The sequence below is a fragment of the Cupressus sempervirens genome, chromosome 10 (genome assembly GCF_028749045.1).
Source record: "Cupressus sempervirens isolate cs-2001-9-10 chromosome 10, ASM2874904v1, whole genome shotgun sequence".
NCBI classification, from domain to species: Eukaryota; Viridiplantae; Streptophyta; class Pinopsida; order Cupressales; family Cupressaceae; genus Cupressus; species Cupressus sempervirens.
This window is the reverse complement of record NC_143127.1, coordinates 956,517,890-956,589,978: the sequence shown is the minus strand read 5'-3', so window position 1 is coordinate 956,589,978 and position 72,089 is coordinate 956,517,890. Positions and strand designations below refer to the sequence as shown.

Here is a 72,089-nt window from a genome sequence, read left to right as displayed (position 1 = left end):
TACTTTCTCTATACTTTCTCCCTATAACTTGATTTTCTACTTTTGATCATCTCCCTCTTGATCAGTATGCACTTGATCAATTTCTTGTACTTTCTCCCTCTTTGAAAACGATGTCAAAGACATATACTCAATATTTGGCATCTTTATGTATGCAAATATAAGCTTTTGTAGGCTCTTCAATTTTCTCCCTTTATCACCTTGCTTGTGACTGATTTTGAAATTCTACCTCTGTAATTACTTTGGGCAACTTCCTAAAGTAAGATCCACTGCATTAATGTGTATGAAATGAATATCATATTGTTTGATGTAGGGTACTCCCTCTGTCTTTTACATAGCCTTTGATAGGGGTATCACCCCTAATTTGCCTCTCAGATACTCATAAGCATCTTTAGGTAATGCTTTGGTGAAGATATCAGCAATTTGCTCCTTTGTGTTGATATATTCCATCTTCACCTCTTTGTCTTGAACCAACTCCCTTACATAATGATACTTTATTGTAGTGTGCTTTGTCTTTGTATGCATGACAGGATTCTTTGATATATTTATAGCACTTGTATTATCACAATAAAGTGTCACTAGTTCAGTGATCTCTTCCTTCATTCCCTTAAGTAGCTATTTGATCCATACAATGTTTGTGCAATTAATGGCAGCATCAACATACTTTACTTTAGTAGTAGATTGGGAAGTACAACTCTACTTCTTGCTTGTCTATGTAACAAGTCTTCTGCCTAAGAAAAATGCTTCTCCACTAATGCTTTTTCTGTCATCAATATTTCTAGCCCAATTAGCATCAGTGTAGGTTTTGAGTTTAAACTTTTCATTTTTCTTATAGTATAAGCCATACTCTTATGTTCCTTTCAAGTATCTCATTATTCTTTTTATAGCCATAATGTGATTCTCTTTAGGGTTAGCAGAGAATCTAGCCATAGCTAATGCAATATCAAGTCTGTTGTGTACTACATATTACAATTTTTCAATCATGAATTTGTATAATGTTTGATTGACCTTAGCTGATTCATCATTCTTTGATAGCTTGAGCGTTGTCACCGTAGGTGTACTTACTGGTTTTGAGTCCTTAAGTCCAAATATCTTCAATATCTCCTTGATATATTTTGACTGAGTGATATATACACCATATTTCATTTGATATACTTGTAATCCCATAAATAATTTGATCTCACCAAACATTGACATTTCAAACTCCTATTTCATCTGATTTGCAAAATCTTTACACAGAGCATCTTGTCCTCCAAATATTATGTCATCAACAAAAATTTCAGACAACAGTATACCATTTTTTTTTTGTTTTTTTTAATGCACAAATTGTTTTTATCATCTGTCCTTTAAATCCAATCTTAACAAGATAAGTATGAGGTCTCTCATACCATGCTCTTGGTGCTTGTTTCAATCCACATAGGGATTTATGAAGTTTGCATACCATGTTCTTATTATTTTTGTCCACAAATCCTTCCAGCTATTCTATGTAGACCTCTTCTTCTAATAATCCATTTAGAAATGTGGACTTAACATCCATCTGATAAACTTTAAAACCATTGTATGCAGCATAAGTAAGAAGAATTCTTACTCCTTCCATTCTTGCAATAGGGGCAAATGTTTCACCATAGTCAATTCCTTCTTCTTGTGCATATCCTTTGCAAACTAGTCTTTCTTTGTTTCTTGTCACTTCACCATTCTCATCTAGCTTTTTCCTAAATACCCATTTTGTGCCAATCAAATTCTTGTCCTCTAGTCTAGGAACTAGGTTCCAAGTCATGTTCTTTTCTATCTGCTAAATTTATTCTTCTATAGCCTTGTACCAATCATCATCTTCCAATGCATCTCTCACTATTTTAGGTTCCTTCATGCTTAGCAAACATGCTTCACTTCTCAACCTATTTCTTGTCATTGGCCTTGCATCTTTGTCTCCAATGATTTGATCTGCAGGATGGTGTCTTTTGACATATTTGGATAATCATGGCTTAGTTCTTGTGAGTACATTCTGTCTCTAAGCTTAAGTATCACTATGTGCATCTCTGTCAGGTGTTTCAGTATCTCTTTCATGTGTGCCAATCTCAGAGTCAGATTGTGCATTTTTCTCATTTTGCAACTCAACATCTAAATGCAACTCGACATTCACAGGATGTGACTCGGTAGTTGTTGAAACTTGCTATTGACTTATTGCATGATTTGTAACATCTTCAATAGGCATTCCTTCATAATAGTATGCAAAAGTCTTGTAGTATTTTGGTTCTTTTGTAGTTTCAACCTCATATACTTCTATAAGCTCATCAAAATTCACATTTGCACTTTCCACAACTTTTTTAGTGTTAGTAATTAAACACTTATAAGCTTTACTTCTTGTGGAGTATCCAAGGAATCTACCTTCTTCGCTCTTTGCATCAAACTTTCCACTCCTAACATCTTTTTGAATATAGCATTTGCTTCCAAATACCTTAAAATATTTCACATTAGGTGGATGAGCATACCATAGTTCAAAAGGTGTTGAGTGAGTATCTTTCTTTACTTGCACATAGTTCAAAGTGTATACAACAATACTTAAATTTCTCTCTAGTATTTTAAAGCAACATTTTTCTCCATCATTAGTGCTCAGGCACAGTCCATTATTGACCTATTTCTTCTTTTAGCAATTCCATTTTGTGGGGGAGCCCTAGGTGTTGATGTCTGTCTCTTAATTCCTCTATTATTGCAGAACATCTCAAATTCATGTGAAGTGAATTCACCTCCTCTGTCTGATCTCAAACATTTCAAGCTCTTCCTTGTTTCTTTCTCAAATCTTGCCAAATACCATTTAAACATTTGAAAAGCATTTTATTTTTGCTTTGGGAACATGATTGTCATCATTCTAGAGTAATCATCAACAAGTAGCATAATATTTCTGTCTCCTTTGTAGCTTTGCACTTCAATAGGTCCACACAAATCAGTATGAACAATTTCAAGTAATTCCTTAGAGGTGTAAGCTTTACTTTTAAAGCTTGACTTTGTAATCTTGCCTAGCTAACATTGTTTGCACATTACATTTTCTAGTTTCTTCAATTTAGGCAAACCTCTAACTCTTTTCATGTTACTTATACTAATCAGATTGTCAAAGTTAACATGACATAATCTCTTGTGCCAAAGCCATACATCATCAAATTTTGCAATAAGACAAGTAGCTGTTGGAATTATAGATAGAGTAACTGAGAGGGGGGGGGGGGGGGGGGGCGGGGTGAATCAGTTATCCCAAAAATAATTCACAAATCCCTTAGATGTCTATAATGCTTATTTACTGCTGAAACTTGGTAAACAATTCAGGAATACTGTAACTCAGTAGATGAACTAGTTAGCTTTCATAGTTATTAATATGCATGCAAAGATTAAAATAAATGAACACAAGAGACACTAGATTTAATGTGGAAACCCAATATGGAAAAAACCACCAAGTAACTAGTCACCAATTTTTCACTCTTCTAAAGTGAGCCCTGTTAGGAGCCAACCTTGTTAAAGGTTAAAATACACACTATTAGGTGTGACCCTGTTAGAGGATTTAGTCACCCTGTTAGGAGTGGCCTTGCTAGAGGTCTTTAGAACAATTCAACCAAACTGTCACCTTGTTAGAGGATTTACAAAATGGCTGTTAAATGAGCTCTGTTAAGAGGTTTGTAATCACTACTACAATGATTAGAAAGCAACAATGAATTGACTTGAACAAGATGCAATTGAACTTGCTAGATACAGGTCTATGTTCAACATTATTAGATCCTCCTTGATCAAATATGGCTCTACTGCTCCTTAATGATCTCTGATCATCCTTCAATTTTGCTTTCACAACAATCAGTCTTCATATCACATTAAATTTTTCATACCTCTTCATACTTCTTTTGAATTTGCAACTTGACCTCTTACTTATACCATTCAGATTGTCAAGTCGGCCCATTCACATGTTACATTTACCAACAAACCATTCATCAGTCAGCCACAGATATTACTCTTAAAAATTATTTCATAAAATAATGAAATACTTTACTGGCCAACCCTGCTCGATAAATACTACTTTCAGGAATTTCTTGAGTTAACCATCTTGACTCGGTTAACATTGCAATATCCTTTGTCTACCGAGTTTTACTCGGTAAGAACTGCTTCTTCCAAATTTCCTTTGATGACTGAGTGAGCTCGGTAAAAACTAAATTTCTTTGATTACCTTGAAAGCTCAGTAAGAACTAAATTTCTTTGATTACCTTGAAAGCTCGGTAAGAACTAAATTTCTTTGATTACCTTGAAAGCTCAGCAAGAACTGTATCTTCCAATTTTCCTTTGATGACTAAGTGAACTTTGGTAAGAACTGCATTTTTGCTTGGCTGACCTTCTGAGCTCGGTAGACACTGTCCTTTGCCTTGCTGACCTTCTGAGCTTGGTAGACACTGTCTGATAATTGATATGACATTTGTGTGACATCAAAGACAACACACAATTGAACAATTGTATCCAACAATCTCCCTCTTTGGCATTGATGGCAACACAACATGTCATAGCAGAATGAAATTTGAAAACAAGTCTTTTAATGACAGAATACAAAACTCCCTCTTTCATAATAATCTTTTTGCAAATTTCAGAAAGATATGACAATATATTCTCCCTCTTTGACAACACATGCCAAAGACAACTCAAAACAACTGAATAGCATTGTACCTGATGTACTGATTCATATACAATGTCTTCATCGGTTTGCTGCATCAACTGATAGATCTTCAATCCTGTTCCTGTTGATGCATCAGTAAAACTATATTTTAGTGAGCTTCAGATAGGTGAATGACCCCTAACTTACCTCTTAGATACAAGAATGCATCCTTAGGTAAAGGTTTTGTGAATATATCAGCAATTTGTTCGTTTGTATGCACATATTCCAAACTTATTTCCTTTTCTTGCACCAATTCTCTAACAAAGTGATACTTTATGACAATATGCTTTGTTTTTTAATGCATCATTGGATTCTTGGAGATGTTAATTGCACTTGTGTTATCACAAAACATAACAATAGGTTCTTTGATTTCTTGCTTCATACCTTCCAATAATTGTTTAAACCATATGATGTTTGAGCAATTCATTGCTGCCGAAACATATTCAACCTTTGTTGTGGATTGAGATGTACAATTCTACTTTTTACTTGTCTAAGAAACTAACCTTTTTCCAAGAAAGAAAGCTCCTCCACTTGTGCTCTTTCTGTCATCAATATTTCCTGCCCAATCTACATCAGTGAACACCTTTAAATCCAGTTTTCTTCCAAGTTTATACCATAATCCATAATCTTTAGTTCCTTTTAATTATCTCATGATCCTTTTGATTGCCATCATGTGATTTTCTTTTAGTTTTGCTGTGAATCTTGCTACAATTCCTACTGCAAGGGCAATGTCTGGTCTTGTGTGCACTACATATTGCAACTTTCCAATCATAGATCTATACAATGTCTTATCTACTTCCTTTGATTCATCATCCTTGGTGAGTTTTAATCCAGTACACATAGGAGTCCCAACTGGTTTGCAGTCTTCCATACCAAACTTTTTCAGTATCTCCTTGATGTATTTAGATTGAGTGATGTAAATGCCATTCTTATTCTGCTGAATTTGAAGACCAACAAAGAATTTTATTTCACGAAACATTGACATTTCAAATTCCTTGTTTATTTGTTCTGAAAATTCTTTGCAAAGATCATCATTGCCTGTGAACAAAGTATCATCTACAAATATTTCTGCCCAAACAATCTTACTATCTGGTCCTTTCTTAATGTATAAACTGTTGTTATCATTAGTTCTTTGAACACCAATCAAAATAAGATAGTTATGCAATCTTTCATACCATGCTCTAGGGGCTTGTTTTAGACCATATAATGCGTTATGCAATTTGCAGACCATGTCTTTCTTGTTTGGATCAACAAAACCTTCAGGCTGCTCAATGTAAACTTCTTCCTCCAATATGCCATTGAGAAATGCCGACTTGACATCCATCTGATAAACTTTGTATCTTTTGAATGCAGCATATGCAAGTAAGGTTCTGACACCTTCCAATCTTGCAATAGGAGCAAAAGTTTCTGCATAGTCTACACCTTCTTCTTGAGAGTATCCCTTGCATACTAGTCTAGCTTTGTTCCTTGATACCTTACCATCTTCATTTAGCTTGTTTCTGAATACCCACTTGTAAGGAAACTTGGCAACAAAGAATATAACCGTTTCCACATAACCCATAATAGATCTGAAATAAACACCGAATTAAAATCCACATGCAAGAGAAAAGACAACATACCCACAAAATTGTGACACAAGATATACCCTGGGAAACCCTCATTGAGGGAAAAACCCAGCCTCCAAAAGCATCCATCACCATGTATTATTCAGTAAAAAATACCATTTCCATACAACCATGGAAGCCTTCATGGCCATAGCCACAACCGAGAAAACTATGTGAACAAGCATGAATCCACACATCCCATGCCATGCTTTCAACCTTCACAAATGCTCCCTTGGCTAACCTGTCAAGCCTTGTCCCGCTTGACTCTTGCCTTTTGTCTTCTCCTTGTCACTCTTTCTCCTCTCTATACAACAACTACCCTTGTGGCTGCTTATATAGTAGCAAGTCCCACAAAACCACCAAGTGGTATTACATAAACCATGTGCTAATACCATGTGCTACCTAACCCACTGACCCCACATTTAATATTGGGCATTTAATTCTTTTCCCCAATATTAAATAATTACATGAAATATTATCACAATGTTACAAAACAACTCATCAAGAATATTCCATGGAAATCTTTACATGTTGCGCGTCCATCTAGGTACAAAATTACATAATAAAAATAAAATAATAAAATAACAATATTATGCAATGTGTGCAACACCCATTATCTCAACACCACTTTGTTCCAATCACATTCTTGTCTTTGGGTCTAGGTACAAGAGTCCATGTTTTGTTTTTCTTTGTCTGTTCTATCTCTTCATTCATAGCTTCAATCCAACTTTCATTGTCTAGTGCATCTTTGACATTTCTAGGTTCAAAATCAGCAGGTAAACAAGTACCTTTCAAATTATTTCTTGTCATTGTTCCTTCTGATTTATCTCCAATGATATGATCTGGTGTATGATGCTTTCTGACATACTTGGCTAACACGGGCTCCTTACCTTTTGAATGACTTGCATTGCTATCCTTCTGTATCTCAACTTTTGGTTCTAATTCAGGTTGCTCAGGCTCGGTAGATGCTAACTTAGTAGCTTCTGTTTGCAACTCGGGTTCTTGCAGCTCGATAGATACTAACTCAGTTTGAACTTCTTGTGACTCAGTTAATGATGACTCTGGAGTTGAGGGTTCCTGATTAATAAGTGTACTTGGCATTGTATCTGGTTCAATGTAAACAAATCTTCTGTAGTCTTCATGTTCCTTTTTGCTTTCTTTTTCTGTTCTTTCTGCAAACTCATCAACTTTCACATGTGCACTTTCTATGACTTTGTAAGTAGATAAGTTCAAACATCTATATGCTTTGCTTTTGCAAGAGTATACCAAAAATATTCCTTCGTCACTTTTTACATCAAATTTTCCTTTTCTAGATTCTTTCAAAATGTAACATTTACTTCCAAATACTTTTAGATAACCTACATTGGGTTTGTAGCCATACCACAACTCATAGGGTGTTTTGAATGAGTCATTTTTCAGCTATACTCGGTTCAAGGTATGAACTGCAGTGCTGATAGCTTCCTTCTAGTATTTGATAGCAATGCCTTTCTCAATCATTAGGGTTCTTACACAATCCATGATAGATCTATTCCTTCTTTCTGCTATTCCATTTTGTTCAGGAGTTTCAGGTGCTGAAACCTGTCTTTTGATTCCCCTTTCAATGCAAAAATTATTGAACTCAGACCTTAAGCATTTTAGTCTTTTGCTTGTTTCCTTTTCTACTCTGGCCAAATACCATTTGAATTTTTCAAATGCTTTTGATTTCTCTCTTAGGTACATGACAGTCATCATTCTTGAATAGTCATCAACAAACAGAATGAAGAATTTTTCACCAGTATAACTTTCAATGCCAATGGGTCCACATAAATCAACATGCATAATTTCTAGAACTTCTTCAGTTTGATAATTCTTGCTTTTAAAACTGGTCTTTCCCATTTTTCCAATTTGACAATTTTTGCATAGACTAACCTCAGGTTTCTTTATGTTAGGAATACCTCTTACTTTTTTGAATTTACTGATCTTTATTAAGTTGTCAAAGTTTACATGACACAACCTCCTATGCCATAACCAACTTTCTTCAATTTGAGCAATACAACATGAACATTCACCAAGTTCAAGATAAAATAAGTTACCTTTTGTTTGAGTGCCTGATTCAATTAGTTTTGCTTTGCCATCTAGCAATCTTGCTTTTCCATGCATAAATTCTACTTTGAATCCATCATTGAGCAGCTGTGCCACACTCAACAAATTGTGCTTTAGTCCTTCTACCCAATATGCATTATCACATACAAGTTCCTTGGTTAGTGAGATTCTTCCTTTTCCTCTTATACAACAAGGTTCATTGTTACCAAATCTTACACTGCCACCATCATAGACTTCACAGTGTTCAAACTTAGTTTTATCACCAGTCATGTTATGAGAACAACCACTATCTATAATCCATGTATCATTTCTGCTCATATGAGAAATAAGTGTCATTTCCTCATCATTATCAGACTCATCTTTCACAACAATGTAAAGAATTTCATCTTCTTCTTCATCATTAGAATCATTAGAATCTTTAGCTATAAAACATGTTTTCTTACTTTTATCCTTGAATGATTTGAAGTATCTTTTGCCATTGTACTTGTGACCTTTCTTCTCATCCTTGTTTTGCTTATTTGGGCATCTAAGAGCAATATGCCCAATTTCTTCACAAGAAAAATAGATTAGAGGAACCTTACCTTTGTATTTTCCTTTGCCTCTAGAATATTTCCTTGCTAGCAGAGCTTCAACCACTTCAAGATCACTATCTGAACTCTGTTTTGATTCTTCATCACTGTCTAATTGTAGATCCTTCAACTTTTTTCCTTTTTCTTTGAGTGAAAGCTTGGCTTCAAATGCCGATTCAACGCTTTTGGCAGGTGGCACATAATTGTCAAAGTTGTCTAGCTCAAATGCAGTCAATCTTCCAACTATGGCTTCTAGATTTATCTTATGATTTGCTTCACATCTTCTTTCTTGAATTGTAGAGACTTTGATTGCATAAATGAGAAGTAGAGTTCTAAGAACTATACTTATAACTGTCTCCTCCTTGATATCTCCTCCAGATGCTTTGATTGCACTAACACATGCTTTGACTCTTTCAACATATTTTACAATGTTTTCATCCTCTCTCATCCTCATTTGATCAAATTGTCCTCTCAGACTTTCTGCTTTGGCTCTTCTTACATTATCATCTCCTACATAGATTTCTTTTAGCTTTTCCCACATTTCAAAGGTAGTTTTGCAATCTTTGATGTCATCAAATTCTTCATAACTCAGAGCAGATGCTATTTCTATCATCATGTTGTTGTGAGTCTTCTTTTCAGCAATATCATTGACAGATAGTGTACCAACTGGTTCTGCATATTTTTCATCAAGGTATTTTAGTCCTATATCTCCAATAGAAACTAGATGAAGTCTCATCAACCCTTGCTATGCTGAGTTGTCCCTGTTAAGTCTTGGAATTTCCCTCTTATAAGACATCCTGACCTTTGGCTTAGATCCTTGAAATCTTTTCCTGCAAGCACTAGAAGCTTTGATACCAATTGTTGGAATTATAGATAGAGTAACTGAGAGTGGGGGGGGGGAGGGGGTGTCATGTCCCCTTTTCAAATAATTAACAATAATAATCTTTGCTAAGGCATGCAGGCCCAAAAAGGTGAAATTTCAGCAAAGGGGGATAATCTTTGGAAGCGAATAGACTAATAAATGAAAATTATTATTAAAATATGTTTCATTAACCCCTCTTGGACGTGAGTTAGGGTTATGCCCTCTTTTAAGAGGTTTGGAGGCATTTTGGGCTCATTCCAGAACTTGATTTTTGCTCATTTCTTTGTTATTCTTTAGAGGCTGCCAAACCTGTGGAGAAGGAGACCCAAGAACGAGAGTTTGCAGGTTTCCAGGGAGAGTCAAGAACAGGAGTTTGCAAGTTTCCAGGAAGGCTAAGGATGGGAGTTTGAAGCCATTCCATGTGCATGCTCATACAGAGTTTGCCTTTGTGTTGAATAGTGCAGATTTGTGGGTTTTTCGGGTGTGTTTTTTGGTATGAGTTTGGTGTTTTCAGTTGAGTATTTCATATCAGTTTGGGTTGCTGCTGTATTTCAGACTTTAAGATGTTAAAATAGAGCTGAATATATGTATTGGGATGTGATTAAACTTCTGAGATAGATTATTAGTGTTTTTGTGGTGTTTCCGAACTTTTTTGTGTTAATTTCAGGAGCCCGATGAGCATTGTTTTTGTCCTTCGTTTGGGAGCTATTGTGTGCATGTTATACAGATCTGGAAATGTCATTTTATAGGCTGTTATGCTGCTCAAATTTCTGTAAAAATTTCCACTTTCAAATTTATTAATAATAGGTGAAGCTGTGAAGCTTTTGGCACTATTTCTGGCATACCCGATTTGGGGTTTCTTGAGAAATTTGGTGGATCTTTGTGAAGCTTTTGGCGCTACTGCTGAAACTCGGTAAACAATGCAGGAATACTGTAACTCGGTAGATTAACTAGTTAGCTTTCATAGTTATTAATATGCATGCAAAGATTAAAATAAATGAACACAAGAGACACCAGATTTAATGTGGAAACCCAATATGGGAAAAACCACCAAGTAACTAGTCACCAATTTTTCACTCTTCTGAAGTGAGCCCTATTAGGAGCCAACCCTGTTAAAAGTTACAATACACACTGTTAGGTGTGACCCTGTTAGAGGATTTAGTCACCCTGTTAGGAGTGGCTTTGTTAGAGGTATTTAGAACAATTCAACTGAATTGTCACCTTGTTAGAGGATTTACAAAATGGCTGTTAAACCAACTCTATTAAGAGGTTTGAAATCACTGCTACAATGATTAGAAAGCAATAATGAATTGACCTGAACAAGATGCAATTGAATTTGTTGGATACAGGTCTCTGTTCAGCATTATTAGATCCTCCTTGATCAAATATGGCTCTACTGCTCCTTAATGATCTCTGATCATCCTTCAATTTCACTTCCACAACAATCAATCTTCATATCACATTAACTTTTTCATACCTCTTCATACTTCTTTTGAATTCGCAACTTGACCTCTTACTTGTACCATTCAGATTGTCAAGTTGGCCCATTCACATGTTACATTTACCAACAAACCATTCATCAGTTGGCTACATATATTACTCTTAAATGTTATTTCATAAAATAATGAAATACTTTACTGGTCGACCCTGCTCGGTAAATACTGCTTTTAAGAATTTCCTGAGTTAACCATCTTGACTCGGTTAACATTGCAATATCCTTTGTCTGCTGAGTTTTACTCGGTAAGAATTACTTCTGCCAAATTTCCTTTGATGACCGAGTGAGTTCGGTAAGAACTAAATTTCTTTGATTACCTTGAAAGCTCGGTAAGAACTATATTTTCCAATTTTCCTTTGATGACTGAGTGAACTTCGGTAAGAACTACATTTTTGCTTGGTTGACCTTCTAAGCTCGCTAGACATTGTCCTTTGCCTTGCCGACCTTCTGAGCTCGGTAGACACTATCTGATAACTGATATGACATTTGTGTGACATCAAAGACAACACAATTGAACAATTGTATCCAACAGTAGCATCTTCTATATCTGAATAGAATAGATTACTCCTAGTTTAATCACCTTTTCCAATCAGATTTCCATTTGTATCATATATCTTGACTGTTTTTTTTTCAAACTCAACTTTGCATCTCAAATTATTCAATTGTGACACACTTAACAAGTTATAATTCAATCCTTCAACATAGTAAGCATTGTCACATGAGATCTTGTCTATAAGCTTAATAGACCCTTTTCCTTTTATTGAACATGGTGCATCATTACTTAATCTTACACTATTTCCATCATAACAAGTTAAGGTAATGGACTTACTTTTGTCTCCGGTCATGTGATGTGAGCATCCACTATCAATGATCCATTTGTCATTCTTGTTCACACAAGTCATAAGTGCAGTAGGTTCACCCTCATCTGATTCATCCTTCATTGCAACATATACCACTTCATCATCATTTTCATCAGCGATGTAGCATGACTTCTTGCCTTTGTCTCTATAGTCTCTTCCATCATCTTTGCTTCTATTTTTGTGCTTGTTCCCTTCTCTAAAGTTCTTCTTTTGTGTACATCTTGCTACAATATGGCCAACTTCATTGCAATTAAAACAAATGATAGGCCAACAATGCTTCCAATTGTTCAATGTCTTCCTCATCTGTATTGTTGTCACTGGATGCATACTTTATCTTTCTTTTCTTCTTCTTTGGCTTTACCTCCTCAGAATCCTTCAGTAAAAAATTTTCTTTGAAAGCTAATTCAATATTCTCTGTTTGGTAGTTTTCAAAATTAGATAACTCAAATGCAGTGAGTCTGTCCATGGAGGAAACTTCATAGTTGCGCGCTCAGGTTGGAGTAGTATTGATCTCGGTGACCTCTCGGGAAGTCCCGGTGCTTCACCCCTGTGAGCATCACCTAGATCCAATGAGTGCTAAGTGTTCCATTTATTCTCATGAGAGATGGATTCATGTTGAATCACTACTCATGAAACATGGGCCAATGAGTTTGACTCAAAAATCACACAGTTAAATCCTGATAGCAATATCACAGTTTGACTTGCTGTGGAAATTATCTCCTGCTTATCAATTGATGTGCTTAATGAATGGTAAATAAGGCACAACACTCGGTGAAGGTTTTGCAAATGGGGTTACAAGCTTTAGGTTTAACCATGGAGGAAACTCAACAGTTAAGTGCGCTTACGTTGGAGTAGTACTGGGATGGGTGACCTCCTGAGAAGTCCCAGTGTTTCACCCCTGTGAGCATCACCTAGATCCAATGAGTGCTAAGTGTTCCATTTATTTTCATGAGAGATGGATTCATGTTGAATCACTACACATGAAACATGGGTCAATGAGTTTGACTCATCAAGCATCACCTAGATCTAATGAGTGTTAAGTGTTCCATTTATTCTCATGAGAGATGGATTCATGTTGAATCACTACTCATGAAACATGGGTCAATAAATTTGACTAAAAAATCACACAGCTAAATCCTGATGCTGTGAAAATGATCTCCTACTTATCAGCTTTTCAAACTTCTCAATTCTATTGAATTAGTGTGCTCTTCATTTTTTAACAAATGAAACACCACTCTCTTATTATTTTAGCAGCCTCACTCATATCTATATATAAGATCATCAACTTGTTATTCTGCAGCCTCACTCATATCTATATATAAGATCATCAACTTCTTGTTTCTGCAGCCTCACTCATAATAACATTATAATATTAAATATTATTAAAAAACCATTGCAAATTTATACATTAAAATGTTCCCGGAGGCTTGTTTGCATCTGAACGTTCATTCCAAAATTCAAGTGACATCTCAGTGGCAGTGAATATCCTTAACCGTGCCAGAGGAACTGGAAGCAGGGGTTACGGATTTAAGAATTCAGGCATGTACATATCTATTCAAGCCCAATCTAATTATTTGTATCTGCAAATTTGAGTGAGATTTAACACTGATTTCTGCGAATCCAGGATATAAAATGAATGGAACAAATCGGAGATTTGGGGGAAGAGAATCGAAAGGGACACCGTCCATGGCATTGTCATTTGTTGTGGTTATTGTTTCCCTTCTCAGTGGAGCTTCTATCGTTCACAATATATTCAAGCCCAATCTGGTTAGTTTTCTTATTCTTTTTTAAAGTCTATTTTGTTTCGTAAATTTTGGGCAATTTAATCGTCTGGCACGCTTTAAGACATTATTAAAAATTGTACACGATCCTTAGTCTACACCTATGGCAAAAAGAGACATCCAAACTGAAATAAAAACTTTTGTTATTCGGCATTCTGAAGAGAGGTGGTCACGTTCTCTATTAACTTAATCGACAACTACTTGAAACTTCTACAGAGTAATGGCACGTTTTGAGATATTGCTTGAAAATACTTCCTACATGTTAGTTTTTTCTTGAATATTTTTCATGGTATTTAGACCCCTCATATTTTGTCTTTTGAGGAACATGGCTAATGTTATCGCACAGCTACTTCTTTAAAATTATGTATTTATTGGTTACATGTTTACCAATACCTCAATGCCGTTAGACCACAACCTCTTGAACTTTACTTTCTTATTTGGTCTCTTGAATGCCTTGTGTTTGACGAAGGCTATTGAATTCTGACCGACCTAAAAGAATACAACATCTCCAATCCTGAAAGGAAATAGTCAGAATAAAAAAATCTGTTAGTGAAACGTAATGCTAAACCAAGTAGTCAACCCTAAAATTTCCGACCCTAGAAAGAGAGAAAAGAGAGCTGCTTTTTCAAAATAAAGCACAAAAGTTTGATGTTTGCAAAGGGCTGATTTAGTCTTCTGTGAAATGATTGATTGGGTATTACTGAAGATTTCCTGCTAACAATTGCAATCCAATCGTTGTTCCTGCAACTGATCAACTTTTTTCCAACTTTTCCCAAATTATGACATAACCCCTTTGAATTTTTAGCTGAATCTCTTTGTAATTGGTGTCCAATCGGGCAAGGTAATCCTCTTGTTGGGTACACAATGGTGAGACTATTCAGATTTGACTGTCAGCAGAGGTTGCGTGATGGCAATTATTTGTAGTCATAGGGTCATCTATATCTCATGTCCTCCACTACATTTGCATATATCCTACTGGTTAATTTCTGTGAGTGCTAAGTCCTTCTAATATATTTGAATTCTAAACCCCCCTATTCTCAAAACGCTATTCCTTGTCATTTGCCTTGGGTAACACCCACTCTTGTAGAATCAAATTCTGCAACAACTCACATCATGTCCATAAAGTTGGTTCTGTCTCCTTCGGTAGTTGATGCCATTATGACCTGGTCAAATATTAAATCAGCCTTGTACTATTATGATCCTATATGTATTATCTAGGATTTCTAATCTATAAACTCTTAATACTTTCCTACTTGCTTTGCAAATGAAAGCTCAAACAACTTGGAGAAAGAATTATTCTTCAAAATAAAAACAAATGAACAACTCACAACATGCAGATTTTTATCCTGGAAAGCTCCTGCTGTGGAGGAAAAATCAGTATTATGGTTGTGGCAATTTCCCATGTTACCTTCTTTCAAAAATTTAGAAAGAGAGTATTGCAAGTTACAACAAGTGGGCAATCCCCTTGCCCTATATTTCTACCATTTCCCTTTGTTATGAACAGAACTGAACAATATAATAATTTCACAATTTTCTAACTTGTAGACATACCTTTGATGCTTGCATATATGGCTACTTATAAATTTCTAGTCATGATAGCGTTCTCTTGGGCCCAATAAGAATTTCAATCATCATTAGAAGTTGTACAAATGCTTTTATTGTTTTGATTATGGGTTCTACCACATGTACTTTCAGTGGATGTTTCTACAATTGTGGTACAGTCTCTGAGTTTTCCAGTTCTCAGTGTTGCCTACAACTTAAGTCAGTCTTTTGTTCAAATTTTCATGTTCTGAAACATTTTCTAAATCCATTTGGATCACATCTCATTTTCTAAATCGTTCTTATACCTTGTGGAGGCATGCTAACCTTCTGCCTCATCCCTTGACCTTGATTCGTCACCACCTACTTGCTCACACATGCAAGCATATCTCCCTGTAAGGTCCCTTTCTGGGGTTTCTTAGGGATCTGAAACAGTTATTCTGAATTCTCTGTTGTTGCTATGACTTACTACTTACAAACTTTAGGTTGTTGATAGGATATGGGCAATGATAGTATTGGTTCAAGGATGCTATGTACATGTTAGGTTCTTTGTAGGATAGTTGTCTTTTACACTATAATTAATCTTGGAATCCCTGCTATCTCTGATTGAACAATTGGATATATGCTAGTTGATTTAATCTTATTGAAGAGCACATGATTATACTGAGAGCGGGGAGGGGTGAATCAGTACAATAAAAACTTTTGCCAATTTAAAACTTTTTATCGAAGCAATTTTAAATGTTGGAATCAACAATTATGCACATAACACAATAACACAAGATTTACATGGAAACCCAATGCGGGAGAAAACCACGACAAGATAATTGCTTTTATATATAAACTGTTTTTACAATGTTTTGTAGGCTCCAACTTACTAGAGGCTCCAACCCTGGTGTTTATGAGCACCGACTCACTGGAAGCTCCATCTCCCACACTTGTAGGCACCAACCTACTGGAAGCACCAACTCTCGCTTCTGTCTTTGTGAGCACCAACACATTGCACAAAAAACTTCTTTTCCACCTTGACAATGTTGCTCATTCAACGGGTCATCTATACAATTTTGCTCTTCCTTAATCTGATGCTTATATCTGTTTCAAGTCCACATTAACATCTGCGAGATATTCTTCTAACTTTTCTTTTGTAATGACAATACACACTTATAATGTATGTATATACATATCAAACTAATAGATCTGAATATTTATTCTGTTATACTATTCACTTCATCGATCTGCTCCACATTCCCCTTTTTCTTTAAAGATATTCTTCTCTTTTACTTTTACTCAATCTGCTCATCTTTCACATATTTTTAACTTCACAATGAACTCTTAATTAAAAACACATCTTTTGAAATAAAAAGACATGTCTTTTCCTAAAACATGATTTACTACCTTCTGTAATCGCATAACTCACTTTAGTCATAAACCTTGACTTTATTGCACCGATTAACACTTAATGTTTATATGCTTTTAATATTACCAAAAACCTTGTGACCAAAGTAGTTGCACGAGTAGAAATATCCATAGAAGCTAGGTTTATATCCTCTCTTTTTGTGAGCCTTTTTGAGTTCAAATCCATCAAATTTTCTGAATGAATCTCCCATTTGCTTGACAAAGCCTTTGAATGCATGCTCTTGATTATTTGACTCCCCTTCATAGCCTACTCCTGTTTTGCTTGTGGATGGTCTTTGACTATCAATAATTTCTGTTAGAATATCAGAGCTCTTTTCAAATTTGAGACTATTATTCAATTTGATATTGCTTTCCTCTAGGTCCTTTTCAGCCTTTCAATCTCTTGACTTAATTTGGTACACTCCTCATCTTTTGTATTTAGACTATTTTTGATATCAATTCTCAACTTGTTTGGATTTTTTTTGTTGTCTTTATTTCTTTAATTTGCATCTTGTAATTAGTAACTTTCTCTTTCAATTTCTTATTTTGTTTGTATGCATAGTGTAACTTTTCTATGACATCGACATCTTCTTTCTCACTAGATGACTCATCATTTTCTTCTTCTTCATTACATGTCTCATCAACATCTTCATCCTTGCTGCATGCCTCATGAACATCTTCTTTTTGATCACTGGTAATGGCAAAGAAAAGTATCTCATCTTCAACATCATCACTTTGATATTCATCATCGTTTTGCTTTCTTTCTTCGAATAAAAACTCTTTCTGTGCTTGTGAAACTTCTTTTTCTTATGATGGTTCTTCGCATACTTCTTATCCTTTTTCTTTGTGTATTTTTCTTCTTCATCATCATTAGAGTCACTGCTGTTAAGAGGACATTTTGATGCATAATGTTCCGGTCTTCCGCAATTGAAACATTTTAATTTTCCTTTGTAATTTCCATTTCTCTTTTTCAGTTTTCTTTTGAAGTAAGCATCTGATTCACTATTTGAGCTTTCACTTGAAATTTTCTTTCTACTTTTATCCTTTTTAGATGCCTTGAATGCTATTTCCTTCTTTGATTCATTTTCTCCAACTCACATTTCATAAGTAGTAGGATCCCATGTAATTAATCTTTTGTCAATGTGTCTAAATCTGTCCTTTCTTTGATTGCAGATACCTTAGAAGTAAATCTCATAGGGTAATGATCTTAAGATCTTCTCTACTACTAGCCGTTCCTCTACATCTTCCCCAAGCACTTTCATTGAGTTGACAACATCATTTATACGATCAAGAAAAGTGGCAACATTTTCATCCTCCATCATTTTGAGGCTTTAAAAAATGCGCTTTGATGGGTTTGTAGTTTTGCTTTCTTTACATTATCTGCTCCTTCATAAACATTTTTCAACTTGTCCCAAATGTCCTTTGCAGATTTATAGTGCATAACTTTTGCAAATTCTGATTTGGCAAGATTGCATAGAATTGCATGTTTTGCATTAGCATTGTTTTCACATTTTCTCTTTCTGGCTATATTCGTTGGTAGGTTTTGTGGCGGTGTGTAACCATCTAGCACTGATTGCCAAACATCGAATCCAATAGCAGTTAGATAGGTTTCCATTTTTATGCTCCAATAAGCGTAGTTCGTCCCATCAAACATTGGTGTTTTGTTTTAGAATTTTTCGCCCATTGTGCTCTTTTATTTATACCTTCAAGCAGTTTAGCTTTATAGAAGGAACCGACTCTAAGACCAATTAAAGAGCACACGTTTATATTAGGGGGGGTGAAATTTACAACTTTTTATCCAAATAACTTTAAATGCTGGAGAAAACCACGAAAAAATAATTGCTTTTATATATAAACTGTTCTTTTACAATGTTTTGTAGGTTTCAACCTACCAGAGGCTCCATCCCCTATGTTTATAAGCATCGACTCACTGGAAGCTCCAACTCCCACACTTCGCAGGCACCAACTTACTAGAAGCACCAACTCCCGCTTCTGTCTTCGTGAGCACCAACCCACTGCACAAAAAGCTTCTTTTCCACCTTGACAATTCTGTTCATTCACCTGTTGATGGATACAATTTTTCTCTTCTTTAATCTGATGCTTATATCTGTTTCAAGTCGACATTTACATCTGCAAGATATTCCTCTTTATTTAATCTTGAATGGAGCAATTGTTCTAACTTTTTATTTGTAATAACAATACACAATTATAGTATATGTATATACATATTAAATTAATAGATCTGAATATTTATGCTATTATACTATTCACTTCATCGATCTGCTCTACATTCCCCTTTTTCTTTATAGACATTCTTCTCTTTTACTTTTACTCAATCTGCTCATCTTTCACATATTTTTAACTTCACAATAAACTCTTTATTTATATCTTCTATTTCTAAAAATCACATCTTTTGGAATAAGAAGACACGTCTCTCCCCAAAACATGATTTATTACCTTCCTTGATCGCATAATTCACTTTAGTCATGAACCTTGACTTTGTTGCACTGATTAACTCTTATTGTTTATATGCTTTTTAATATTACCAAAAAACTGGTCATATTCCAATTGAACACATCATATTAGATTATTCAGCACACGGCATATTCCTAAAACTTGCATCTATGATGCCTAATTGCATGGATTTGTTCTGCCGTACATGTATTGATTCATTGGATATTCTTTTCGTTGCCTTCAAATTTATAAATTGCTACAGACTTATCCCAGCCGTCTAAACTCCATATGCTGACTTGTCTTTAAATCCCCATTCATTATTAACTTACACCATTCTATTCAAAATCATCCGTATCTGGTATGGTTGCTTTCTTATTGTTATATATATATCTTTAATACTCATCTATATTCTTCTTACGTGGTTGTCAGATTATACTTAGACTGGAATATCAATTGACCATAGTTCTTGGTCTTGTATACGCTTCATGCTATATTACATGGCATCTTCCTGTGATGTTTGTTGGGCTGTTGTTTTTAATTACAAATATGCAGAGATTATTATCACTGTATTAGAGTAATGACCTGTGTACTTTATATGATGTGGAATACTTGTGTAGCTTTCTATTCTTCTTCTTTAATTACTGCATATAAACTTGGCTTGGACTTTGACGGCACTTATATTTGATGCAAACCTGGGTTCTGTTCATCGCTAGATGTATTTATATGAATCTGTTTCATTCCTAATTTGCCCTCTTATTTCGTATTGCTGTAGCCAGGGATTTCTTTCATGGTTGTCTCAATAATGTTTGTCTTATATTGTTTGCTACTTTTCAATCATTATTGACTTGTCGCCACCTTCACACAAATCATCGGCAGTCCATAATCTGCTGAGTCAATTTTATGCACTCATCGCTGCCTTTAGCGAGTTGTTTTATTGTTGTTTATTATTATCTCCTATAGATACAAAAGTCATATAACCATCTTCAATATATTGTCTCTCCTTTGAAGTTGCTGCCTTAGATATATCTTCGATATGCTTTTTCTAGCTACTCATTCATACTGCCTTAATTTGTATTCTCTATATGATTAATGTCTTCTTACGCATTCAAGTCATCTTTATTTTCTGTTATAACTTGGATCTGCTTCATGAAAACTTTATATATACAAAGAATATCTTCATAACCTTTTTCATAGTAAATATGATATCCACTTTCTCGTGATATTTTTTATTCGTAGTATTTGTTGAATTTTTTCAGTAAATCACACAATTAATATTTTTTCATGCTTGCTAAGTGTGTGATTGTTTGATTCTTTGTTCCATGACAATGGTGACTTCTTATTGCATCCTTGACTTTTCGAGCATTGCTTTGGCTTCTCATATGTTAGATACTAATGACAATATCTCACACTCTTCCAAGTACCTTTGACATTGATTATACTTATAGTTTTGTTTATTCAACCCTTTGACATCAATGACAGTACTTCTATCAATCTCCCCTTTTGTCATTGATGGCAAAACCCAAAACTTCTGAATCTCATCCTTTCTCTTCCTCTCCCTCTCTGACATCAATAGCAAAGGGATATCTATTGAAACTAGTCATCAAATGCTCCCCCTATGAAAGTTCTCTCGTACTCCCCTAAGAAGGATTTATCAACGCTCCTTTATGCTTTATTGCTACCATCATTGCATTTGCTTCTTTGAAGTTTCCTCTTTTCAAATTTTGACATCAATGCAATCAACTTTCCTTCTTTTGAATGTAATCTTCAGAACAACTTGTCTTGAATAGTCTTACTCTTTTCTCCAAGGGTCAATAATTGCTCTCATATGTATCTCCCCCTGAACTCATGCATCTCCTTACAAACTAGGAAGTGTATGACGGTCAATAATTGCTCTCATATGTATCTCCCCCTGAACTAATGCATCTCCTTACAAACTAGGAAGTGTATGAACTGCAAGTTGCACTTGCACTTGTTTCTCCTTCTTCTCTAGTTATCTTCCTTCTCTAAACTTTAATAGTTTTTCCTTTGTGATTATCTTTGGCCTCCTGTCTTTTATCATCTCAATGAGTTCCTCCAACATTAAGCCTGCAATGTTTTTCTATGTGCCCATAGTTATTGCACTTATACATACAATAGAGTATGGATTATAATTTATGCTTCTCCATTCATGAGAATTTCTCGTTTATGATCTGCATTCTCTCACCTTGTGACCAAAGTAGTTGCATGAGTAGCAATATCCATAGAAGCTAGGTTTATATCCTTTCTTTTTGTGAACCTTTTTGAGTCCAAATACATCAAATTTTCTGAATGAATCTGCCATGCTACTTCCTTGCTTGACAAAGCCTTTAAATGTATGCTCTTGATTAATTGACTCCCCTTCATAGCCTACTCCTGCTTTGCTTGTGGATGGTCTTTGATTATCAATATTTTCTGTTAGAATATCAAATCAGTTTTCAAATTTGAGACTATTATTCAATTTGATATTGCTTTCCTCCAGGTCCTTTTTAGCCTTTCAATCTCTTGACTTAATTTGGTACACTCTTCTCCCTTTGTATTTAGACTACTTTTCATATCATTCTCAACTTGTTTGGATTTTTCTTGTTGAGTCTTTATTTCTAAATTTGCATCTTGTAATTAGTAACTTTCTCTTTCAGTTTCTTATTCTATTTGTATGCATAGTTTAACTCTTCCATGACATCAACATCTTCTTCCTCGCTAGACGACTTGTCATTTTCTTCTTCTTCATTACATGTCTCATCAAAATCTTCATCCTCGCTGCACGCCACATCAACGTCTTCTTCTTGATCACTGGTCATGGCTAAGAAAAGTATCTCATCTTCAACATCATCACTTTGGTATTTATCATTGTTCTCTCTTGATGAGCTGCTTTCTTTCTTTGAATAAAAACTCTTTTTGTGCTTGTGAAACTTTTTTTTCTTATGATTGTTCTTAGCATACTTCTTATCCTTTTTCTTTGTGTATTTTTCTTCTTCATCATCAGTAGTGTCACTGTTGTTAAGAGGACATTTTGATGCACAATGTCCCAGTCTTCCGCAATTGAGACATTTGAATTTTCTTTTGATCTTTCCATTTCTCTTTTTTAGTTTTCTTTTGAAGTAAGATCTGATTTGCTATTTGAGCTTTCACTTGAAATTTTCTTTTTGTTTTTACCCTTTTAGATGCCTTGAATGCTATTTTCTTCCTTGATTCATTTCCTCCAATTCACATTTAATAAGTAGTAAGGATCCTATGTAATTCATCTTTTGTCAACTTGTCTAAATCTGTCCTTTCTTTGATTGCAGATACCTTAGAATTAAATTTCATAGGTAACAATCTTAAGATCTTCTCTACTACTAGCTGTTCCTTTTCACACTTTCACCAAGGCCTTTCATTGGTTTGACAACATCATCTATACGATCAAGAAAAGTGACAACATTTTCATCCTCATTCCTTTTGAGGCTTTCAAAAATACGCTTTGATGGGTTTGGAGTTTTTCTTTTTTTACATTAACTGCTCCTTCATAAACATTTTTCAACTTGTCCCAAATGTCCTTTACATATTTATTGTGCATAACTTTTGCAAATTCTGATTCGTCAAGATTGCATAGAATTGCATGTTTTGTTTTAGCATTATTTTCACGTTTTCTCTTTCCGGCTGTATCCGTTCGTAGGTTTTATGGCGGTGTGTAACCATCTATCACTGATTGCCAAATCTCGAACCCAATAGCAGTTATAAGTTTCCATTTTTATGCTCCAATAAGTGTAGTTTGTCGCATCAAACATTGGTGTTTTGTTTTGAAAGCTTTCGCCCATTGTGCTCTTTTAGTTCTACCTACCTTCAAGTGGTTCAGCTTTATAGAAGGAACTGACTCTAATACCAATTGAAGAGCACAAGTCAATATTTGGTGGGGGGGGGGTTGAATCAGTATAATAAAAACTTTTGCTAGTTTATAACTTTTAACTTAAATAACTTTAAATGCTAGAATCAACAATTATGCACATAACACTAAATTTACGCAGAAACCCAATGCGGGAGAAAACCACAACAAAATAATTGCTTTTATATATAAATTGTTCTTTTACAATGCTTTGTAGGTTCCAACCTACTAGAGGCTCCAATACCTGTGTTTATGAGCACCGATTCACTAGAAGCTCCAACTCCCCCACTTTGGAGGCACCTACTGGAAGGACCAACTCTCGCTTCTGTTTTCGTGAGCACCAACCCACTGCACAAAAAACTTCATTTTCACCTTGTTGATGTTGCTTATTCAACTGGTGATGGATACAATTTTTCTCTTCTTTAATCTGATGCTCATTATCTGTTTCAAGTCCACATTTACATCTGCAAGATATTCCTCTTTATTTTATATTGAATGGAGCATTTCTTCTAACTTTTCTTTTGTAATGACAATACACGCTTATAGTATATGTAAATACATTTCAAATTAATAGATTTGAATATTTATTCTAGTATACTATTCACTTCATCGATCTACTCCACAATCCCCTTTTTCTTTATAGATATTCTTCTCTTTTACTTTTACTCAATCTGCTCATCTTTCACATATTTTTAACTTCAAAATGAACTTTATTTATATCTTCTATTTCTAAAAATTACATCTTTGGAAATAAAGACGTGTCTCTCCCTAAAACATTATTTATCACCTTCCTTCATTGCATAATTCACTTTAGTCATAAACCTTGACTTTATTGCTCCAATTAACTCTTAATATTTATATGCTTCTAATATTACCAAAAAATGGTCATATTCCAATCGAACACACAATATTAGATTATTCAACACACGACATATTCCTGAAACTTGCATCTATGCTGGCTAATTGCATGGATTTGTTCTATCGTATATGTTGTTGGCTCCTGATTTAACAGTTTTTGAATAACCCAATGATAAGAACAAATATATCTAGGGTGTAGGAAATTCTCATGTTCAAAACACCTATTCAGACATCGGGGCCAACTATAAGGCTAAACTCCTTCACTTTAGGCTTTGCAAAACCTAGGCGGGTAGACCTTAGATTCTATTATGTGACCAGTGCAAAAACCATAAATCGGAATCTATACAAAGCAGATTAAAAACCCCAAATCCTTCTATACTTATGTAATAATAGAGCCATGAAACAATTAATAACATGATTTATGCATTCACAAGCTAAGTGAGGGCTGACCTTTTCAGCTCTACAACATGAAAGGGAAAATATATTGATTATAAATGGATATCAGCATAACCCACATATGAAGTGACAAGAAACATGGTTGATCCTCTAATTGATTAGTGCTTTATCTATTGGGCATTCCATAAATCACAAACATACATTAAGGATATCAATGATATATCACATACATCAAGATATTGGATCTATCCATTCACCTTGTGAATCAGAGATCTGTGCTCAAAATGAATCTCATACTCATAATATCCTTCTCATGAAACTTGCAACCCTGTCGGGATAAGTAAGCATTTACTTGATTCGTTGAATTAATAGAAAAGCCTATCAAGACACACAACTTTAAGGAGTTGCAATTGGATTTAAGCTCTTTGTTCATAAACCACAAAACATTGTAGACAATAGAGATAGGAGACGAGAATCAGAATGAAACTAAAAATACTTTGCTGCTCTTTATTCATTTCCTTGAAACAAATACATTAAAGATGTATAAAAATAACTCATGAAACAACTAATAGATCAGAACTTTCACTAAAAACTCCATTAATGCTGTTCATACAAGAGAAATGCTGAGGATGTGGAAACACAGCTAGAGCTTTGCTCAATAGACTGGAACCAACCCACTCCACAAAAAGAGAAAAGAAGAGAATAAGTAGAAGAGGAAGAATTCCCGAATCGGATCTGAAATTGCCAATTGTCTAGTTGAAAATTTTCCACTTGCTACTCGCAAAACATTTCTCCTCTTCCATCTTCCAACCGAAAATCAAATCTGATCTCGCTCAAAGGAGCCAAATCTGCTGCCAAAGTTTTGTGCCAAAATGCCTGTCAAAGGTTTTAAAAGAAAAATAACACCTCTAGTAACATTTCTACTAAATTTGGCGGATACCCTCTTCACTAGTTGCTCTTAAATTGAAGCTGATGCTCCAAGGTAAAAACAAAAGGTTTTGTTTAGAATGCCCCCCTGTTTTACAAAACTGTGAATAACTTTTTACTAGTTATACCTACACATAAACCGATGGCAAAAACAGATTCCTCATCTTCTCCCGTTTCCAATGATATATGATACTTGACATTTTGGCTAAAAATGATGCCCAAGGCATGCATTTGAAGTTTTAGGTCAAAGACTAATTAACAGACCCTTACATTGCAAAAATTTACCTTTTTATAATGTTTGAACTTTACAAAATAAACCTAGATTTATTTAAAAGGTCTCCACGTTGAAAATGAAGGAAATTAATAGAAAATTATTATTTTGGAAATCTGAAAATTTCCTCTTATTTGAATTCGGGTCAATCTTTGTCAACTCCTCTATGTGACACGTGTTGCTTTTTCATTGGATAATCCCACCTGCATCATCATCCTTGTCATCACAGCCAACTCACCCAAGGTGGGTCCTGCGTGCCATGTGGCAAAATTGTCTCTGGAGGTTTTCACGCAGTTAGGGTTGTAACCGCTCCAGAGTTACGACTAACTGCTACTCGACGCATCATCCAACATCATGCTGCCACACGTCTTCATTCCGACGTTTCTTCATGCTACAGTGTTTCTTCGATGCTCCAGAATTCGGAATTGCGCCACATGGCGGATGAGTGTAACTCCAGAGGCCTCTTAGTGGTTAAGCACCTAATCGTTCCGACCTTGTGAGCGGTTCGTCGTAAGGTCGTGGTGGTTTTCTTAAACCACCTAATCCTACGCTTAACTGTCAGGCGTAACTTTGCGACTTCCTCTTTGACTGTGCAGTTAACCTTCTGATCTTACGTTGTCTTTTCAGCTTGTGCCACGTGGCACCCCTTTATTTGCCCATCGGATTCTGCATTATCCACGTGTTCTATAAAAAATTTACTTGACGAACATTTGCGCTTGACCTCGGGCCCCACTGTGTGCATGAGCACTCCTATGTCATAAGCTAAGAGCTTTAAGACATCTAAGGTTTTCGCTCGTTGACATAAAAACATAAAGGAACATTTGCACTCAAGGCATTTAGGATAAACCTGCCTCATTCCTTGTCACCTGTGCGCGCTAGCTTTGTCACAAACTGCTGCTTCTAACCCCATCAATGGCGACAACTTTCTTCCTCATCAACATAGTCAATAAAAACTGTGGATTGAAACCGCACACGCCATTCCTTGTGGCATCGCAGGTGGACTCCATTCATTTGCCACGTACACTTCTGCAATCAGTCTAAATTGAGAGCTGGGAGGAAAATAGTTCATCGACCTCCAACACGTCTCCTGCTATGAGATATTAGTTGCAACATCCCAGATCTCTAGTGATTTGCAATTAGCTAAGTGTGCACATTAGAAACGAGCTCCTCAAAATCCCTTGCAATCTCCATCTGTTGTTTTAGTGTTGAAATTTGATTTCTTTTTGAATTCCTCATATTAAGTCTCTGTTGGAAATAACACGAGCATGTAATAGGCTAGGCATTTGGATGACCTACTCCACTAGGCAACTTTCCATGTTTGCTAAGGACTCCCATGACCAAGAAGAAGAAGGGAAAATTTGGATAGGATTTCTCTACAACAAGATCGAGATTTGAACATGGTGCCTCTAGTTAATTTGGGCTCCCTTGAATGGTTTTGTAAGGTCAAACTCAGCCTTGTAAGCCACGAGTCTAGGCATTTCAACGTCGGCTAGATCGAGTTCCATTCAACCAAAATTAGCTTGCGACCAGTCTTTAACCTTGTGTGGTTAGAGTGAAAAATGATGCCAACTGCCTCCATAAAGATGCGCATTAGTGCACAATTTCAAACAATTTACAAAAGCTTTTATAGGGGCTCAATTAGCAAAGTTTCTCAATGTGGTACTCAAAATTCACTTGCAATTTTGAGTCCCATCAATTGCTTTGTCTGAGGATGCATGCTTGATGCAGAGATAAACTCAATGGAAGTAAAAACAAAAGGAACCAGCACCAGAAAGAGATAGATAGTAATATTCCTCTAATTAATTCATCAAATGAACAATATATACACTTGCTCTCCTACAAATTTCTTCTTCCTGTAATTTCATATCCAAAAACTTGACCTAAACCTAAACCTAAAAATTCTATTTATATTTGCTAGGACGGTCTACAGAACATTCTAGATTATTACAAAATAGGAAGAACGGCTTACAGAATACTCTAGATCAATATAGAATACGGAGAAGAATGACTCCACAATGGTCTAAACGAATCCCAAGAAAAAATCTTATCCTAATGACGAAATCGGGATAAATTCCTCAAGTTGGCTCGTGTAGAAATCACGTCCAAAATTTTTATGTGGGTGCTCTTGCACCATACTCCCCAGGAAATTTTATGTCAAGCCCACTTGAGATGAGCTCTTGGAGAGTGGTACCCTACTTCGTGATATCTTGTTCAGTCATCCACACAGCATCTACATTCGAATAACCTTTGAGTTTTACGAAGTATTGCTTGGACTCCCTTCCTCTTGTTTGCTTTATGACTTTGGTGTCAAGTATCCTTTCGAGCTGTGGTGTCTTCTTAAATGGTAGGTGTTGAATGTCTTCTATATCAACAATTTGTCTTGTATCAATTTCTTCATTGGGTGCTTTGAATGGTGCGAGGTTTGTTATGTTGAAGATGGGAGAAATGCCAACCTCAGGTGGCGATCGAATCTCATAAGCATTGGTTCGAAACTTCTTCGATATTTGACAAGGACCAAGTTTTCTCAACATAAGCTTGGTAGATTTTCCTTTTGGTAGCCTCATTTTCTTGAGATTTGCCCATGCTAAATCTCCCACTTCAAATTCTAAGTGTCTCCATTTCTGATCTGCATGCTTCTTATACTTGTTAGAGGTTTGTTGGAGTTGTGCTTTGACTTCATCATGGATTTTGATATGGCTGTAGCAAATTCTTCTCCTTGGGCACTAACTTGTTGCTGTGAACTCATATCTCTTAACTTGAAGATCCCTCTAGGATGAATTCCATACACCACTTGAAATGGTGACTTCCTTGTACTTCTATTGGAGTCATTATATGCAAATTCAGCTTGGGGTAGGATTACATCCCATTTTGCTACATGTTGTCTTGCGAGTGTTCTTAACAAATTGCTCAATGTTCTATTAACTACCTCTGTTTGGCCATTAGTTTGAGGGTGGTAGGCTGATGAGAATGATAAATTGATTCCAAGTTTCCTCCATAAAGTTCTCCAAAAGTGTCCTACAAACTTCACATCCTTGTCTGAAACTATGTTGAGAGGTAGCCCGTGAATCCTTATGACTTCCTTGAAAAAGAGATTTGCTATATGAGAAGCATCATTGGTTGACTTACATGGTAAGAAGTGAGCCATTTTGCTGAACCTATCTACTACAATAAATACACCATCATGCCCCTTTTGTGTCCGTGGCAGCTCCATTACAAAATCCATCGTTATGCTTTCCCAAGGTCCAGATGGTATTGGCAAAGGTTGATAAAGCCCTGTATTTGTAGTCCTTCGTTTGGCCCTTTGACAAATCATACATGTTTCCACAAAGTTTCTAACATCAGTCTGAAGTTTAGACCAATAATAGTACCTTCTAACCAATTCTAAAGTTTTATCCAAACCAAAATGTCCACCCATTGTTCCACTATGCTTCTGTTTGATAATGTTTGTCCTCATAGTGCACCTGGGTACACATAGTTGTCCTCATTTGAAAAGAACTCTGTCTTGTATCAAAAAATCAGGAAAATCAACATGCTATCTTTCACCAAACTCCATACATGGTCAACATGGTATCTTTTACCAACATGGTCTTTGTCGGAAACAACACGAGCATTTAACAGGCTAGGCGTTTGGACAACCCACTCCACTAGGCAACTTTCCATGTTTGCTAAGGACTCCCATGACCAAGGAGGAGGGAAAATTTGGATAGGATTTCTCTACAATAGGATCGGGATTTGAACACGGTGCCTCTAGCTAATTCGGGCTCCATTGAATGGTTGCGTAAGGTCAAACTTAGCCCTGCAAGCCATGAGTCCAGGCATTTCAACTTCGGCCAGATCGAGCTCCATTCAACCAAAATTAGCCTGCGACCAGTCTTTAACCTTGTGCGGTCAGAGCGAAAAATGATGCCAACTGCCTCCATAAAGATGCGCATTAGTGCACAATTTCAAACAGTTTACAAAAGCTTTTATAGGGGCTCAAATAGCAAAGTTTCTCAATATGGTACTCAAAATTCACTTGCAATTTTGAGTCCCCCGACTCCCATCACATGTATTGACTCATCGGATAGTCTTTTCGTTGCCTTCAAATTTATAAATTGCTACAGACTTATCCCAGCCTTTTAAATTCCATATGCTGACTTGTCTTTAAATCCCCATTCGTTATTAACTTCTTCCATTCTATTCAACATCATTCGTATCTGGTATGGTTGCTTTGTTATATATATATCTATGTATAAATCTTATCTATATTATTTTTACGTGGCTGTCAGATTATACTTAGACTGAAAATGAATTGACCATAGCTCTTTGTCTTGTATACCCTTAATGGTATATGGCATCGCATCTTCCTGCGATGTTTGTTGTGCTGTTGTTTTAATTACAAATATGCAGAGATTATTATCGCTGTATTAGAACCATGACCTGTGTACTTTATGTGACATGGAATACTTGTGTAGCCTTCTATTCTTCTTGCTTAATTACTGGATATGAACTCGGCTTGGACTTTGATGGCACTTATATTTGATGCACACCTGGGTTCTGTTCATCTCTAGATGTATTGATAGGAATCGGTTTCATTTGTAATTTGCCCTTTTATTTCTTATTGCTATAGCCAGAGATTTCTTTTATGGTTGTCTCTATAATGTTTGTCTTATATTGTTTGCTACTTTTCAATCATTATTGACTTTTCACTGCCTTCACAGAAATCATCGGCAGTCATACTCTGCTGAGTCAATTTCATGCACTCATTGCAGCCTTTAGAGAGTTGTTTGATTGTTGTTGTTTATTATCTCCTATAGATATATCTTCAATATGTTGTCTCTCCTTTGAAGTTGCTGCCTTAAATATATCTTCGATATGCCTTTTCTAGTTACTCACTCATACTGCCTTAATTTGTATTGCCTATATGATTAATGTCTTCTTATGCATTCAAGTCATCTTTATTTTCTGTTATAAAAGACTTAGATCTGCTTCATGAAAACTTTATATATACAAAGAATATCTTCATAACCCTTTTCATAGTAAATACGATATCCATTTTCTCATGGTATTTGATTCATAGCATCTGTTCAAGTTTTTCATTATATCACACAATCAATATTTTTTCATGCTTGCTAAGTGTGTGATTGTTTGATTCTTTGTTCCATGACAATGGGGACTTCTTGTTGCATCCTTGACTTTTCGAGCATTGCTTTGGCTTCTCGTATGTTAGATACTAATGACAATATCTCACATTCTTCCAAGTACCTGTGACATTGATTATACTTATAGTTTTGTTTATTCAACCCTTTGACATCAACGACAACACTTCTATGACTTATATCAGTATTTGGTGTAATAACATCTCAGTTAAATCTGATAAGACTGACTTGAAATGATTTTAGTACTTATATTGGTTTTCTCTGGTTTGAACTGACCCAATAGTGGACAAACAATAAAGTTTCCGAATGATGATCCTTCGATATGATCAAGCTCCTTTTCCCTCTTCCTAGTCTGACGAGTTTCTAAATATCTTTTCACTTTTCTTTTTGTTGTACCTGATGGATGCTGACATCCCAAAGGATTGATAAGTTTGTTTTTCTTCCTCCTAGAATGCACATGCACTCCTATATAATGATGCAGTGAGCCTCCGAGGGTACCCTTACTGGAGGTAATATGGATCCCTGCAAATAACCACATAGCAAAAACACAACAACAATGCAAGATCTGAAACCAAATGTAACTCTTTATTCACATAAAACAACTGTTTACATGCAATATGCCCGACTGTAAGGCCTTTTAGGTTAGGGCCAAATACAATAGCAATTACAAAAATAGTTCTGCAAGATCCCTCAAGATCCAATCCCAACACTAGCTTGTCCATATCCACACTCTGGTAGAAACCTCGAAGGAAGATCTCAACTTGTGCTCGCAAGCCCACCAAACAATCTCCTTATTTCCCAATCCTCAACTACTAGCCCTTCTCAAAGTTCGCTCTTTTGCCACATCCTCTTCTCCAAGTTGGATGAAATAATGCCCAAAGACTCCACAAAAACCCCCACTTATACCCAACTAAGCCACAGGTCGGCCTAGCCCATTACAAATTAAAATAAACCATTACATTAAATATATGCATAAGCCACAAGTTGGCTGCAACACTCATTAGCTACCTACAACCCAAATTAAATGCCAAAAGTCGTCTAACAGACAACTCGGGCAACATAGAAGCCAAGACCAAACCGAGTGTCAGAGAAACCATGTTGAGTATCAGCAACTCCACCAAGCATAACCAAGCTACATCATTGACCGAGCCAACTCGGGCAACACTACTACCGAGTTCCCAGTGTAAACCGAGCCATAGTATATGCCGAGTTCCTCCTTTGACAACCGAGTCCCTTTAATAACTGAGCTACTTTGTTAATACAACAACCACAAACAACTTAGTATCGACCGAGCCACACCTCTTCCATTGACCGAGTCCTCCAACTCCAAGGTCAAACCACACCAATATGCAAGATTGCTAGCCAACCAAGGATGCTCCTGCATCAGACACCCTAGGTTTGAGAAGATGTTCTTAATAGCTGGAAGAACACTTCTGAGATTCAACACATAAATCCCAAATTGGTTCTTCACATACATATCCTCCAAGTCATCAACTTGTACACTCTTTCCCTTGTTTTTCTTCTGCTTCTTCACATCCATCCTCAGTGTTCCATAGGTTTACTTTCCACACCGATCTCTAACCCTCTTAGAATTTGCTAACTCAACTCGGCTACCAATACTCAGGTTCCTTCTATTGAGCTCTTCATTTTGCAAAGGAATCAGGGAATGCTTCCTGCCACCTTTCACAATTGAGAACACATTCTTGACACAATCATGCACAACCCTGCAATCATATTGCCAAGGTCTACCAAGCAACAAATGACAACTGTTCATGTCCACAAATATCACACAACACTTGATCCTTATATTGCCCAATCTAGAAATCAATAACGCACTGCTCCCTTACTTTCAAAGCATGCTCACCTTGCAACCAGCCAATTCTATTAGGATAAGGATGTCTCATTCTTCTCAAACCAAGTTTCTGAACCATCTCCTCAGCAACAAGGTTATTAGTACTACCACTATCCACAATCACATTGTAGACTTTACCACCAGAGTTACAAGAAGTCTTGAACAAACTAGTCCTCTGACAAGATTCCAGTGTCCTCTGACCAACCAATACTTGCTGAACTATTAAATTCTCTCCTTGTTGAGGTTTATTGGTAAGGTTTTTAGCCTCATTCACAACACTAGCTCTTCTGTCACCAGCCTTAGGACATTCATAATATCTATGTCCTACTCTACCACATGTGTAACAAGTACCCTCAAACTCACCTCTACTTGTCCTTCTCTTCTGATCAACAGGTTTTGGTTCATCTTCAACACTTGGTTTAGCTTTTGTCGAGCTATCCTACTTCTCCTTCCCTCTGGAATTACCTTGACTTTTCCTCTTCAACTTATCTTCCGCCTTCAGGGCATACTGATAAGCGTCCTCAACTGAATCAATCTTCAACATACTAACCTCATCTTGAATATTGAATGTCAAACCATTAATGTACTGAGCTACCTTCTCCTTTGACAATTCTCGATGCCTAGACCGAATAGTCAACTTGTAGAACTCCGCGGTATAATCTTTCACAAACATATCTTTTTGCTTCAAATTCTGCAAGCTCTTGAACAATTCAAGTTCATAATCAGCAAGAATGAACTTAGCCTTCAACTTAGTTACCATCATTCTCCATCTAGTGATCTTCATTTCACCTTCCTCCTCTCTGTCTCTTTGCAGTTCTTTCCACCAAAGAGCAACAGGTCCCTTTAACTTAGTTTGTGTACAACCTTACTTTGAGTGGATCCTCAATATCCTCAAGCTCAAAATAGTCTTCCAATTCACCATTCCAATCAATTAGGTCTTTAGGATTCAAAGTACTTGAGAAATTATAAACCTTCATCTTAGGCTTCAACTTCAATTGAGATCCAAGTCTAGCAAATTGGCCAGCCCTAGTTCTAACAAGTCTTTCCACACGATCAGTTTTGTTTTCACCACTTGATCCAAAACCTTCAAAGTCTTCAGCAACCTCTTCATAACCATCTTTAGTACCCACATGCCAAGGTACACCACCTATAGCACTTACAATTTCAGCAATCATGTCACTTTTCATCAATGCCATCTCAGATTTGAAACTGGCTTTAACCTCCATTTTGGATTTAAAATCCGCTTTAACCTTCTCTAAGATCCTTTCTTCCACAGCATCACTAAGATCATCAATCGCCCTAGGGTCCAATCTTCGTAGAGGCATCTTCCAAGATTCTTGCAAGCCCAAAGCAATAAATCCACAAATCCAAAAGATCAATCAGCTCCACAAGATCAACCTTCTCTTCTAGCCTTCACCTAAGTCCTAGTGCAAATTGCCTCAACTTTGGCGCTTGGTCTACACACTCAGGAACAATTGTGCTCTAATACCATCTGATGCAGCGAGGCTTCGAGGGTACCCCTATTGGAGGTAATCTGGATCCCTGCAAATAAACACATAGCGAAAACACAACAACAATGCAAGATTTGAAACCAAATGTAACTCTTTATTCATATATAACAACTGTTTACATGCAAATGCCCGGCTATAAGGCCTTCCGGGTTAGGGCCAAATACAATAGCAATTACAAAAATAGTTATGCAAGATCCCTCAAGAGCCAATCCCAACATTCGCTAGTTCAGATCCACACTTTGGTAGAAACCTCCAAGGAAGATCTCAACTTGTGCTCGCAAGCCCACCATACAATCTCCTTGTTTCCCAAGCCTCAGCTACTAACCCTTCTCAAAGTTCGCTCTTTTGCCACATCCTCTTCTCCAAGCTGGATGAAATAATGCCCAAATACTCCACAAACAGCCCTACTTATACCCAATTAAGCCACAGGTCGGTCTAGTCCATTACAAATTAAAATAAACCGTTACATTAAATATATGCATAAGCCACAAGTCGGTTGCAACACTCATTAACTACCTACAACCCAAATTAAATGCCAAAAAAGTCGACTCACAGACAAATCGGGCAACACAAAAGCCAAGACCAAATCGAGTGTCAGAGAAACCATGCCGAGTATCAGCAACTCCACCAAGCATAACCGAGCAACTCGGGCAACACTACTGTAGAGTTCCCAGTGTAAACCGAGCTGCAGTATAATTCGAGTTCCTCCTTTGACGACCGAGTCCCTTCAATAACCGAGCTACTCGGATAATACAACTACCATGAACAACTCAATATCGACTAAGCCACGCCTCTTCCTTTGACTGAGTCCTCCAATTCCAAGGTCAAACCACACCAATATGCAGGATTGCTAGCCAACTAAGGATGCTCCTGCATCAATAAATGTGTTCGTGTAATGGAGGAGTTGCCTTCTAAGAGGCACGTCGCATCATGCTTATACCTTATCTTTAAATAATTGCACCTGTTCCATAATTAATTATTATTGTTACTTGTTATCGTCTTCAAATCTAATTGATGCCTATAATATTAATCTTATGTTATGCTCTCCTAAGTTAAGTCAAATCCTATATTTGTTATCGGTGCATTGCTATTCTCCATAAGCACTATCTAATAGAGTGGGTGATTAATCATGGGACTAGTCAATGTACTTCTTAGTATCATGATACTCTGTTACGTGCCTAATCAATTATCTTTCTCAAGGTGACAATGAGAAAGAAGTAATGTAGTGATTATAATGAATATACCCCTCATCTTTGTGGCTGCAATCATTGTCAGGTAAATTATGTTTTGGGAATAGCTAATTGTGTGTTAAGAAGTGTCAGTTAGTGAAGGCTTTATAATGTGATGGTTAAGTTGCAACCCTTCAAGTACTATTTGTATACTTGTCATGACGAGAAAGGTATCATATTCAGTCTTATGTATTCCTAGTTTGCGTGGTACTGTGATGTGATGTACTGGAGATAAACATTAATGGAATGAGCAATCTGGTTTTGTGGAGCATTTTGTTGCATTTACTTCTATGTTATGTTCTTCCATTACTTCTGTAGCATGTATTAAAACCAGTTTACCCGTGATGGTAAACAGCAGTGACTGATATTTGTTTAGGTGCTTTGAGACTAAATCTTTCTTTAACAAGAGTCACTGATAATAAGGTCATTATAATAATTGCTCAATAGATAGTTTGCTCCTTCAGTCCCAAACTCTTGGTGTGGTGGAATCCCTATTGTAGACAATGTAACCCGATACATTTGACCAGTTGCTGATATCAATTATCTGTACACAACTGTCTAATAAACTTGTGGTACTATCTATCATTACGAGACTCTTAGTTTAGTAACGATCTACATGTTTTGCCTTTCATGTTGAATGTGTTTCTATTTAGATTATGTTTGTGATGGTTAATTGTACTTAAACCGTCTATTGGCAAATTTGATTGTCTTATTGTTCCTCGATACTAGCTGCTGCTTGTTTTAAATAACAATAGTGCCATCTTATGAAGTCGCCACTATAATTTTGTCACTGTTCTTACATATTGCTGGTCAAAGACCCAATATATGTTATTAGTACCTTTTCATTCAGTTTCTTTTTATTCTAATTATTTATTATATTTTAATTGTATAATTTGTTTATTATCAAATCTTATTTCTAAAAGGGGATGCTGTAATTAGGGTTTCAAACGAGGGGATATGACACTCTTACATGCCATCTTCCTCATTCATTTGTGACCATCTTTGATCTTCTACCTTACACGCCACTTGCCCTCTTCTCATTTAATCTTACATCTTGATCAAGTCCCATCAATGGATCTTCTTCTCCCTTGGATACTTGTCACAATGCTAAGGCTTCAATAAATGTATCTGAAATCCTAACCTTCCATTTAATCTTACCTTCTTGGAAAATCTATTGGAGGCTTACCCTCCCATTTGATCATCCATCTCTTTTCAAAGCTTATGCTGCTATTTATTTTTAAAATCACTCATTTTTTGCATAATTCTTATATTACATTTTGCTTATTATCTTCATTGTTTTGCTCTATTTGAGTGTGCTTTTGTTTGAATCATAGATTTTTTTTTGCACCACATTTTGTGCCCTTCCCTTACAATTTGGTGTTCTAGCTCTTATCCAAGTCTATTTCTGGTCGAAAACTAAAAATTTGATGTCATATCTTTGCATGGTGATCCAAATAGCTGTCTCGAACTTAATGCACTTGATTGCTTACTTGTCTACCCTCAATTGGAAGGACAAGGGCACTTGGGGCAACCTCGACCCTCCAACTTAAACCCAAACTCAAATGCGTCAATGCCAAGTTCTTGCTAGTTGTTCCTCAATCCCAAGGTCTCAATATGATTGTTGGAAGTTAATTTACAAAACACCTCAAGAATTATTATATAAGAGAATTATTTCAATTCATTTTCAATCTCAATTCAACATCAAGCATAAGCATTCACGTTCACACACTTAAGACTATATTTCGTCTCATCATATTCTTCAGATTAAGCATTGTGGCAAGTTACAACCACTTTCATGCATCATGTCTTTGTGATTGGTTTCCTTTGTGTCATGTCATGTTATTGCATTAACACATGTGAAGACATTAAAAGAGCATTACAACAAGTTTGAGGTAAAAGATTCAACATTCTACTTTCTTTTAAAAGATGAAGAGTTGGGACTCTTTCTAGAGGTGGTGATAGTGAAAGGGTGTGACCATTGAGAATGGAAGACATTGTCTAGAGGTGTAACCGTCCCTCACTAAAGATATAAAGGGGAAGAAGGATCAAATGGAATCGAGGAAAGGGAGTAGAGGAGATCTAGAGCATATTTTGAGAAGTATAAGGAGTGATTTGAAATAAGAATTGAGAAGGAAAGAAGAAAAATAAGATATGTAGATCTAGAAGAAGAGGATGTGCAAACCTTGAATCAAAGGTAGTAGAGACAAATTTGAGAAGTGAGAGATAGGTGAAGATTAAACAGGGAGTGAAAGGGGCATCATTTGTTGTCAAACAAATGCTTCTTTTCACAACCAAAGGGTGTGATCCTTTTACACGGGCGCTAAGAAATGAAGGGTGGACTCCCTACACTTAAAGTAAATATTAAAGAGAAGGTTCCATTTGAAGAAGTGATGTAGGAGCATCCTGGATGTAAGGGAAATCTTGCATCACCCAAAAATATTTTTCTTTTTGTCTTTTTAATAAGGGTTATTTCATTACAGAGTTGCTATTTGTGGAAGCTTACTATTCGTAGTAAGTTTGTCATACGAGCTCAGAATGTTGTAATTTCATAGGTGGAGGTTCCTCTTAGATATATCACCTTGCCAATTGAGTTTCTTTGCCATATCATATGTATTGGTGAAGTTATTGAGGATTTTAAGTATAGATTTTTGGTATAAAAACTTTAAACTCAATTTTGAAGGCCTTAGGGTCTCCGAAAAGGGGTCAAATGTTGGCTGACTAGAGCTTGCGCAAGTTGGGCATCGTAGATCAAGAGCTTCCATTTTCAAAGAGTGGTTATGATAGCCAATCAGATCTACGGTTAAAAAGTTATGGCCTCCGGAAGTTTGGCTACCTAAAAATATAATTTGTAATTGTCTTGAGCCGATTATTATGATAATAGATAAGCTTCTATTATTACTTAATGGTTATCTATTGTAAATATTAGAATGTTTCTAATATTAGTTAGTCTGTAGTTATTTGTTAGCTTTCTTTTAGCTAGAATAGAATATTTTTATTCTTTACGACTGTTTTCCAAGGAAACATTGTTTTATTCTTTTGTATATATTGACCTCTCGGTCTCTGTTAATAACAAACAAGTATTTTACCAATTACTTTGTAATTTGACTTTAGAGCCAATTCTTTGATTTTTTTTCAAAAAATATTATAAATTCTTGTTCGAAATTATTATAGCAATATTTTTCAAAATTTTCAAAATTATTTTCTATGAATCTGCTTCTTATGACCATTTTTCAGAAATTGTCGTTTGTTTTTTTGGCACATTTTTGCCATTTTTTTCTTTTTTGCAGTAGGGTCGTTTTTGTTCAAAACCCTAATTTTTGGCTCGATTTTTTTTTTTGGTTCTGATTACATTTTCTTGGTGGGGTTTTCAAGAGCTCAACTGGGTGGTTGTCCAATTTTTTTTTGGGTGCCTCAATTTTTGAGCCAGCAGATCTGAAAGCTAACAACATTCTTTTTGGGTTTTTCAAGTTCTCCTCTAGGTACCCCTTCAAATTTTCATCTGGCAAAACAACTGCCAAGATATGGGCACATCTCAAAAATCTTCATGAGACTTCTGACAAAAGCAGAGCTTTCTTCTTGAAGAGCTCTTTGTTTTCTATTATCATGGATGAGAAAACCTCGCTTTAGGCTCATTTGAATAGGATTCAAGAAATCTGTGATCAATTGCTTGCCATTTTTCAAAAGATGGAAGAAGAGGACATTGAAGTTATCACTCTCTGGAGTTTACCAAAGTCCTACGAGCATTTTATTGAGACTCTCAATATCACGTCTTCTGGTGTTGATCTGAAGTTCACCGATCTCTGCACACTTCTGCTTCAGCAAGATCGGTGGAAACAACAGTTTAGTAGCAGTTCTAGCTCCATCACCACCGAGAAAGCCTTTGTTACCAAATCCTTTTAGAAGGATAAAGGTAAGTCTCAACAGTCTTCTCAGCAGAAATCCTTTGCTCCAGATTCAGAAGGCTCTCGGAAGAACATTCAATGCAACTATTGCCACAAGTTTGATTGCATGAAGGTTGAATGTCGGAAACGCTTAGCTGCCCTATCTAAGCAATCTAGTTTTCAACTCATAGCGAATAGTGTGGAGCATACTGAGCAGACATAATCTGCCTTTTACGCTTTTTGACAACATTGTGCTCTGGATAGATTAACCATTAAGGGAGGGTATTACGTAATAGATAAGCTTCTATTATTAGTTAATGGTTATTTATTTGTAATCTATTGCAAATATTAGAATGTTTTTAATAGTAGTTATCTGTTAGCTTTCTTTAGCTTTCTTTTAGCTAGAATAGAATATTTCTATTCTTTATGATCGTTTCCTAAGGAAACATCGTTTTATTCTTTTGTATATATTGACCTCTCGGTCTCTGTTAATAACAATGAAGTATTTTACCAATTACTTCGTAATACCAATTCTTACCAATTCTATATAATAAAATGTGAAAAATAATATAATTTTAGGATTGGTCAGCCTCAAGGTTTAAGGCTAAATATCTAGAACCTTCTTGGGAGGTGGAAAATTGCCTGTATAAGGAAGGCCCTTGGGGTTGTCTAGGGCAGTTCTAGGTGGTTGTTCATGCTTTGTCTTATATAATATTGTAAGGAAAATGCTCATGTGGCTTTGCATATTGTATTTCTGAAATCTGTAATTCCATACTTTTGGAGATAATAAGAAGCCCATTTTTGTTCTTGCAAATTGCTTTTGTTTTCTCTATTTCTTCATGTGTTTGTGGTATCAAAGGGAGTACCTGGTGCAGGAGCACCCACATAAAATATTTTGGACGGGATTTCTACATGAAGAATTTATCCCGATGTCATTATGATAAGATCTTTTCTTGGGATTCGTATAGATCATTGTGGGGTCATTCTTCCCTATTCTATATTGATCTAGAGTATTCTGTAAGCTATTCTTCCTATTTTGTAATAATCTAGAATGTTCCGTAGATCGTCTTAGCAAGTATAAATAGAGTTTTAGGTTTAGGTTTAGGTTGAGGGCAAGTTTTTGGATATGTAGGAGAGCAAGTGTATATACTATTCATTTGATGAATTAATTAGAACAATTATTATCTATCTCTTTTTGGTGTTGGTTCCTTTTTGTTTTTGCTTCCGTTGAATTTATCTCTGCATCATTTTTGGTATCAGAGTTTGGGGAAAGCTCTTGAGGCAATTAGATTTTATGTTTGGATCAGAGCCAAAAGTTGAAACATCAAACATGGTCACCAATTCTGAACTGGCAAAGAAGATGCAAGAACATGAGAAGATCAATAAGTGGTTATTAGATGAATTTGAGAAGATGAAGGGCCGGATGGAAAAGAGAGCAAAGGTTTCCTCAGAGCAAGAGGTAGAAGGGGAAGAAGAGGATACCCTTGAGCAGGAGGTGGTTAACTTACCTGCAGACCGGAGATACTTCATAGAAGCCCTTGAAAGAGTTTGCAAGAAGGATGCCAAAGTTGACCTACCCATCTTCTTCAGAAAGATGGATGCTGATGCTGTTGTGGATTGGATAGAAGTCTTAAACAACCATTTTGATTGTGAAAATATAGCAGAAAAGGACAAGGTAAAGATTGCCAGCTCAAAGTTGAAGGGACCAACCCTCACTTGGTGGAATTTCACTCAAGGAGAAAGAGTCAAAGAAGGTAAGAACATGATAATTTCATGGGAAAGGATGTGTGCCAAGGTGAGAGAAACATACTTACCTAAGGATTATGAAATTCAACTTCATCGAAAGAGACAAAGTTTAAGACAAAAGGAGCTAGATGTCACTACCTATACTGAAGAATTCCAAAAATTAACCCTGAGGGCAAAGCAGAGTGAATGTGAAAGTGTAAAAGTTGCTAGATACCTCAATGGATTGAGGTTGAACATTCAAGAAGAACTTAATTTATTGTGTCCTGATACAGTACAAAAGTGTTATCAACTAGCATTGAAGGTGGAAGCCAAATTGAAAAGAAGGCAAGAACGAAATAGCAAAGGAAGAGGAAGAAATCAAAGGGGAAGAGGAAATTTCCAAGGAAGAGGACAATACCATGAAGATCATAAAGAGATAAAACAAGAAACCAGTCAAAGCAAAGGAAATTTCAGAGGTAACTTCAGAGGTAGAAGAGGCAATTCAAGAGGTGGATTTGGTGGTAGAAGGGCAAGTCCAATTATTTGTTTCAATTGCAATAAGGAGGGACATTATGCATCTAGGTGTCCGGATAGAGCAAGTTCAAGTTCACAAGGTGAAAGAAGAACACATTTGGTACAAGATGATGAATACCAAGAGAAGGAGATGGCTGACTCAGATAGTGTACTTGAAAGAGGAGAAAGTTTAATGATGAAAAGAACACTTTTAAAAGTGCCTACTACCATGGAACCACCACAAAGGAAAGCTATCTTCAGGACTGCTTGCAAATCCAGAGGTAAGGTATGTAAAGTCATTATTGACTTAGGATCTATTGAGAATTTAGTTTCTCTTGAGATGGTTCAGAAGTTAAAACTTAGGAGGATACCTCATCCTTTTCCTTATAAGGTTTCATGGCTAACAAAGGGTCAACAAACTCTTGTAAATGAGCAAACATGGGTTGATTTTCAGATTGGAAAGTATAAGGACAAAATTTTGTGTGATATAGTTGACATGGATGCATGCCACCTATTATTTGGTAGGGCCTGACAGTATGATTTGCATGCACAACATAATGGAAAACTCAATATATACACTATCAAGAAGGATTGAAAGGTGATTAGATTGATTCCATTTGCTGATCATGAAGAAGTGGAAGAAAACAAAGAGAGGGAAGCCAAAATTATGATGGTTGATAAAAAGGAATTCTTACGGGAGATGAAGGATGAACCTAAACCTTGTTTTCTTTTGCTGCCTAACCCACAACCACAAGAACCTATTGGAAATGATGGAAAGGAGGCTGAAACAAAGAAGACAATTCCTAATGAAGTAAAAGAGCTTTTGGATAAGTTTGAAGCTTTGATTTCAGAAGGTATGCTGAAGTCTTTACCACCTATACGAGACATTAGTCATTGTATTGATTTCATTCCTGGAGCTACTTTACCCAATAAGGTTGCATACAAGATGACACCTCAACAAAATGAGGAGATTGCTAGACAAGTAAAGGAGTTACTCGATTCTAGAGCCATTAATAAGAAGGAAGGAACCTAGAGGTTGTGCGTTGATTCTAGAGCCATTAATAAGATTGCAATCAGATATAGGTTTCCAATGCCAAGAATTGAAGATTTCCTTGATTGTTTGGGAGGTGCAAAGTATTTCTCCAAGATTGACTTAAAAAGTGGGTACCATCAAATAAGGATAAGAGCTGGAGATGAGTGGAAGACAGCATTCAAAACTGATGAAGGATTATATGAATGGAAGGTAATGCCATTTGGACTCTCTAATGCTCCTAGTACCTTCATGAGACTTATGAATGAAATACTCAAAGACTTCAATGGTAAGTTCATCATAGTATATTTAGATGACATATTAATTTTCAGCAAGACAAAGGAAGAACACTTAGAGCACATTGACATGGTTTTGAGAAGACTTCATGAGGAAAAATTGGTAATAAATTTGGAAAAGTGTTTGTTCATGCAAGAGGAGCTGACATATCTTGGTTTTGTGATCTCCCAAGGTAGCTTGAAGATGGATAAAAATAAGGTAAGTGCTATACTCTCCTGACCATTCCCAAGAATAGTTGGAGATGTTAGAAGCTTTCATGGTCTTGCTACATTTTATAGGAAATTCATAAGAAATTTCGCTCCTATGTTAGAAACTATTAAAGGAGGAAGGAAGTGTAAGTTTGCATGGAGTCAATTAGCAAATGAAGCTTTTGAATTGCTTAAGAAAAAGGTTAGTGAGCAGCCAATTCTTTCTTTACTTGATTTTAACAAAGTTTTTCAAGTAGAATGTGATGCTAGCAAGGTTGCTATAGGGGCAATTCTTAGTCAAGAAGGAAAATCAGTGGCTTTCTCAAGTGAAAAACTCAATGAAGCCAAGCAAAGCCAAGCAAAAATACTCTTCATATGACCTAGAATTGTATGCATTGGTTCAAGCTCTCAAAAGGTGGAGACACTACTTGTTGCCAAAGGAGTTTGTTGTGTATACCCCAAAACAAATTAAGTCATAGGCACATGAAATGGGTGGAGTATTTACAGGCCTATACCTTCACCATCAAGCATAAGAAGGGCATATTAAACAAAGTTGCTGATGCTCTTAGTGGAAGGAATTTGACTGTCACCCAGATACAGCTGCAAAGTGTGGGAATTGAAGCACTCAAGGACATGTATGTAGCAGATCCAGATTTTGGTGTCGTCTACAAGGTATGTATGGAGTTTGGTGAAAGATACCATGCTGATTTTCCTGATTTTTTGATACAAGACAGACTTCTTTTGAAAGGAGGACAACTTTGTGTACCCAGGTGCTCTATGAGGAAAAACATTATCAAAGAGAAGCATAGTGGAACAATGGGTGAACATTTTGGTTTGGATAAAACCTTAGAATTGGTTAGAAGGTACTACTATTGGCCTAAACTTCCGACTGATGTTAGAAATGTTGTGGAAACATGTATGATTTGTCAAAGGGGCCAAAGGAAGGACTACAAATATAGGGCTTTATCAACCTTTGCCAATACCATCTGGACCTTGGGAAAGCATAATGATGGATTTTGTAATGGGGCTGCCATGGACACAAAAGGGGCATGATAGTGTATTTATTGTAGTAGATAGGTTCAGCAAAATGGCTCACTTCTTACCGTCTAAGTGGACCTATGATACCTCTCATATAGCAGATCTCTTTTTCAAAGAAGTCATAAGGATTCACGGGCTACCTCTCAACATAGTTTCAGACAGGGATGTGAAGTTTGTAGGACACTTTTGGAGAACTTTATGGAGGAAACTTGGAACCAATTTATCATTCGCATCAGCCTACCATCCTCAAACTGATGGCCAAACGGAGGTAGTTAATAGAACTTTGGGCAATTTGTTAAGAACACTCACAAGACAAAATGCAGCAAAATGGGATGTAATCCTACCCCAAGCTGAATTTGCATATAATGACTCCATCAATAGAAGTACAGGAAAGTCACCATTTCAAGTGGTGTATAGAATTCATCCTAGAGGGATTTTTGAGTAAGAGATATGAGTTCACAACAACAAGTTAGTGCCCAAGGAGAAGAATTTGTTACAGCCATAAAAGAAATCCATGATGAAGTCAAAGCACAACTCCAACAAACCTCTAACAAGTATAAGAAGCATGTAGATCAGAAACGAAGAAACTTAGAATTTGAAGTGGGAGATTTAGTATGGGAAAATCTCAAGAAAGAGAGGCTACCAAAAGGTAAATGTACTAAGCTTATGTTGAGAAAGCTTGGTCCTTGTCAAATATTGAAGAAGTTTGGAACCAATGCTTATGAGATTCGATTGCCACCTGAGATTGGCATTTCTCCAATCTTCAACATAGCAGACCTCACACCATTCAAAGCACCCACTGAAGAAATTGATACAAGACAGATTGCTGATACAAAAGACATTCAACGTCTACCATTTAAGCAAACACCACAGCTAGAAAGGATACTTGACACCAAAGTCACAAAGTAGACAAGAGGAAAGGAGTCCAAGCAGTATTTGGTAAAACTCAGAGGTTATTCGGATGTAGATGCTGTGTGGATGACCGAACAACATATCAAGAAGCAAGGTACCACTCTATAAGCGCTCATCTCAAGTGGGCTTGAAATTAAATTTCCTGGGGAGTATGGTGCAGGAGCACCCTCATAAAATATTTTAGATGAGATTTCTACATGAAGAATTTATCCCAATTTTGTCATTACGATAAGATCTTTTCTTGGGATTCTTACAGATCATTGTGGGGTCATTCTTCCCCATTCTATATTTTGATCTAGAGTATTCTATAAGTTGTTCTTCCTATTTTGTAATAATCTAGAATGTTCTGTAGACCATCTTAGCAAGTATAAATAGAGTTTAGGTTTAGGTTTAGGTTGAGGCAAGTTTTTGGATATGAAATTATGGGAAGAAGAAATCTGTAGGAGAGCAAGTGTATATATTGTTCATTTGATGAATTAATTAGAAGAACAATTATTATCTATCTCTTTTTGGTGTTGGTTCTTTTTTGTTTTTGCTTCCGTTGAATTTATCTCTACATTAGTACCCTTCATTAAGAAGCTTTGAAATGGGAGATCATTTGGGAGAATAATATATTCGAAGACAACAATAATAGTTTGAACATTAATATGTTACATCCCAAAGTTTTGACTTGATTAAAATAAGTTATAGCCGTTGAGGTGATTAGTTAAAACCATCATTTTCTTGATCATGTGAAAAGGGAAGTTATAGTTAACCATTTATTTCATATAGAAATGGTTGTTATAATGGAGTCAGTTAATAATTATTATGTTTACTTGCATAATTGAAAATGATAGTTAGACGTTGCTTTATTTTATTTACGTGTTAATTGATAATGGTAGTTAACCATTGTTATAGTTATTTGTGGTATATTCTAATATTGATTTAAATGGAAGAAGTTATTATTGTGGAAATGTTGCTCGGGTGGTTGCAGGAGTAGACAAAGGGGAGAAAGCATTGGTAAACAGGATTCGAGGAATGTGGCACTATTCTAGTCCATTTGTCCGATTGCTAGGTATGACCTCTAACTACCTTGGTAAGGATTTAGCAACTTTACAATAGGGTACATACATTGTGTACACATGAGCTACTTGGACAAACATATAAAAAACACACACATATATATAGTCATAGTCAACCTTATATTCAAAGCCATTACCTTCATTGTTTTATGATGTCATCTCCATTTTCTTTATTATCACCTATATATATATATATATGATACCACACAAGGATATTAAGGCAATATCTATACTTCATACTTATTAATATATGTATATACATGTACATGTGCATACATCAAAGAGGATATGTTGTTATTATAAATTATGCATGTATATAGTTATACATATGTTAATGAGTGCGACTTTAGATATGATGATAGCATGATGGGATCATTTAGAAATTATATATATACACACACACACACACAGATGTATATAGATGTTTCCCAAAGGGGCTTCTTTTAAATAAATCAACTTGTATTTTCCCCTTGAGAGGTGACCATAGACGCTTGGCGCCATCTTTTAAAAAATTGGTGACTTTGTAACTGATGGTCTTGTTTTCAAACTGCCAACTTGACCCGTGGCTTGCTTGAGCCTAAGAAAGATTTAAACATGTCATGTCTGGCTAGAGACGACATTCTTTTCTCATTCTCTCCTCCTATTATTCCTTTGCATCGAGCATAATCCATCTTAATTTCAAGAATGGGTTTTCCCTCAGCGTATTATTGCATTACATTTACAGTCACGTTAGCTTGAGCCGTATGGTGGAGACATCACTGAATCTCACAAAGGGCTCTTGTACAAGTTCTGTTAGTGTTATACCCCATTCTTTATAACTCTAATTCAATGCAACAATTCTTAGGTGGATTTTCTATGCATCTGACATTTATAGTTTATGCATCAACTGTATGATCAAAGTCAATATGCTCGGCTTATGTTCTGTTGACCTTTTTTATTTAGAACATTGAAAATATGAATGGGACTGATATGCTGGTTGAGAATTCATCACTAAGAACAAGTTCTTCCTTTAAGTGTATACGTCTATGATCTTGTCTTGCTTTACCATGTGTGCACTGAAATGTAGGAACAACATGTTGCCTAATTTGAATCACATCTTTATATTAGTTTGTTAACTGCGGTGTACCACCAACGGATAGGAATCCATGAATACTCAAGATGATCCATACCAAGGTCTCACCTTGGCTGGAAATGACCAATGCAAGGGTGTGAAGACGAAAAGAAATTCCTACAAGGGAAAGAACGGAAATAAGAACCTCTTTATATGAAACTATGATAAATTTTTAATTAATTTCTATAGAATATCCAAGTAAGCTCATGTTTGTCCAATATATATATATATCCTGTTGTCAAGTTGAGTGGTGGTGATCAGGTAATAAAAGCCCATCTAAATCCTTGGCCAAGGTTGTTTAGAGCCATGTTTGCCTTTCATTTGATCACATGATGTCGGTGGTGCTAGTTAATCAGGCATGTCCGCCTATTATTAAGCGGACATTCTAAACACTGGTATGCTCGAATGGCTGGACTATGGTGCCCCGAGCCTAACCTTGGGGTATGGAGGGCCTTTCTTGTTAAAAAATTGTGTGGGGATTTATAAGGTCTGTGGTTGGGAGGTTAAGCCTATGTCAATGCTTCTCCTCTTACCAGACAGTCAAGGCTTGCACAACATCTGCAGATACCTCAGCTAGTTTTTGTATGTTTCTTCTAGACTTTATTTTGCAAGTTTATTTCTTGTAGTTATTAGTTAAATCATGGAATGTATGGAAATGATTTCGTTTCTCTTGAACTATTATGGTTATTAGTTAGTTATTTTTGTTATGATAAATTTATGTTGCACATTCACATGAAATGGATATTAAGGTGTAAAAGATGTTCGCTTCGGTAATATGGTTTACTTTTGTGATATTGCTATCAGGATTTAACTATGTGATTTTTGAGTCAAACTCATTGACCCATGTTCCATGGTTTACTTTTGTTAACTATGTTACAATCTTTCAGTTATTTCGATCTAGTTATTTTCAGAATTTAGTATCTATTTTTCAGTCTAGAAAATTGGTATTTTACATAATAACTCAGATCAATGATTCCTTAGTATGAGTTTCACATGATATATATTGCATAATAAGTACTTCGATGACTGTTCACTATTTGAATTCTGCATTCATTTCAGAGATATAATATTAATATCTGACTGATTATATGTAGAAATACATTCGGACTTATATATACATTTGCATACCAATTGTCTAATATGATTTCATTTATGCCTCATGAATGTTGAAATAAAGATTATATGTATGAAATATCATGTATGTTTTCTGTGTGCTGCAACCAGCAATGGTAGGGGAAACGAGGGGATCATGGGTGGGAAAATGGTGATGAGGTCACATTCTAAGCACCCCACCTTATTTTATGGACTAGACATTCGCATGGGACCAAAAAGGGACAAAGGAACTACCTTTGCGCTTAGGAATGAGGGAATTTTTGGGCACCCTGTTGTGAATGTTCTTCATAACCCCTATCAGGATAATTGGGCATTCGATCATTTGAAGCAAGATAGGAGTGGCAAGATGGAGGAAAATGGTAATAGGACACCACACTGGATATGCCACCTCATATGTATGGCGTGAGCCACGAGGCTAAGAGGGATGGTATATCTATTCTTGGGTCTAGGGTAGGGGGTCTCTAGGGCACTTCATCAAGTCATCCTACATTATAACTTCTATGGTTGAGCCATCTGAAAATTAATTCTAGCAATCTATTGATTTGATCTGGATTTCTTATACATATTTATTTTTATTTAAAGAACTGAACTATGAATTATGATTAGAAATAGTTGCTAACTATGTTGTAGGGCCTCGATCAAATTGAAAGGTATCTCTGAATCCCACTTGTTTCGATAAAAAATTGTAATCTAAGGGAAATTTGGTTAGAAATAATTTGAGGACATTACTTTGTGAGCTTTTATTTCAATTACATTTCAGTTGAATTTCATAGTTAATTAAAAAACTAGGGTTTGACATAGGAAAACCCCCATCAACCCAAACATTTTCTCTTCTTTGTATGTGTAGCTGATAGGATCGAGAAGCATGAATTTGGAATCAGACTAAGCAGACAAAGACCTACATATTGAGATCTTGTACATCTCAAAAAGACGTGTCAAGGGGGCTCCAAGAACCAATGACCTGAACATTTTTCACAAAACTCTGTGGGGAAGATTTTAATTAGCATTCTGATATCTTTAACCCAATTTTCATCTAGATCTGATAATTCTAGGTCAAGGGTGCCCTAAGTACCAATGACCTACTTTTAGCCTAGATTTCAGACATAGTTTCTTTGACTTCTCTTTCTAGATCTATAATCCTAGTCTGCATATCTATTTTGTAATATTTGTGAATGTTAAAATCCCTCAATTTCTCATCTTTAGCCCTAGATCTAGCAACTGACTCACACCACTTGCATAGTCCATTTCAACTCAAATGATGAGTGCTGGATTCATCTTGCGCTTGATCTTTTGAGCTAACTGGTTACACTCTCGTTAATGTAATAAAGGGAAATAAGTTTAGGTTCTTGTTTGGATACAACTTTTAACCCATTTTCCTACATTATAAAAAGGTCCAAATCTTTGGCGACTTTGTTGGGGAGCATATTCTTACCACCTCTATTTTTCCTCCATTAACCTCTTTTTGCAGGTTTTTGAGAAGAGGACATTCCAACCAATACATTTGAGCATCACACTTTTATCCTTGCGTATTAAGTATTATATATTCTTCTATTGTGGTTTATACTTTGGAGTTTATCCTTATCTAGGTGTTCCTTTTTTCCCCTGTTGCATGGAGTAGTTTTTCTTACTTTGTAGTTTGGAAAGGATTATTGTTAGGCTGAACAAGCTGCATCAGTTGGCATGTCAATCAGTAGGCATATTGTTCAATACTATTTAATAGAATGTGGTGTACGTTGTGAACACTCTATGGTTGAACCAATCACATTTTCAATATTGGATTTCCTGGAGTGTTTTGGCACTTCCAGATTTCTCTATGGTTGATTTTATTTGAAGGCTTTGGCATTCTATCTCTCAATACTTTGGTTTTCTCTGAGTATTTTGGCATGTCCTCTCTATCTTTTCCCAGTGTATTCCTTTAATGCTTGGATTTTTGTTTGTCTTGTTGCATTGCTTGAAAACTCAAAACTAGTTTTCAGAGATCCTTTCCTTTCTTTATAAGTGTGAATATAGTGCAATGGATATTCTCTTCGTTAACAATGAACTTAAAGGGAAATCTTGTTTCATCATAGTTTCTTTCTCACCAGCGTGAATTACATTGATAGGCTTTTTTAGCACACCCATTGAATCGGGGAGAAGCTCACCAACCTCATGCATATTCTCCTGCTTCAAAGTCTCTATAACTTCAAATGCAAAGCCAAGAGGTACCACTTCACATGTTCTTTGGGAGCTTCCCCTATAGCATAGAGGTGTGAGTAATATTGACAAAAGCCTTGAGATATTAGCTTAAAAGTTTGAAAGCCTTGCCAATCAGTCCTCCTAGGTGTGTGTTTCTAAGACATAACAGAGGATGTAGGTAAAAGTTGCAGAATTAGGTTATGTCCTAGTGGAATTCAAGTCTTGATATTTTCCTTTTCACCACTTGCATATTTGTTTTGGCCTTTTCTAATCAATGTTGTTTTAAGAGGAATATATTTCCACACCGGATCATTTGTTGGAAGCTCAAAATAAAATTTAGTTTTGTTTTTGGAAGGAATTATCTTCTTTTGGGTATTCTTGTTGAGATAAGTGTTTCGATTATTCTTGATTTTGTTGCTTGTTTGATCCAATAGTTGTCATACAATCAATGGCTATTTACATAACACACAACATAACTATAAATATTGTGGTTCTATGTATTGGTTATGTCATTAACCTATAGACCCATAAATCAATTTTATTGGTTAATGAGACCAATGTATGCTACGGCAAATGAGTTTTTATGTGCTCACTTGATTTTTTTGGTAATTATTTTTTTATTATGAGTAAAAAGATCCCATATCTGTTCATTGTACATCATAGTCATTTGGTCTCCACCTTAATGCCTAAACAACTTTCTTCCTTTTTGAGAAATTTGAAAAAAAACCATTGATTGAATGGATGTATTGTTTCATTTGGCTGTTGACAATTACTTTTACCCGTGAATTAGGGGAGGTAATGCTTTAAGCACTTTTTATTCATTATCTTTATGCATAATGATCTCATGCACCATTTGAATTATCTTTGTGCTTACCGTCTCAAGTTTGTAATTTGAAAGCTTGCATGGTTTAACACTAGTCCAAAGGCATATTCTTCTAAACTAGTAATTTTGTGATTTTGCAAGATGTGTGGCAAAGACTTGATTATAGACCTTTTTCTTTTTTGGATGCTTTTTCTTTTTTCATTATTTTGTTGTATTGAAGATTGGGACTAATTTCACCTTCACATTTTGATTTGAGCTAACTAATTTACAAATGTTTCTAATCTTGATGTGATACTTGCATATGATCTCCTCTTGCCCTTTAGGGCGATCTCAAGAATAAAAAATAAGTTTCCGCTTCTTTTTCTTTCTAGGATGCTTGTCAAGAGATTTCATCCCTATAGAGGATGATCTCGTCCACATCAATTAATGGAGTATATTAAGGGGGGAAAATGAGAGTTGTACCCCAAAAGTAGCCATCATTGCCTCTAGCATAGCCTTTTTGCCACCTCCTTTGTGGGGAGTAGAGGAAGAGATGAAGTGAAGGGAGTTAGAACTCTTCCATGTGCTTGTAGATGGGCTTCAGTTTGTGGATTTATGCTTCGCATACCCTTGTTGTATATAAAAGATATCCCTGGAGAGAGCCTTGTTTAATTTGCATAAGACCATCAACCATGTTCTCTGTGGTGCATTGGATTCTAGTTAACTAGACGTAGAATTTTGGGCAAGTTGAGACCTTAAGGGTTGAAAGGAGTTATCATAATCAATTCTCTTTTTGATTTTATTCCATTTGAAAATTTGTTTAATGGAAAACAATTAAATCAATTTAGTATGATAATTCAAACAAATCGTTAATTCTGTGACTTAATGGGAAGAAAAGACAACCCTATGTAGCACATTTAAGTAGTACAGTCTTACAGTTTAAGTGCCCATGTAGAAATTCCAAGGTATAAAATTGTAGGTTTATTTGTAAGGTGCTTTTTAATGTAGGGTTTTGGATTTCAACATAAACTGGAAGTAATGTGTGCAAAATCTTCAATGTTTTTCATACTCGAGCAAGTTTCTGATGAATTTTGATGGAAAAACAGAGTTTGACAAAAAAATTCTGAAAAATTATGACAAGATTTTATTATCGGCATCAAGTTTGTGGGCAAGTAACTTGCTGTTAGTTTTGAGATGCAAGTTCTCTTTGAATGTTTTCATCTATGATCTGTTGTACTTATTCATTGTCATTCCGAATCCATCTATCCTTAATCCATGATCCATTTTCCCTTAGACCATCATCCTTAGTCTACATCCACGATTCTTTCAAACCTTGGTCCATTATATCTAGTCCATACACGTTGGTTTCCAAACCCATTGTCCATAGTCCTTATCCATTATTCTTCCAAGTCCATCATCCATTAGGTCATTTTCACAAAGTCCATACTTCATTTTACCTCAGTTCATCATCCTCAATCTACATGCACAATTATAGTCTAAACCTTAGTTCCAAAGCCTTCTTACCTTACTGTAACCTTACGCTAAAACATAGACCATTATCCATAGACCATACTTCTTATTCCATCTCACCTTCATAACCCATGCTCCATATCCACTATCCTTCACTACCTTAGTCCATGTCCATTTTGTCTTCATCAATCATCTTTCCAAAATGTTAAATCCATAATTCATAACCTTTAACCATTTTCCTTTGACCTTAACTCTTATGCACCACTCTCACATCAATTCAAACCTCTAAACTTTTGTTTCTCATCACTTCATCCGCATCAAACATAATTTCAAGCCAAAGGACTGTTAATCCTAATCTCCCATCTAAATTAATTAGTTTGTTTGCCAGTCCATTCAACTAAAACCCAATCCTACACAACTTTTGTCCATCCCCCATACCACAAAATCTTAATCCAACCCATCAAAATCTAGTCCATCCAAGTCTAGAATTGTCACAAGAAGGACTACCAATAACTATAGTATAGTAGCAAGGGGGGGGTTTCACAATCTTCCAACTTGTAGACATGCCTTTGCTGCTTGGATATGTGACTATTTATAAACTTTGAAAATTTCTAATGACAACAGAGCTCCTAGGCCCAAGATTTTTCTTACTTGTCATTAGATGCTGTACGAGACTTATTCATATTGGATTTTGAATTCTGGCATTTATACAGTTTGGATACATCTGCAGTTTGAAAGATCCCTAATAGATCTCTTCTGTTGATCTGCTGTAATTTTATATTTTTAAATTTGTTTTGTCTGTTTATTATAATTTTCTTGCAGAGCTAGACAAAAGTTGCAGAAGGGTTTGATTGTTTTATATTTTTGATGATTTTTCAATAAGTAATAACAGAAGTACAATAACATGAACTAGTTCTGAGAATATATTCCAAATACATTTAAAGCAAAGTCGCTTCAAGCAGATTTTTTTGAATATATGCCTAATATGTAACCAGATGAAGATTTACAATAATATCCAGATGATTACAACCAAGAATAAAGCCAACCTGAAGGCGTGAAGGTGAAATATGAGCCCAGAAGGAAGCTACGACCAGAATCCAGCTCTCAAATGCTGTACGTGGAAGAGTAGATGGCTGCCAAGGGCAGCCGTACAACCGCAAAGTGCCCACACATGGGTAAAATACTCAAACCCCAGCTAAAACTCTCACGCAGTACTACGTTCCCTAGAAGAAACAATGCACAATCTCGAAGATGCTTCTGACTGCAAGAATCCAGAACATTGGTTTGGGGGCTACGTCCCAAATAGGCAAAGCAAGTGGGTTTGGCGTCCCAAATGCTGAAAGCTCAATCAGAGCCCAAAATACAAATTCAAGATGTAATATGTCAATAATGCCTTCGAACTTTGTCTTTACCTCCTTATAACCCACCAAACTTAGCTCAAACCCTAAAAGTGTCCCCATGTGGCGTTGGGTTATAAAATAATATATTTCTCATTTTTAAAGTGGTCAAGTATCCAGAAAATGACCTTTTTCCCCATAGAAAGAAATCCGTTCACCGAAATGCTCTGAGTGAATAGAGAAATATTTAGAAAAGTTCAAGACCTTTCCAACGAGCTATTACACCAAGGGATATTCACCTAGATGAGGCCACAAAACCCCCTTATTACTCCAAAATGGCTATAACTTAGTCTTATTTAAATTATTAAAATGCTAACTTAGGAGAATATTAAAATATATTAAAATATTTCCCAAATAGTGAATTGATAGCCAAAACACCTCTACAAGGTGAAATTGAACTTGTCACCTCCTGAGATTGATGCTAGATAATTTGAAATAATTGATAGTCTCATCCCTCAAAATTAGGGATACTCCTAAAAAATAGGAACGTCTCCGAATCTCTTGAAACTGAAACCATAGAATGATCTCATAGAGACTCAAGACTATAACCCATCTCCACCTCCTAAAATGTAGGAAACTCCTCCTACAATTAAGGAACTGCTCTCAACTGCCCTCCTACTGTCTGAAACTCCAGATCCGAACACTGTATACCCTGACTGAGTTTCTAAATACCACTGCCAGCCTACGAGACTCCCCAATAGGCTAACTCTATCGTCTCTGATGTCCACTCTGGAAAGGAGACATGACACAGTTGTGGTATGGTCTGGATACTTCTACAATTGCAGTGCAATATCTGTTTTTTCCAGCTTTGCAACACTGGCCAAGGCCTGTCCCTCCATCTGAGATGGCTCTTCTGTTCTAGTTTTCTCGTTTCAATACATTTTCCAGATCCATTTGGATCTATTTCCAGTGCTTCATGCTCTATTTTGCCAAGTTATATTGAATTAGTAATATTCAAGGCTTACACGAGTTATTGCTTTAAGCACAGGCCATTGAATTTCTCTACTTGATGAAAGGTGGAAGGGTGATGTATCAGTCCCTTGTACCAATGTCATGCAACACCATGAGGCACTGCAAATTTGAAGTAAGAACACACAATATAGTTGCACTTTGTTTAACATGTGGCTGTTGTGTTCTCTGACGATACATTTAAAAATTAACTTTGTCCAAATCACGGTCTCACAAATTCAGAAAATTGGGAGTTAAAAATAATATGAAAAAGAAGCAATGTCAGTTTCCAGAATGTGGTAACATGGGAAGGCATCCAATGATGTCTTTTTGATTCTCAGGGAACTTGAGGGGGATATAATTACTAAAACTAAAAAATACCTTTCTTATTATTATTGTTGACTAATCAGAAATATACATAAATTCTAGATAGGAAAATGAGTCCAGGAATCTTAGTTTTATAAAACACTTGCATGCAATTAGAAATGTCAAATAGATTGAATTCTTGATTGTTCTTCCACCTGGATCTCATCATTGGGTATTAGTTATTTAAAGTGGAACAAAAATCAAAATATAAGTTGTTTGATCACATTTGAAAGTTGAAACAATAGATTGAATTTAGTCAGAAGACCAAAATTGTATGTCATATATGTTCAATAGAAAAACCAAAAATCTTAAAATATTAATTCTGAAGATTTATATTCTTCTGTTTGCTTTAGCTGAGATTGACAGGGAAAAATCTTAACCTGTCATTCCACTTTATCCTTCATGTTAGATGATAAAAATTTATAGTTTGTAAATATCTATGATTCTGCATTCTAGTGGTAAACAAGAGGCTTAAAATATCTATCGAAGGTGTGTAAAGGATGGGAGCATTGCATGTTAACATTTTGCTAAGGTTGAAGCTAGGAAACTGTATTTGGTAGCCATTTTCATAAGAGAAGTGTTTTATATTGGCATCTACCTTTTCTTTGAAATGTTACTGAAACTACTGTATCATTATTACTGAAGACTCTTTGCTCAAACATTGTTCTTTTCACCTTCACAAGTTACTGGAATATCAGAAATCTTTATACATTTTAAGTGCCGAGTCAAAACCTTAAACTGCAATGACGAGTGGAGGGTAACCAAAGTCATAATCCAATTTCATTTAAAATTAACATGACTTGTCATAATAATCTGTACCCTTCTTTTATGTGCAACATCATCATTCTAAAACATTATCCCTTTCTCACAGCTTTGTTAAGTATAGGACTTCCGGATAGAATATACTCCCACATATGTCCATGTGTGTTTTCAAACTTATTTTTCTTGAATATAGGATAATTATTTTGCTTTCAAGCTGTAATGTAAAGACAAAGAGTTAAAGTTGATTTCTTTTGTTTTGTAAATGTAGACCATACCTCCGCTAGAGACTGTAAAGAAGAAAGAAGACAATGCTGAGATGCTGGAAAAATCAAAGCCCGGAGAGACCTGATTTAGTTTGAAATTGCTGGATTTTGCATGTAAAATATATCCCCATCTTGTTAACAAAAGATCTTGCCTATGTTTGTTTTCATTCATACAGAAATCATTAGGTACAAAGTATACTAGTTAAAAATCAATGGACTGGTAATTACATTTATTTTTGTATTATTTCGCTAGCATTAGATAAGAGTTCTAATCGCAAATTAAGATTTTATTTTAGTACTAGTTGTTTAAGTTTTAATGGTTTAATAAGGTTGTCTATATCAACTTTTTTAGTGCCCAACTTTATGAAGGCAATGCATTTGACTTGTGCAAGTTAGGATTTCAAAACACACAATTAAGTAGTCTAAATTTGGGTTTTCTACATTGGAATCACCTACTTAATTAAAAAGCTCAAAAGTCCAATTGTAGTACATTAGAGAGCTTGCCACAAAAGTTAATACAAGAAACCATTTGGTCCTTATAAAAGATGTGGTCAACCAAATCAATCATCCAAAATTAATCTTGCCAAAGGATTGAAGGAAGAAACAATCGTAGCTTAATAAATCATAAGCTTGATTCTCGTTCTTCTCTTTTCTTCTTTGTTTGAAGCAAAGTTAAAACAATCTTAGATGAGCTCAAAATAGTCAAGGGTCTATAGATCCTCGAGTAGAGAAATGGTAGCCTTACCCTTGAGACTACACCAAATTAAAGTACGATGACGATGTAGCAAGGGGAAACCTAGCAATTGCAAGTGGATTCTCTATGATTATAGATTCCTCTGGTAAAATAATATATATTATAGCTTCGTAATTTTTACGAATTGGAAGAGATTTATAAGGATATTTTCAATTATTGTAATAGATCTCTCCCTTAAACTTTGAAGGCATTAATCAAGAGCTGAGAACACTATTCACAATTTCTAGCATGCAGTAGCACCACAATCACAAATAATATTGTACAACTTTTGATAATTTAAGCCTCTAGAACAAAATGCTAGAACAATCACTTACTCTTGTAAATGTGTTAAAGAAAATCAGCCATGAATTGGAAAACATCTAAAGGAGTTTGACTAAATATTGTGCGTCTCATAGTATTAGTAGTGCTCAACCAAGGTACAGAGGTAAGTATGCTTAGATAATTGATTCTCTAACTCAAGTTAAATTCTATTTTGGGTATCCTCAAACTAAGTCACCATTGATTAACAGTTTAATGTGGAATATTTAGATGATGTGATAAGTACGAATTTAAGCTTACAAATTGATAAAATGTTTTTAACTCTCAAATTGCAAGAAAGAAAGAAAAGTGGAGGAAATCAAGATATAAAAGAAACATTTCATGGTGCAAAATTAGCCATTGATACCATTGAAGCATTCAAAGGAAGATGCTACAACTCCACTTTGTTTAATGAGATTTCACTAGCTAATCATGTTTTAACAAAAGTTGCATCTTGTGAAATGAAAAACCTTATGAAGAGGTGGCGTCTTAGACCAAGAGTCACCCCATATTCCATTTAATTGAAGAAGGATTTCTCCAAAAGATATAGTTTGAGGATCCTTTTGAATTGAGGATGAGGTAGGGAGAAGAGAATTTATGATTTTGTTTGAAGAGATTTTGAGCAAAGAATTCTTTGTATTGAGTTTCCTAGGGACAAATATAGATAGTAAAACATAGGAAGCTATAGAGTGCAACAAGAGCATTAACATCTTTAAGGAGAAATGATCTAAGGTAAAAAGGATAAACAAGGTGGCCAAAAGAGTAAAGGAGAACCCTCATCAAATGTTGTTGAAATTGAGACACTTTGTGACTCCAATAATGGAGTAGAACTAGATTAGATTGGTAATATTTCACAAGATACCAATGAATCCATTAATCATTTCTTAGTATGGTTTAAATAGGAATCAATGGGTTACATAGACCTAGACTCAACCAAAGTATCCCCAATAATCTTCACCTTCTCCCAGTTGGTCTTTTGTCCACTCTTCAAAATTTTCTCTAAAGGCCCCATTTTAAGGGTTTTTAAATTATTGTAGGCCTAAATTATAAACAATCTTCTTACTTTCCAAAATCTAAAAATCCTTTCTAGGAAGGAGAAGCTGAAGCTACCACCTTGAGATTAAGGTCTGACTTGACTACCACAACTAAAGATTTCAAAGGAAGATTTGTGTCCATCTTTCCATCTCATTGATCTACCATGGTTGCAGTCTAATGATTAATTCTGTTATCCTCCTCCAATGTCACTCCCAATAGTTAAGCATCTAGAGATAGTTTAACTAGAACACTCATCGGTTCAACTAGACTATCTAAAGCCTCTACTTGATTAGATACCCCATCATTCTGTCCATCTAACCAAGTGCTCTTCTAACCTCTTCCCTTATCACAAGTTTTGACAACATTGAAGTCCTCTTTATTGGTAACACCATCTGACAGGCAAGCCCCTCCCATACTTGGATTTGGGGCATTTTCTTTGTAAATTCCCATACCCATGATGTATTCTATATCTAAATGGTAATGTCTCATACTCCAACTATTGAATCCAAGAAGAGGATCTAGGATATATTTCCTTAGAATCTGGTAAATGGGTTATTTAAATCAACTTGATCAGAAATATGGGCATAAGAGATTACATTTCTATCACGAGTTTGGGTAGCAGGAACAACAGGATTTTCGAGAAAGATACCAATGGAATGAAGAATATCATCTCGCTAGAACTCTAAAGTAAGCCTTGGAATACGAATCCAAACAAGAACCCATGAGGGGAGTACTTTGCTGAGTTGAAGCCAACATGCTTGTTAGGAATAACAATGCACCGCATACAATTGAGGAGGGTGGGGAGTTAATCAGTTGTGAGAAAGTAAAAACATGAAACAATCCATTACTTCTCATATTTGAAACCTTGAAAGCAATGCAAAGCAAATAGCACCATAACACATAACATCAATATTTTCTTCTTGAGGAAAACCTAGTTAAGGGAAAAAGCCTTGTCAGGATCAAACCCACAAGATAGTGTTCTAGCACATATAAAACCTTATTAGAGGTATAATGAAGAATGTATATGCATTCTGACACTCACTTAGAGCTCACTACTCTAATGCAACAAGGGCAAAAACCCAAAGAGTGAACAACAATCCATTGACCAAAAGCATCAACTATGCCAATATAGTTCCTTTGAAGCACAACATTAAATTCCACTCATACCTTTTCTTTGATCTATGCTCTGATCCAAACTCACATCAATGACATTGCATCCACACACATACATCCATATATCCACTATTTCGAATTCACAAATGAATTCACTTACATATACACGTCTCAAACACATTAGGTTAGCTCAATATGAGACCTAATACCAAAATAAATCACTCAACAAATGTGATTCCATAAGTGTTAACTATAACACATATACAATACCTTACAATAATGATTAACATGTTAAACACTCAAACATATAATCCCAATAATCCAAGCAACATGTTTCTTAATTGAGTCGACCAAAAATTAAATTCCCTTTCTCTGTTCAATGAGAAAATTGACTCTTGAACAATTAATCAAGAAAATATGCAAAAACGTAAGAATGTATGTCTATAAAGTATTATGAATCACATATCAAAATCTTGCTCCACTAAAAAAATCTGATAGAAATACCTAACCACTATAGAAAACAATTCATCAATCAATATTGACAGTAACCAATTTGCATCAAATCCTTTGTAACTTCATTGAACAACTCATCACCACATGTGATGACAAACATATCATATGGATTCTTTGAATATCAATCCATAACATCAACAAGTACAATTGAACCAAACTATATCACCACCAAACCTATGACGACACTAAACAATAACAAGTACTTTGTCTGATAAATATGCTATGCTAACATCAATGATAAAACATTAATGCCAAACATAACCAACAACAATTTCACTCTCAACAACAATGCAATAATCTCCCAACAATCTCCCCCTTTGGCATTGATAGCAACATACGATGCAAAAAACCTTTAATGCACAAAGTAACAACTCTCTCCCAATACAACTTTGATAACACTATTTTCACATGATTCTCTCTCCCCTTTGACATCTATGGAAAATGGCCAACATACCTTTCACATAGTTCAACAATACTCACTCTCAACTACACAACTGCTCCCCCTTAGGAGTCTTTAAAACATCAAGTCCAGATGTAAGATAAGTCATTTAAGACCACTGGATTGATGCCATCTTGCATCAATTAGTTTGAAAGGAAGGGGCCATTACCCCAAACATATCTCTAAGATATTCAAAGACATCTTTCAGTAAGGGCTTTGTAAAGATGTCAGTTATTTGTTCCTAGTAGCCACACACTCCAACTTGACTTTTTTTTATTCACCTTCTCAAGAAATGATACTTGATTGAAATATGCTTAGTCTTTGAATGCAATACAAGGTTCTTTGAAATGTTAATAACACTTGAATTGCCACAATGCACAGTTACCAATTCATCATAAGTAACTCTGATATTTGTTAATATTGGCTTCATTCAAATAACTTGTGTACAACTAATAGTAGCAACAACATATTCAACTTTGACGATAGATTGTGAAGTAGAATCTTGCTTTTTACTCAACCATTAAGCTTATCTTCTTCCCCATTAAGAATGCCCTTCCACTAGCACTATTCTTGTCGTCAATATTACCTATCCAATCTAAATTAGTGTATAAATGAAGTATAAAATCATCAACTTTGTCATACCATAATCTGTGATCCACTATTCCTTTAAGATGTCTAAATATTCTTTTGATAGCAACCACATGAGATTCCTTCATATCAACTTGATATCTAGCAACAGTTCCAATTGCATTATACATGTTAAGTCTTGTATGTGTTGGATATTGCAAATCTCCAATCGTATATTTCTGGTTTGATTAGTACTCTTAGGTTCATCATACTTTGTCAACTTATCACCTATAACGATTGGTGTTCCAACTAGTTTTGAATCTTCCATTCCAAATTTCTTCAAGAGTTCCTCCACATACTTGCTCTGTGATATGAAAATTCTTGTCTCAGTTTGAGTAATTTGCAAACCAAGAAAGAACTTGATCTCATTTATAATGGACATCTCAAATTCCTTCTGAATCTCATTAAACAAATTTGAACTCATCTAATCATATTTCCACCAAAAATAATATCATTGACAAAGAATTCAATAGTTAAAATGTTATCATAATTAAGTTTGAAGTATACATTAATCTATGTAGTACCTTTATTGAATCCAAGATTGAATAAATATTTATCTAATCTTGCATACTAGACTCTAGGGGCTTGCTTTAATCCATATAAAGCTCTCTTCAATCGATATCCTTTTGACTATCAACAATAAATCCATCTGGTTTATCAACATAGACTTCTTCCCTAAGCTCCCTATCTAGAAATGTCGATTTAGCATCCATTTTAATATACGTTGAAATTCTTGTAAGCATATAAACAAGAAATAATCTAACAACTTCAATTCTAGCAATAGATGCAAATGTCTCCTCAAAATCTACACCTTCCACTTATGAACATCTTTTGCAAACCAATCTAGCTTTGTTTCTGACCACTTCACAATTCTCATTCAGTTTATTTTGAAAACTCCATTTAGTTCCAATGACATTTTTTTCAATCTTTAAGCCTAGGAATTAAAATTCATGTCTTGTTCTTCTGAATTTGATCAAGTTCTTTCATAGCTTTAATCCAATTATCATCTTTGCAAGCTTCATTGGCACTTTTATGTTTAGCTTGTGAAATCAAACAAATTTAATCTCTAGTAATCTTTCCTCTACTCTTAACTCTTTGATTTCTATAACCAATAATTTGATTTTCAATATGAATAAGCTTTACATAGCTCGAAGTCTTTGGAGCATGAATGATTTCAACCTCAATACTATTGTCAATCACGTCAATCGAACCTTATTGAACAATATTCTAATTTTGATTTTGCTCTTTTGTGATATGTAACTTATTATCTTCATCATCATTTGAATCATTATTGCATCATTTCTTGTATCCAAAATCTTTCATTAACTTTCGCATTAGCACTCTCAACAAGTTTCTTTACTCTTAGACTATAGCATCGGTAGGTTTTGATTTTATTAGAATAACCAAGAAATATCCTTCATTACTTGTAGGATCAAAATTTCCTCTGTCATCATCTCTCTTAATGTAACATTTGCTTCCAAAAATTATGAAATATTTAACTACAAGCACATGTCCAGACCATAGTTCATAAGGTGTTTTACTAGTACCATGCCTCAACTAGAGTTTGTTCAATTGGTAGAGTACAGTAGCAACTTCTCTCCAATATCTTTGTGATACTTTTCCTTCCAACATCATAGTCCTTGTAGTATCAAGGATTGTCCTATTCCTTTGATCTTCTATCCCATTTTGGTGAACAGTCCTAGGGACAGGCAATTGTCGCTTTATTCCATGTTCTTTACAGTAAGCACTAAATTCTCTTGAAGTGAACTCTCCACCATGGTATGATCTCAAACATTTCATCTTTATTTCGGCTTGGGTCTCAACTTTAGCTTTGAATATCTTGAATTTGTCAAAGGATTGACTTTTCCTTCAAAAATCAACTCACATTATTCTAGAATAATTAGATGCGAATAAAATGAAATTTCTCTCACCATACCAAGTCTTTGTCTTAATCAGACCATATATATATGTATGGACCAAATCTAAAATCCTACTAGCAAAATATGTCTTGTTTGCAAAAGTAGCTCTAGACTATTTTCCCATCGTACATTCCTTCTATAATGTGTTATTAGGTTGTCAACTTTGGTAAATCCCATACGACAATAGTAGCATTAATCTTTACAATGTTATCAAAATTCACATGACAAAATTTCTTGTGCCATAACCAACTGTTATCAATCTTTGCAACCAAACATCTAGTCTTTGATGCATTCAAATGAAATACATTACTTTTGATCTTTTTTCTAGATGTAATATCAATTCTTGAATCATTTGTAATAGAGCACATTCCATCCTTGAATTGTAAATTGTAACCTTTGTCAACTAGCTATTTCAACACTCAATATATTATGCTTTAGTCCATCAACAAATAGGCAGCATCAATATTATTCTTACCATCAAGAGTAATTGAACATTTTCTTTTGATCAAATAAGGAGTATTGTCACTGAATCTAACAATACCACCATCATACTTGTCAAGCTTCAAAAATTTATTCACATCAATTGTCGTACGATGTGAACATCAACTATGTATTATCCTTTCATCTTTTTTCTCTATACATGCAACAAGAGCTTTCTCTTCAACTATAAGAGTTTCATCTTGTATAGGGATACAAACAATCTCTTCCTTACCATTGTCAAAGTCATCATCAATAGCACCTTCATTAGCACCATAATAACATTTCTTCAAATATTTATGTTTATGAACTTTTTCTAGGCGTCAAGATGAAAAACCATTATTCTAATTATATGTAAAGCATTTCAAAGGCAATTTCCCTTCATAGCTTCCAATCCCTCTTGCTTCCTTTCATCTTCTTCAATTTCTTCTCATTCCTTAGCATATCTACCAAATCTAGCAGAACTAGTAGAACTTGTAGAAACACCATGATCAATCTTATTCTTTCCCTTAGAAACAAATGCTTTAAATATCCATTCTACTTTAGGTAAAGCATCTCCTAGTTTATTCATTTCAAAAGTAGATAACTTACCAACCAATGTTTCATTTGTTAGAGTTTGAATAGTTCTGAGCTCTTCAATAACATTAAGCTTCGTGTCATAGAAAGATGACAAGAATCTAAGAATCTTTGATGCGATCTCATCTTCAGTTAAGGATTCCTTAAGCAACTTCTTTAGTCTTCTATAGATAAGTCCTTATGTTCTCATCTTCACTCATCCTCATAGATTCTAGTTTTATTTTCATACTTTGTAACATCACTTGTTACAAAGAATTGTCTCCTTCATAAAGTGATTGCACCTTTTATCCAAATCTCATGAGCAATCTTATGTTCTATTACATATGTATATTTGGTATCATCTAGGGCACTACATAAGGCTTCCTTGGCAATTGAGTTACAAAAGAATTTCTTCATCCGAGCTTAATCTGCATTCTCAAGATTTGGAATTTGATAAGCATCCTTTGTAATGTTCCAGTGTTCTATACCTATGTAGATCAAATGTGTAATCACCCTTACTTTCCAAAGTGCATAGTTAGTTTTATCAAACTTCAGACTATCATGTTGGCATAAGTAATGAAGTTGATAGAACAAGTAATGATGCAAATAAGAACAAGTGATGATTTGATTGCATGATGATCAATTATTGTATTGGCATTGATGTCAACTATTGTTGTAGTGTTCTTAGCATGTTGCTAAGTAAAATTGAGTAAATGAAGCTTGAAGTGTGCTATTGGTGAAGAGATGTGAGAAGACCAGTGAAGTAACAATGCAACTACTATGAGTAGTTAGTGACAATCGATAGGTGATTTGATTGGTTTATCAAATCCATGATGAATTGAGTGGATTGATCATAGGATGTTGTTCCTTAGTCAATGAAAATGATTTAGTTATGATAGCAACTCTTTATCACTACAACTGAACTATTTCCAAGATGAAAAGGTGACAAGTGAGACAAATTTAGGTTAAGGTAGGTGATCAGTGAAGTTGTGATAGATAGGTTTGTTGGTTCCCAAAACCACAGATTGGAATCTTATGAGTCTTGCTAACCCGATGTTGGGATATCCAATCGGTTATGACCAACTTGATGGAACTAAATAATGTAATCTAATTTTCCTGCACTTCTGGCTCTGTAAGACCAAGACAGGTGTATTTGATCTTGAACAAACCACTTATGTCCAAGATACTCATAGCGAATCAATTAGAATTTGAATGCAATGAAAAGTGTCCCAAACAACAAGGATTATAGAAAACTTTAAACTCGCAAATTATGAATTAATAACAAAAATAAATGATTGTATAATTGTGAGAATGTTTTAAATAAAAGTAACTATTATAGATGATTGCAACAAATGAATATTTTAATTCTTCAAAGGAAAGATATGAAATAATTGCTAGCATATGAATTATGAATCATGAAAAATATAAAGACCAGTGCCAAAATAAAAGGGAAATAGAGTCAGTATTATAAGTTATTACGTATAACTTTATAAAATTCTACGCACATAAGTTATAAACAATTTAGTAATTAAGATGTATAGATCAAATATATGGACACAATTTTAAAATAGTCTAGAATGTATTTTAATTCCTATGGTTCAGAGACAAACTTGACATAAATTCAAAAATGGGTATGTGTACGATCGTAGTCAACCAAACTATGGCCTTAAGTGACAGTGAAAAACCAACAAATCAGAGTTATGTTAACTTGACACATAATTTTAAAGTAGTTATGAGATTTATATCAAAAAGTTGTAAGAAAATAACCTGTAGGAAATTGAATGTAGTTTCTAAAGTACTAGGCCTTATCTTGAGAAAAAATTATTTGATTTGCCAAAATTTTGGATTTTAATGCAGTACAACAAAAATTTCAAGGCAAAAATTTCAAGGTGTATGTCTGACTACGTTAATCAAAATCAAATGATAATATTTTTAAATATAATTATAGATATAAAAAGTAAACTCATGACCGGACGTGATGCATATTTTTGGGTATTTTTATTCCAATTAAATAATTAAATATGAATTTTCTACTATAACTTTTTCAGAATAAAAAAACTCCGCTGTCTGATCACCTTAACTAATTGAAAACTTTACAAAATTAATTAATTTTTCTTATACTAGGCAAAGCATATAATGTGACACAACTTTTGGATTTCAAAAATGTTATACTGTTTGAAAGTTATAGCTATTTTTCAATCAATATGTTAATCAGTAGTTTATAGAAATCTACATTAAAAATTAACTAATAAATACTTATCGAACTCTGAATTTCACAACAATTATATCGATGGAATCTTGAGAGTGTTATCAAAAAACCCTTTTTGTTTCATTGAATTTCGATGAAAAAAATATTGTCAGATGGCTACTCAAAGTCTGAATGTTAGTGAAACCTGTCTCAAACACATTTTTTGAGTTGACCATAGAGGTTTGGTAAATATCAAGCTTAATCGGGTACCCAAAAATAGGCGGCCAATTTTTTTTTTCCAAAAATTGATTGCCCAAAATTTGGAGGGAAATCAAAATTTGGGAAGTGTGGGCAATCAATAATCATTATTATTGACTATTATTATTATTATATGATTATTATTGTTATTATATGATTATTATTATTGTATATAGTAATATATATGATTATTATTGTTAAATATAATATAGTAATATATATGATAATAATAATCATTATTAAATATATATAGTAATATTATATGATTATTATTATTAAATATAATATAGTTGAATGTGTCGAAAAGGGTCATAGGTTATCCTATGATCCCTTTCAATCCATTCAAACAAACCAAATAGGTCCCCAAGACCCTTAGGAACATGTTGTCATGAAATGCGTTGAAAGTAGTCATAGGTTATCCTATGACTCCTTTTGACCCGTTCGAACAAACCAAATAGGTTATCTTATGACCCCTTTCAATCCATTCAAACAAACCAAATAGGTCCCCGAGACCCTTAGGGACATATGTTGTCATGAAATGTGTCACCTATGACCCCTTTCAACCCATTCGACCCATTAGAAAACTTTACCATCATTTGTCGGTGCCTTTATTTCAACGCATAAGAGAACCACTAGAAAATTTGAAAATTTTGGTGGACGTCTCAATGTACATAACCCTTCTAGGCTTAATAAATAATATTTTTGTTCTAAACAAGATTATTCATTGCTATATATTTTTAATGGTAACTTTTTCAATTATAGATGGATTACCCTAGCCTACGACCCCATAATAATAATACATTACTATATTATATAATCATTATAGTATATGACTATATAATAATAATAATCATATATATTAATATATTATATTTAATAATAATAATAATCATAATCATATATATTACTATATTATATTTAACAATAATAATAATAATATATTTTACTATATTATATTTAATAAAATAATAATGAATAATAATATATAATTTTGTTCACATTGCACACACTTGCCAAATTTTGACTTCCCTCCAAAATTTGGGCGACCATTTAAGGTAGTTGATATTAAATCAGGGATCCAATCTTGAATTAGATACCCAAAATATTGGCATACTTTTTCCAAAATATTCTCTGTCATTGTAGACTTGACAATTAAATTCTTTTGGGGCCATTTTCACGGATTTGGAGAAAAATGATTGCTTGGGCCCATACAATTGAAAAAGTTGCTATAATGTATGATTTAGTGTCTGATATTGTTGTTTGAATGGGTAGTAGTAGTCGTCGAAAGACTAAACGCAAAAGGAAGGTATCAAATGAAGACATTGCAACATATAGGGAAAGGGACAAGGTAAATCATCGAAGGAAGAGACAAGGTATGTTAAATGTGAGTCAAGTTGATGATGTATTTATCAAAGGCGAAATCATAGAGTCAGATAATGAATATGTACAGTTGGGGAATGAAAATGCACTAATTGATAATGATAATGTTGGCATTAAAAATTTGGAGAATGAAAATTTACCAGTTCATAATGTAAATGCCATGATTGACCATGTCGAAAATGAAAATGCACAAAAATGTTACATATCTCCTAATAATAATCGACATGAAGGTCCTAGACCACCAGAATGGATAATTGAAATTAATGAAACGATTATTACTAGTTTGGAAGGAAAAAAATCACAAAGAACCATTCAGTTATGGGCTTCAAGACTAGATAAGATGTTTTTCGACAACAAGAGAGTGGTGGAGCAATGTCAACTTTTTATGCACTTATTAAAGATGCAAAAAATGAGACCTATGCTTTCCAAATTGAAGATTCATGTGAGTAAAAAATTGGAAAGAAATGCCATTATCGTGAAGAATTTTTTCAGTGCTCTTAATAGCATTGGGAAAAATAGCAGGGAGAAGGATAAGAGAGTTGTTCGAAAGGTTATTACAACCTCTTTGGTAAGTCATCATTTGAGAAATGGTAGGTATATGAGACAAACTTGTATTGACTTGAACTTGAATAGTACTACTTTGAGAAGAACACTTAGTAGACGAGAGAGAGCTGATGATCCTCTTCAAAATGAAACATGGACTTTTGGTAGGAGACTTTCACATTTTGATAAGAAGCTATCTGATGATGTGAAGCAAAAAATTACACAATTTTGACACTCTAGCTCAAGAGTATCACCCAATGTTAAAAACGTATTGAAGTTGAGAATTGGCATTAGAGACCACACGCCACATCCTAAACATTATTTGGAGGTAAGTCAAACTATGTTGTTCAAAGAATTTAGAGTCATTCAAGATTGCATATATCACAAAGGGCTTTTCAATCTTTGAAGCCATTGTATTGTGTGACACTTAAATTTCAAAATACACATTGTTGCAAATATCATGTGGAGATTTTTATGCACCATGAACTATTACGCTCCATCTGTTCTACTTTGCGTAGTAAAGAAATGTTGGAGAATTGTGGTGCTAGTGGGCTTCCAAAATCATCAAGAGACTTGCTAGATCAAATTTTTATGTCGTAGAGTTGATGGTTGATTCTTTTATAGAAATGTTCAAAATGTAGTGGCTTATCCAAGTTTGACACATGTTTCCATGAGGGGTGCGAACAAGATCTTGAGAGGATACTAGTAAAAAAAAATGGTATATGAAACAACAAAATACACATTGAAGAGTGGAGGTGAGGGCTCTAGATGTCATTTGGTTTCAAAATAAATCAGTATGGCTAGTTTTATTTTAGATTTCAAGACAAATCTTTTTTAAAAGTATGCAAGGCATAGTCACAAGTATTAGTGGTTGGATCAACAATTTAGAATGTTCCAGGAGACTTTTCCCATTAACACTATTATATCAGTTGTTGACTTTGCAGAGAACTGCACATTGTAGCCCCAAAATGAGACATAATCTCAGTGTTACAACTCCATTCAGATTGCTATTTTTGTCTACATAACATATAAACAAGCCCCTGATAGTGCGAAAGATAATCGGAAGATTATTAGAGAGTACCATTTTTACATGAGTGATGATAGATCTTACTCTCACGAGTTTGTGCAACATTGTATCGAGAATTATTTTGATTTCTTATAGGAACATGACATTGCTATGGATATACATATCATTTGGTCAGATAATTGCACAGGTCAATTCAAGAATGCTAGTATGTTTTATTGATTATGTAGGATTCACGTAGAAGGGGGGGGGGGGGGGTGCCTCATATTTGAAGTATTTTTGAGTTCGGCCATGGGAAAGGTGAACATGATGGAGCAGGGGCATGTGTGAAGAGAGCTTTAGTTAAGGAGCAATTGAAGATTTTAGGAGCAGAGCTTCTTGATGCTCGTAGCATTGTTGATTGGTGTAGTTCAACATTATCACAGTGGGGGACTCTTGATTCAATAGTATGCAAGTTCTTTTGGTTGGTTGAGGAAGGGTCCATAGGTGATAGATCAAATTGTGCTATTGTTAGAGACTCATAAAAAATACATTCATTCTAGAGCTCTGATTCTAGTACATGGACCATTTCAACACGACAACTAGCTTGCTTTTGTCCTAGTTATTTTCAGTGTGATTGGGATCACTGTGATTTGAGTGAGTGGGTGGACACATGGGCTCCACATTATCTTACTCCATTTTCTATCATGCCCTTTATTAGAAATGGTGACATAGAAAGTTCACTTGAGCATAACCATCTATCGGATCTTCTTTAGCCAGGACATGTCTTTGCATTGGTTGCACCATAAGGGAATGATGAGAAATCAAATTATTGGTTAGCATGTCGTGTAAGAGGTAAACAAAAGCTTGCACAACCTATCATAGATGATGATGGATTCACATATCCTACTAGTTTAGTTGTTGTTGCTGGAACATGGCTGCAGACATACATGCTTAGAAGGAATGGAATTTTTGCATTCAAAGAATATCAGAAGCACAAAACAATTCTCATATATTCACATCTTATTATAGCAAAAAATGTAAAGTTGTTGAAGCATCAAGGAAGATCAAAAGTAAATTTTTTTTTTACTATTATTAATGCTAATCATGAAGCCCTATTGGAGACCCTCAAATAGAGAGGACCCTATAAGAATACTCGACTAGGTATATTTACTTCTTATGTTCTTTTGTTCATAATAATTCGGTGAACCAATGATTATCTTGTTTAATACGATTATTTATTAATATTTTTTAATGATATTGGAATGTAGGTACATCATGAAGAGTAGCCATGCATGAAGATAAAAAAAACTCAATAAGAAGCAGAATGAATAAAAATCTATTCTATTTTTGATACTACAATTTTTGACATTAAGATTTTTGACACTACTATTTTTGACACTACAATTTTTGATAGTTGTGTATTGATGTAATAATGATGAAAAAATTGAGATATTGTAAGTGTAAACTTGTTTTTGATTAAGTAAAATAGGTTTTTTATAGGGGTTCCTGAAACCCACTAGTTAACAAAATAAAAAAACTAACAGTTCAGGTCTATCTACTAAGCAACAGATAAAACAATAGGCCTGACCTGACCAAAAAACGAAAGCAAAAACCAAAAGGCCAAAAGCTAGGGAACAAGAAAAAACCAAGAAGTGTGATCAGGGTACAAGATCTTTAGCCAACTCCGATTTCTTTAACTCTATCTCTTCCTTGGCCTCAACCTAGTTGGTCATCGAGTGACTATCTTCCTGAGAAGCCACTTCTTCCCTCTTTCTCTTTTCCACTCTCCTTTTTCTGCTTGGGCTCTCCTCCTGCAAAGAGACCTCTTCAATCACCCCAATTCCCTCAATGTCCTTATCCTCCTTGCCCTTTTTATTTTCCTCCATCATCTTGTGAAACTGAAAGATGTTATCATTTAGACCTTTGATAATGTTAAGGCTCTGATTAGCTGAGTCATGAAGTGTAGTCTCCATCCTTTCCACCCTTTTTTCAATCTCTAAAACCCTAGCCTCTAACTTGCCAATTTGACATTCTCACCGACCTCTTCCAGCCTATCCTATCCTTACAACCTAGGTCCATGAGGCTATTTCTGGCATTGTTTGGGACGTTCATACCCATTTTTTGCACATTGTTGCTAAGAACCACCAAGCATGGATCAATAAGCTCTTCCAACTAAATTTTTCCATCCCTTCCCTTGAGCACCTCCAAGTTAATATGTTATCTAACAAGCCCCATCTTCGCCGTACTAGCATGGAAATTCCTCCATATAGTTTTTCTTCCCTTTTTGTCTAGAGAAATCGTAGTTTTTACCAAGCCCTCTTCTTCCTCTCTTTTAGAGCTTTAGATGTACTCTCCTTACCCTTTCCGTGAGCCCTCTCATCTTCCTTCCCCCCTCCTTTTTTCCATTTGACCGAGTTCTCCACCTTCTTGCTCGCCTGTGCCTTACTAGGTCCTTCCTCTCTCACATTGCCTTCCCTTTCTGTGTCCATCCCCTCTTCCTTATCATTATACTCATCCTCTGATTCCTCCTCCTGCTTAATCCTTTTCTTCGAAACTCTCCC

The 72,089-nt window shown here is 35.2% G+C and overlaps 1 protein-coding gene across 1 annotated transcript; it reads left to right on the top strand.

Annotated features, from left to right (window-relative positions):
• The first annotated feature begins 13,526 nt into the window (after positions 1-13,526).
• LOC149537149 (uncharacterized) lies at positions 13,527-56,719 on the top strand. Its single transcript, XM_089804913.1, has 3 exons — positions 13,527-13,686; positions 13,772-13,914; positions 56,430-56,719. The coding sequence occupies exons 2-3, from the start codon at positions 13,780-13,782 to the stop codon at positions 56,508-56,510; spliced, it is 216 nt and encodes a 71-aa protein (XP_089661039.1). The 5' UTR covers positions 13,527-13,686; positions 13,772-13,779; the 3' UTR covers positions 56,511-56,719.
• The last annotated feature ends 15,370 nt before the right edge of the window (positions 56,720-72,089 follow it).

What these genes read in the sequence shown, in the direction of transcription:
- LOC149537149 (XM_089804913.1), top strand. Translation starts at nt 13,780, where the DNA reads ATGAATGGAACAAATCGGAGATTTGGGGGAAGAGAATCGAAAGGGACA. An exon ending in ATATATTCAAGCCCAATCTG is followed by an intron (nt 13,915 to 56,429) that starts GTTAGTTTTCTT and finishes TTGTAAATGTAG; the next exon opens with ACCATACCTCCGCTAGAGAC.